The sequence below is a fragment of the Ictalurus furcatus genome, chromosome 25 (genome assembly GCF_023375685.1).
Source record: "Ictalurus furcatus strain D&B chromosome 25, Billie_1.0, whole genome shotgun sequence".
NCBI classification, from domain to species: Eukaryota; Metazoa; Chordata; class Actinopteri; order Siluriformes; family Ictaluridae; genus Ictalurus; species Ictalurus furcatus.
In genome coordinates this window covers 6,531,966-6,604,054 of record NC_071279.1, presented here as the reverse complement: position 1 = coordinate 6,604,054, position 72,089 = coordinate 6,531,966, and the positions used below count along the sequence as shown (strand labels likewise).

At 39.3% G+C, this 72,089-nt stretch overlaps 3 protein-coding genes across 19 annotated transcripts; 1 reads left to right on the top strand and 2 right to left on the bottom strand.

The window, feature by feature from the left end:
* Nucleotides 1-31,016: 31,016 nt before the first annotated feature.
* On the top strand, nucleotides 31,017-37,878 carry gzf1 (GDNF-inducible zinc finger protein 1). Of its 2 annotated transcripts, XM_053613673.1 has the most exons (6): nucleotides 31,017-31,389; nucleotides 32,065-33,387; nucleotides 34,227-34,321; nucleotides 34,404-34,571; nucleotides 34,912-35,069; nucleotides 36,451-37,878. In XM_053613673.1, exons 2-6 carry the CDS (start codon nucleotides 32,084-32,086, stop codon nucleotides 37,141-37,143), a joined length of 2,418 nt encoding a protein of 805 aa, XP_053469648.1. In that variant the 5' UTR covers nucleotides 31,017-31,389; nucleotides 32,065-32,083; the 3' UTR covers nucleotides 37,144-37,878. The 2 variants fall into 2 exon arrangements, with proteins under 2 accessions (XP_053469648.1, XP_053469647.1); XM_053613672.1 differs by having other exon boundaries at nucleotides 31,017-33,387.
* A 94-nt stretch (nucleotides 37,879-37,972) lies between these two features.
* napbb (N-ethylmaleimide-sensitive factor attachment protein, beta b) lies at nucleotides 37,973-46,648 on the bottom strand. Of its 3 annotated transcripts, XM_053613689.1 has the most exons (11): nucleotides 45,641-45,874; nucleotides 42,089-42,168; nucleotides 41,813-41,929; nucleotides 41,202-41,248; nucleotides 40,933-41,010; nucleotides 40,440-40,495; nucleotides 40,248-40,332; nucleotides 40,052-40,156; nucleotides 39,878-39,946; nucleotides 39,741-39,791; nucleotides 37,973-39,064 (listed from the first exon to the last, which is right to left on the bottom strand). In XM_053613689.1, exons 1-11 carry the CDS (start codon nucleotides 45,736-45,738, stop codon nucleotides 38,963-38,965), a joined length of 888 nt encoding a protein of 295 aa, XP_053469664.1. In that variant the 5' UTR covers nucleotides 45,739-45,874; the 3' UTR covers nucleotides 37,973-38,962. The 3 variants fall into 3 exon arrangements, with proteins under 3 accessions (XP_053469664.1, XP_053469665.1, XP_053469667.1); XM_053613690.1 differs by lacking the exons at nucleotides 41,202-41,248; nucleotides 45,641-45,874 and adding an exon at nucleotides 46,484-46,648; XM_053613692.1 differs by lacking the exon at nucleotides 41,202-41,248 and having other exon boundaries at nucleotides 45,641-45,772.
* A 137-nt stretch (nucleotides 46,649-46,785) lies between these two features.
* gpcpd1 (glycerophosphocholine phosphodiesterase 1) lies at nucleotides 46,786-70,254 on the bottom strand. 14 transcript variants are annotated; one of them, XM_053613684.1, is made up of 23 exons: nucleotides 69,951-70,254; nucleotides 68,583-68,677; nucleotides 66,155-66,245; nucleotides 65,968-66,052; nucleotides 65,593-65,646; nucleotides 63,378-63,413; nucleotides 63,183-63,258; nucleotides 58,539-58,580; nucleotides 58,329-58,452; nucleotides 57,983-58,211; nucleotides 57,634-57,796; nucleotides 55,631-55,760; nucleotides 54,953-55,007; nucleotides 54,763-54,855; nucleotides 54,479-54,556; nucleotides 54,300-54,339; nucleotides 52,666-52,724; nucleotides 52,509-52,574; nucleotides 52,273-52,409; nucleotides 51,885-52,020; nucleotides 51,421-51,581; nucleotides 48,843-48,985; nucleotides 46,786-48,499 (listed from the first exon to the last, which is right to left on the bottom strand). In XM_053613684.1, the coding sequence occupies exons 2-23, from the start codon at nucleotides 68,629-68,631 to the stop codon at nucleotides 48,495-48,497; spliced, it is 2,052 nt and encodes a 683-aa protein (XP_053469659.1). In that variant the 5' UTR covers nucleotides 68,632-68,677; nucleotides 69,951-70,254; the 3' UTR covers nucleotides 46,786-48,494. The 14 variants fall into 14 exon arrangements, with proteins under 14 accessions (XP_053469659.1, XP_053469656.1, XP_053469661.1 ...); XM_053613688.1 differs by lacking the exon at nucleotides 46,786-48,499 and adding an exon at nucleotides 49,092-49,130 and having other exon boundaries at nucleotides 48,849-48,985; XM_053613675.1 differs by lacking the exons at nucleotides 46,786-48,499; nucleotides 48,843-48,985 and adding exons at nucleotides 49,759-50,798; nucleotides 69,734-69,863 and having other exon boundaries at nucleotides 69,951-70,241.
* Nucleotides 70,255-72,089: the final 1,835 nt, after the last annotated feature.

The following is a 72,089-nucleotide window of genomic DNA, read 5'->3' as shown; positions in this document are numbered from 1 at the left end:
TGAGTACACCCCTAAGTGAAAATGTCCAAATTGAGCCCAATTAGCCATTTTCACTCCCCGGTGTCATGTGACTTGTTAGTGTTACAAGGTCTCAGGTGTGAATGGGGAGCAGGTGTGTTAAATTTGGTGTCATCGCTCTCACACTCCCTCATACTGGTCACTGGAAGTTCAACATGGCACCTCGTGGCAAAGAACCTCTGAGGATCTGAAAAAAAGAATTGTTGCTCTACATAAAGATGGCCTAGGCTATAAGAAGATTTCCAAGACCCTCACACTGAGCTGCAGCACAGTGGCCAAGACCATACAGTGGTTTAACAGGACAGGTTCCACTCAGAACAGGCCTCGCCATGGTTGACCAAAGAAGTTGAGTGCACATGCTCAGCGTCATATCCAGAGGTTGTTTTTGGGAAATAGATGTATGAGTGCTTCCAGCATTGCTGCAGAGGTTGAAGGGGTGGAGGGTCAGCCTGTCAGTGCTCAGACCATACGCCGCACACTGCTTCAAATTGGTCTGCATGGCTGTCGTCCCAGAAGGAAGCCTCTTGTAAAGATGATGCACAAGAAAGCCTGTAAACAGTTTGCTGAAGATAAGCAGACTAAGGACATAGATTACTGGAACTATGTCCTGTGATCTGCTGAGACCAAGATAAACTTATTTGGTTCAGATGGTGTCAAGCGTGTGTGGTGGTAACCAGGTGATGAGTACAAAGACAAGTGTGTCTTGCCTATAGTCAAGCATGGTGGTGGGAGTGTCATGGTCTGGGGCTGCATCAGTGCTGCCGGCACTGGGGAGTTACAGTTCATTGAGGGAACCATGAATGCCAACATGTACTGTGACATACTGAAGCAGAGCATGATCCCCTCCCTTCAGAGACTGGACCGCAGGGCAGTATTCCAGCATGATAACAACCACTGCCTTCCTAAAGAAGCTGAGGGTGAAGGTGATGGACTGGCCAAACATATCTCCAGACCTAAACCCATCTGTGGGGCATCCTCAAACGGAAGATGGAGGAGCACAAGGTCTCTAACATCCACCATCTCCTTGATGTCGTCATGGAGGAGTGGAAGAGGACTCCAGTGGCAACCTGTGAAGCTCTGGTGAACTCCATGCTCAAGAGGGTTAAGGCAGTGCTGGAAAATAATGGTGGCCACACAAAATATTGACACTTTGGGCCCAATTTGGACATTTTCACTTAGGGGTGTACTCACTTTTGTTGCCAGCAGTTTAGACATTAATGGCTGTGTGTTGAGTTATTTTGAGAGGACAGCAAATTTACACTGTTACACAAGCTGTACACTCACTACTTTACATTGTAGTATTGACAGATTTGATTGACAGTGGGTTGAAATCTACTGTACTGTCTATGCAGCGAACGTTGCTACAGACCCTTCACTGAAGAAGATCACTCACTCTGGATTGCTAGGTGTTTCTCTCTTTGCCTGTTTCGATGGCAAAACCATGTGCATGAACACCAAATTGGTCAAAATCTGTCTGTAACAAGGAGTAGCTATACTGCAAATGCATACTGTGCATTGAGTTGTAATATAAGTTGTGTTGGTCTGTGTGTGTTTTGTGTTAGTGCCTGTTAAAGGGTTAGTGAGCTTCTGAACCAGCTGACTAAGAGCATTGTGTTAAGGCTTCAGATTTAGGGTCTGTAGAGCTTTAAAGTACACTTGCTCTGAGACTTGCCATTAAGTGCATCCAGAAACTGGAAGCTTTTGAGTGCATGTTTATGGCATCGGCCTAATTCTGCACTGCGTGTGTGTATTGGAGTTTCTTTGGGTTTTAAGGATCATTCTGCAGAATTTTTGCATGCAAGGCTATCAGATACCTGTCCTATCTAGTGTAGCTCTGGCGACTGGATGGACCTACTGAATACCTGACTTCCATACAGTCCAATGGGCTGGAGTACATTATCATAATATTTTTCAACAAATTGTGATAAGTATAACAACATTGTAATTAGTATTCTTTTTTTTAAATTTAAAGTATAGTGCCTTGTGTGCTCTAGGCACTGGTACATATAATGAACGGTTGTCTGTGCTGCTAGCAACTTAGTGAGATTTACTGCCAGAGTCAGAGTTAATAGCAATACTATTAACAAGAAAATCCTTGATTGAATGCTGGAATTGTGTTATGAAATAACTGATGTTTGGGACGATATGTCAATTACCATCTCTCCCATTCATGCCTTGCGAGTTTCCTCACACATCTCCTCCATGTCTCCTCACTACTACTCAACAACTCCTACACAAGACTCTTAATTAAGGAGGCCTAGCTGTCTAGCACAAAGCAAAAGCTGCAAAGAACTCCAGGCCGAGTGTTTAGAGTTCTCACAGTTTCACAATCACTCTCCATATCACTATCAGGTGCTCGCAGGGTGCTTGTAAAAAAATAGTTTTGTGCCAATCATTTTATTTTTTTTCTTATTTCCCCCATTAAATATACCTTTAATTTTGGTCCGGGGTTCGAACCAAAATTAGGTTTGAACCTTGGCCCCGACCTTCCGATCAGTAACCCAGAACCTTAACCGCTAAGCCACCACTGTTAAGCCAATGGTGTTTTGTTGTTGTACTCTATACACTCTCTGTATTGTGAAGATATCTTCAAGTATTGCAATATGATATTTTTGCCATATCATCCACAACTAGTCAGTTGTAGTGATTCATAAGCAAGACAATCTGTTTTTGTGACGAGGTGTTTGTTTGACGGTACACTTCTGGTATTTAAAATGCAACCAACACCCATTTCCAGATTACTTCGCACATGAATGCATTTGAATAACCTCTTTTTTTACAAAGAAAAACATGAAACCACATTCGGAAGAATTTTGTTCTTTTGACCTGAATCAGGGTAGGAAACGTATGTACTCATTTTCTCTTTCAGTCACTGTAAGGTGAACTCCAAAATGCGTCATTTTCACGTTCTTTTGAGAAGGTGTACACATGTACAATCTAAAGAGTTGCATCCCTCATAAAACAACCTCAAGAACCCTTCTTGAAGCATTTCCAAACCACAAGAGAACATGATCAGGACAGGAATTTCAGTGGCCCCAAAATGGCCTGTGTTGCACAACTACAACATGAAGCAGATGATGGTATATAGCCCAAGTTATTGCAGACCTGACCACAGTACTTCATGCCAGCAGAAAAAGACCTCCAACACTGATCAGCACAGGCACATTTGTGGAGTCCCTCAGCAGTCACTCGTTTCTTACTCATGCTGGAATAAATCACACAGGACAACTCATACTCCCTAGAGAAAGGAACGACCTAAGGGGAATATTCAACTCGAATTCAACTTGCCTGCTCTTAAGACAAAAATCAAAATACTGGTGGTGACAGGCAATGTTTATGACTCATTACATTTGAAGTCATTTCAAAAGACTTAACTTGTGGTCTTAACAATTGTCATGCCAATACTAAAAAAAAAATATCATGAATCATGAATTACTGAGCCCATTTCTAGCTTTAACATCTATTCACTCAGAGATTCTCGCAATAGCATTCCTCACATACACAATGGATTTAAAACTCTTTACTTACTGGCGTAACATAATTTATCCAGACAGTTGTATCCCTTTCAAAAACTCAATTCATGGTGCTGCAGCTGCATTCAGGCTGAAATACAGCTGAAATTCACACCTTGTCTCGTCCTAATGTGCTGAAACTAATTTAAACATATGTTTCTATACCATTACAGACTTTCACATCATCTCTTCAAAGGAGGGGGAGGCAGCAAAGCCATTAAAAGGAAGAAATATTGGTTTGAGAGTTCCACTAATGTTGGAGTAAGTTGCCACAACCAATCCTGTGTGTCTCTTATTTGTCTCGTTTATCTAGACATGATGCAACGCTTAGTTCAGAATGAGAAACCCAGCAATCGACCAATATGCAAGTGTCTGGGAGGGGAGGGGGGGATGGAGTCGAGGGAGGAAACACTTTACGTCCTCAACTGCTGGCGATAAATCTGGCATCTTTCCTCAGGCGTGCTCCAGTCATGTAAAAGCCATTTTAATCACCATCCTTCCTGTCACATTACTCACCCTTGACTGCCGTTCGCTAAATTACATTTGGGCTAGAATTCCACCCTTCCACTCTGGACTGCTTAACACATGAACAGGAATTGATCTGGTCGTTGACTCTGTGTCAGAATGATTCCTGCAACTTGCAGCCCAGGAAGTAGCTAGTCTTGCAGAGGTGCAGAAAGAGGGGAGTCCAAGCACATTCCTTTCACCAAATCCAATTACAATGAAACGGATTAAAGTGTGCATGTGATGTGCTCTGCCTCTGCATGTGTCCTATGAGAGATCATGTCATCTTCAACAATTGATCAAGGATTGGTGTGATGGGCTTATTAACTCAGGGTATGTGGGCAGAAGTCGCATTCCAGTCCTCTTCTATGGGAACATGCTAGTAGTCCTTCACTCCATCCTGCTAAAGTGATATTCTTTATTAGAGTATCCGGGTCAAACAGAACATTTTCTTTAGTGTGCATGTACCATTTTAAATTTAAACATCAGCTTACATAATGTTTAGATATGAACAAACCAAATGTCATTTTGCAGAATTGTTACATTAAAGGTCAGTCAATGTCTTTCTGTTTTCATTGACACTGAGCAGTGAGCATGTGATCAATGACGTTACTGGATGAAAATCATATAAAGTCTTGAAGGAAAGTCTAAAATAAGATTCTTTATCCAGGCTAATGAATGAAATGTTCTCCTAAATTAAAGCCCCATTGCTGGAAGTTATAATGGAAGAGATACCTTTTACATTATGGCCTTAGTGGGAAAGTAAATGCAGAATAATAAGAAAATAGGAATTTTCTGACTTACATATTTTGACATTTCTAATTTAAGAAACTATGAATATATTTCCCCAAAGTGATATCAACATTTTTTAAATTTACTTTCTACTTTTGCCTAGACCATCTTCAGGCAAATATCGTGTCAATTAAAGAGGCAGTTGAACAAACACAGAGGTGAATGCTGGTAGCCTTCCTAAAGATGTCTACAACCTTGCTAGCTAACTGTGATTTCCTTACACAATGAATGTCATGCTTTGATCGAGATGTTGGATAGTTGTGCGCTGTAGCACTTTTCTCCGGTTTCACTTTTGGGGATAACCAGACTTGTACTTGTGGTTGAGATTCATGCAAAAGAGAAACACTAAAGTTTAATATGTATGTAACAAAAATTCTGTCTGCTTTTTCTGCTTTTTAGACTGATGCACAAGCTTATATATGTAACAATATATATATATATATATATATATATATATATATATATATATATATATATATATATATATATATATATATATATATATATAAAAGAATAATCATATTGAAATAAATATGTATGTATTACATATACATATTGTATTTTTTCTTTTCTTTTTTTATATTATATATAATATGAAATTTGTGTGTGTGTATATATGTATATAAAAAGGCTTTTTGGAATGCTCAAATAACCATTTGTTTGAGCTACAGTAACTCAAATAACCACTCTTCAGAACCACGCAAAAGCAAAGGACTACATCAGGTTCCACTTCTGTCAGCCAAGAAGAGAAATCTGAAGCTACAGGCAGCACAGGCTCACTGAAACTGGTCAGTTGACGAGTAGAAATAGACCAGGTGATGAAATGACACAAACATAAAGAGGACCTGGAATAAAGAGGAAGATTGGCCCATGGCCTGAATATGACCAAGCAATGACACAGATTTGTGTTGGGTCAGAGGAAAACAGCAAAGGTGTGCCCAGGGCTTAGAAATAGTCAGAATGTTTAACATTTCCATTTTTACATTCCAACCCTAACATAATGGCCCATGAATTGGTGCAAACAAAATTAGGTTAATTTTTTTCCTTTTTCATAGGCTGTATGTAGGCCTAATTTAATAAAATAGTAGGTTTAGCAAGCTGTTACATCTGACAGCTGTGCTCCAACATATAGTTATGAGGTTATCATCAAAATAAGTCCAAATACAATATTATTACATGTTATTAATAGAGGAATTCCCCATTTAGAATTGCATAGATATGCAAGTTGGGGTACACAGAATGAATAATCAAATAATCTCAAATGAACATTTCTGTTCCAGAACATTTAAGGAAAAAGAGAACCTGATACTGGGGCAGGCTCAGGCATGAGGTCTAATGCTGTGAGGCACGCAGACAGCTGTTAGGAGGCAAAGGTAAAAACTAGAGCTAGAGTTATGGTACCCTATGCGTCAGAGCTAAATCTAGGGTCAAAGTCATAGAAAAAACAGAGGCTCAAGTAGGCAGTGCTATGAATAGTAACAGGGACAGAAAGATACTTGAGACTGGGACTGGTAGTTGGAGCACCACAGGGTTGCAAGGCAAGTCACAAAATAATGCAATGTCAGCAAATATGATTGGTGGGTCAGTGAAGCAGTTGAGGGTGAGGAGTGGGGTTGAAGAAGACACCTGCCAGCAGGTGGGCAAGTGGAGCAGTGGATCAGGAATATCTGAAGCCAGCAGGTCTGAGAAGCAAACTGGTAGGTAGGTAGCCACCAATGACTGAAGGAGAACGCTATTCTATGAAACAACATGTTATTTCCAGGTTAGCAGTATGCATTCATACAGGTAGGTGGTGTGATCAGGGTGTTCTGATCAGGAAGGGCCCTATCCCAAAATAGCATACTTGTGACCAGATCTCAGTTGTACATATCCAGTAGGTCCAAAAATGCTGCAGATTGTCCCATTTTCTCATTTTAGTTTCAAAGTGGTGCTCAGGAACACCACCCTCTTTGTTCACTTACTGCACCCTCTGGTTAAGCCTGCATCAAAGAAATCTCTTACCTGAAAGCCTTTCCGATTCATGGTGTGACCAATCACAACAGATGGGCTTGATGAGAGTGAAGCAAGGAGGATGCAGCAACAATAAATCCAGTGATGATAAAAAATATATTTAAATAAAGATATTCAACAAACTCTGTAAAAACGGATTCCACCTGTACTGTACTGTATATATGATCGGTTATGTCATTTCTGTTTATAACCCACACATCATTTTTACATGAAGCTCAACTGATCTCACAATAATACATCCTTTGTCAGTGTGATCATATGTAATTTTTTTGGTGGAACTGATGAAATGATTACAAACATGAAAAACAAAGTTTAAAATTGTATTGGTCGTCACATCGTAACCGCTAAACGTTTAAAGTCTTCATTTTCGACAGAATGGTTATCCATCCATCCATCTTCTATACTGCTTATCCTTTTCAGGGTCACGGGGAACCTGGAGCCTATCCCAGGGAGCATCGGGCACAAGGCGGGGTACACCCTGGATATGGTGCCAGTCCATCGCAGGGCACAATCACATACACATTCACACACCCAGTCATACACTCCGGACACTTTAGACACGCCAATCAGCCTACCATGCATGTCTTTGGACTGGGGGAGGAAACCGGAGTACCCGGAGGAAACCCCCGCAGCACGGGGAGAACACGCAAACTCCCACCGAACCACCGATCCTGGAGGTGTGAGGCGAACGTGCTCACCACTAAGCCACCGTGCGCCCTCAGAATGGTTACATGAAGTAATAAATTGTACATGCTACTGAAATATGTAAAATTTATATTATCTTTCAAAAACACAGTGGAACACTTTTTCCACTCTGTAATCGTCTTGTTAATGATCAGACTGCAGTCCAGTTCTCAAGCTGTTGCTTTGTTAAGAACGGAGAGGAGACACGACACACTCCATGGTTACTTGGTAATAATCAAATCTCACTGTTGCTAAGAGTGGCGTTTCAGTGAGCTCACCTCACCCACTCAGTAACTCATGTCTACTGCTGCAGGGCTATCTCAATCTCAGTCTGTCTCTAACACACACATGCGCTGGTGTCATACACTCTTTTTTTTTTTTTTGAGGGGCCAAATCTAGCCAATATATTTCCTTTTCTTCTATGTTTTTCAGTCAAGTTAGCTTAGCCAGTAAGTTCAATCATAAAATTATAGCTTGCTTGCTATAAATCCACGGGTTAGTCAGTTTACAATGCTAATTCATGACTTCCATTTTTTTAGACTCTTTGCTATAATAAATCGTCGGTTAGCCTGTAATGCAAATTGATGTTAGCCTCTATGCTATCATGTAAGTTCACAGATTAGCCTCAGATTGCAATAAAATATCACAGGGATAGACAAATCTGAAGCAGCGTGTGCCTGTTCACTGTGAATGAGCATGATGCACCAGCACGACGCATAGCATTAATGTAATTAAACTCATATTGTGCATGTTGCTCTGACGCAGGCACTGTTTTCTTGCCTTGCTTGTGAAACACAAGAGAACAGAACAACTAGTCTGTCATTTAGGCATGAGTCATCACGGAAGTGTCTTCCTCTCTCTCTCTCTCTCTCTCTCTCTCTCTCTCCCACACACACACACACACACACACACACACACACACACACACGCTGCTCTCTTACAGATGCAAAGCCAGCAAAACATGCAATCACTCATATATTTTAATATGCAACAGCCCATTTTACAGGAGGACCTGTCACGCCTCTATCAGGTGAGCGCCGAGAGAAATGCAGAAGCAGCACAAATGAGCCGAGAATAATCATTAACTTCTGTGGAAAAGTGCTCATTCATTGACTAATGAGAATGAGTACCTGCTGAGGCTTCTGTCTAAGATTTTAACTGAACACTTGCTATTCTAATGATAAAGCAGACGTATATAGGATTATGATGTCCCTTTCCAGTGCATCACTAACAATCCACCCAGTACTCTGTTGCAAGCTAAATATTCACTCGAATAGCAGGGTGCTTTAAAATGTCTGGTGAATACTGCTTTGCATCTCTGTGTTGTGGGTTTTGCATACAGGTTGCATTACTGTCACCTCACTGAATTCTATTATTGTGATGGTCTATAAGGGATAAAATAGAGTAAGAGTGTATGGGGTAACCTATACCCCATACACTGTGCAGAGGCACTTATTTTCTCTTACTAATGTGCAGTAATGTCAATGCATCATTATTTTGGTGAATGTCACCTGTGCTAGGCAATGACAAGCTCCTGGGAAACCAAAGTCAGCATGTTTATGTGCCTTTGTGCGCTGGTGCAGTGACTGGGAATGGACATTAGAGAGGAAGGAAACACATATGCCGTGGCAGATTGTTGCCATGGAGGCATCATTGCCCTAAGATTAGTGGCAGTTCTCCATCAGACAAGAGAGCAGTAGGCATTGCCAGCTCACAAGACCTTACAGATCAGCAACGCTATGGTTATAGCGTATACAACATATAGAGAAGGTTCAATATGTAGGCTACATCTTACATAGTGATAACTTACTTTAAATAATGCTTTCCTTTTGGGAGAAATGCTGTTCATTTTGTGCAGTGGTTTAGATGACCATCGGAGTACATTCTATTCTGATAGTGAGATGCAATGCAACAGGGAATGGCCAGTGGATCACTACTCAGACATAAACCTGTAAAAACACAGATAACCACGCGAGTGCAAACACATCCAAACAACCGTGGAAATGAATATACATTAGTTCAAACAAATGCACTCGGTTTATACTTAGAAAAGGCCAGTAAAACCATACATGTTCAGGAAATTCTCAAAAGGAGTAGCTGACGCAGAGAAAGGTATCATTATGAGTCACACTCACTTCAAGTTGTTGCAAAAGCAGTCAAGAGGCAGCTTCAAACAGACTTGAAAAATGTTCTCTCCAAAGCTGCAGAGTCGCAGTAAACACTCTCAGCTTGGGTCATTGATGTTTAATTGACTTCGTAACATCTGCAATTCAACTCGGTCGCTTAATTGTACTCTGCCAATTTGAAAGCCTCAGAGAGGAGCATGTTTACTTGCGCTGAAGGAAATTCTGATGTGAGCCAAGCCTGTAACCATTTAGAATTTACATGTCTTTTCTGAGTTACTGAAATGGCATTTTAATGCTTCTTTCTGTACATTCTGTGCACGCAACTGTAAGCTTTTCTTGCCTCTTAACCATCATAACCCTGCACGTGAGCACATAACTATGAAGCCCTGTAATTTTCCAGATGTATCCAATTGCAAAAGATGATTATTTTACCTCACAACAGTGTAAGAAGGAGAAGAAACTATTTCACGTATGCCTTAGGGTTCAGAATAATCTCCATTCACCCATATTCTCCACCATAGGTGGAGTACCTTCTGTACTAGGAACACGGTGGAAAGAGCTGGCTAGCATACATGATATCCTGCGGTCGGCTCATTAGGGAAAAATATGTGGTTGTGCCAGACAGGAGACAGGATTTTATGCCTGTCACTTAAAAGTTGCCAGGTGCCAATTAGATTATACTCAATTTAAAATCAACAGTGCAATTGTAGACAGACAAATCTGAGGAATTCAGAACTGATGTGAGTTTAGGCAGGATTCCTAAAAAGATTTTTATGTTATGTTTCCATTATGCCTCACACCTCTGGGGATGGGGGTTCAATTTTCCGCCTCCGCCCTGTGTGCACGGAGTTCGCCTGTTCTCCCCGTGCTTCGGGGGTTTCCTCTGGGTACTTCGGTTTCCTCCCTAAGTCCAAAGAAATATGTTGTAGGCTGAGTGGCATCTCTAAATTGAACGTAGTGTGTGTATGGGTGTGTGTGTGTGTGTGTGTGTGTGTGTGTGTGTGATTGATAGGGAGGGTTACTTTAAAAATGTATTCCATTACAGTTACAAATTACTTCATAAACAATGTCATCAGTAACGTAATCCAAGTATTACAATATGAAAATAATGTAATGTGATTACTTTTGGATTACTTCAAGGTCGCATATGTAAATGAAGTCAAGAGAAAAGCAATAGGATCTAAAATACTTTTACTTGTAGAAAATAAATAAATAAATGAATAAATAAAAGATCACTGTCCCTGATTTGGGTAACATTACATCACAAAAGTTAGGGTGATCATATTCTGGTTTTCCAAAAAGAGCAACCTTTTTTTGTGTGTGTCTTAATAGCGTTCAGAACAGTGTTACTATGAATGCAGATTTTAATACACTGAAAAAGACACTATTAGCACTATTAGGATCACATAAATATATATAAATATAAAAATGAATGGAATAAAATAAAATATTAGATGCCACGAGTGTACCTTCTGCCATCATTTACACATTTGAATGGCCATGTAATACGAAGCAATGTGATAACATGAAATTAAAAATGACCTTATAGGGTCATGGGCATTTTTTCGACTCAGGACAGATGTCATTAACTGTCAAGCAGCTGTTTGACGCTGTACACAACAGCACTTTAATTCATCTTCGCGCATTTTCTCAGAGTAGGCTAATGGTTGAGATAGAGGAATTTGACCAATAGTTGCTGCAAGCCTTTTACAATCGACCAATTGGTGCGCGAGAAGCCGGGAATTACAGAGAGGGGTTTAAGCAATGCAAACATGCACACACATGCTGCAGTATTAGACCATAAGCACATCATAATGAAACTAAAGCTGAATCCCGGACATTGACATTCAGTACTCTCTATTCTAAAAAAAAAAAAATGCAGCCTTTTCTTTCATTCAGTGATAGCATACATTATATAGTATATACAGTATAGTGGCTTCTATAGGTGCACTTTGAAGGTATACAATTACTGACTGAAGTCCTTATAGAATATAGACAGGGACTGCCACACCATAGGACTGCCCCTGAGCAGATATTATTACCATTCTCAGCAAAGCAACCACATTAACATGGTAGTGACATGGTAGTGTACTGTGCTAGAATAAGCGTATTAGACACAGCAGCATTGCTTGGGTCTTAAACACCTCAGTGTCATCACTGGGTTAAGAAACTATCCACCAACCAAAAATATCCAGCCAGCGGTAGTCCTGTGGTCGGAATCGGACACTGAGGAAGGGAGGAGGATGATTAACAGAAGCTGTACATAGAAAGCAATAATGGAACACTCCCCGTGAATAAAAAAGGAATGTTGAGTAAGAACAGATGAAAACACACAGAGCTCCCTATTTACTTGTTCGAAACATGAATGTGAAACACGAACAATGGCGTGAGCATTGTGCATGTGTCAGGCTTTCTGATTGGTTATGTAAGACCGGAGGACTAAAAGGAAAAGGCCCCAGAGGCCGGTATTTGCATTTCCTGTAATCAGAGTATCCGTTCACTAAAGAATGATGTAACTGGATGCCAGCTTTCTGTAAGGCAGGCCCTGGTGGAGTGCAAACCTAAAATCGTTCTGCAATGAGAACATCCTGTTTGTGCATTTTCCATACGCTCCAGTTTTTAATATATAACAGCTTTTAGTCTATTGGTACAAATGAAGAAAGCTGTATACTTTGGAGGCACTTAGACTGTAGGTTAGAGTCATTTTAGAATATTTCAGAATGGAGACTGTTCCTGTGCACAGTGGATTGTCTTTCATTGCATCATCCTGTTTGGAGGACAGTGGCACAATGTCATCAAGATATGGTAAGCTGCCAAAGCTTGGAACAAAAAAGTAGGTTACATCATTTACCTGAAGGAAAAAAAAAAAAAAAACCTTCAAAAATAATTAAATAATTAAATAAACCTTTAAAGCCAGCATGAACACAGGCCTACTAAAAAGTACATGCATACTCTTCTTCACTTGGACCCACTATGCAAATCTTCCATTAAAGAAGGTACTCCCAAACCAGCACCTAAACCTAATTTGACACGTTGCTGTTATTTCATAACATCATAGTCATCTGCAAGACTGAAAATTGATTTGTACGATTCCATAAACTCCAGAACAAGTAACATCTTTAATACCAAACTGTCCACTCAGGTTGAAGGAGTGTCTAGCACATTGCTCTCTGCTTTGCCTCATTAAATCTGTGAAATGTATGACAGCCCTAATTCTTACAAGAACATTCTCTGAAAGGGAAGACAGTGTGGTTCCTGTATGGCAGGGGCTCCTGTGCTTTGGACGCGAGCTGCTCGTTTTGCCCTTGAGTTAACATCACAGGGTTGCAGTGCCAAACCGCAGAATGAAGGGCTCCTGGCAGCCCAGCAAAAGACAACTTATTTTGTTGGAAGCTCTTCGGCCCCTTTCAACACACTGAGGAATCATGTCACTGAATGCGTGTGAGTATGAACATGCAGCTTAAACATATGCAAAAGTGCATACATGAATAGGCCTCTGGGATCATACAGCAGGAAAGGCTAAGAAAAAGTGAATGTGAAGGTTGTGAATGTTACTCCAGACACTCCAGTTGTACATTTACAACTTCCTGGACTGTTTTTCACATTTTTCTTGAACATTAATTGAAGATGTTGGGTAGTATAGTTGAAAAGTATATACTGTATTCCCCTCAACCTTTCGATACTGTACATTTAAATAAATTTAAATTCATCTAAAAATGACGAATCACTTTCAGAGGGCATTTAGTCATAGTATGAGTCATATTCTGTTTTTCTGTCTCAGTCACTCAGGGGTTTTTTTAAGCATAGTATAATCACTATTGTCTCATATTATACCCTCCTATAATTTAAAATGTACATATTTAGAAGACTCTGAAAGGTTCGTCTGGCTTTTTGTGAGTAAATGTATGTATATAAGCAAAATATAAATTCTTTGCATACCCAGATATTGATCTCAAGTGTTCTTGTTGCATGTGTTGTTAAAAATCTATGAATATTCAGTGCACCTACTATAATCTCAATATTACCTTTCTGTCACTCTGTAGAGAACACAATTTAGTCACTCTCCTGTTTAGGCCAGACAAACCGATCGGATGTGAAATGTGCAAAATAATTTTTCCGACATGGTGCAAATGGCTCTCTGCTGCATCAGGAAGAAATGTGTTCCAGCTGGCATGCATTTAAAATTAGCGCCCACTGTCTGTGGAAAAACAGCCTCCAAACAGTACTTAAGAACATTACTCAAACAAGATTGTTAATATACAGAGTTATTTATTATTAAATAATACCAATTATTATTATTATTATTATTATTATTATTATTATTATTATTATACTTTAATGTTGTAAGAGTAAAACTGCATATGCACTTCTAAGCCTTGAAAATGAATTATGAGTTAGTTATGTATATAACATATCTTCAAATACCCAAAAACTTCACTTATCTCATATGTGTACTGGTTTCCAGACTAGGTATAAATATCAGTAGTGAAAGACGAGCTGACACTCATTATTAAAGTGCCCCTATTATGCTTTTTCAGATATTACCTTTCATGTAGTGTGTTTATGTAGCTGTTTGTGAATGTAAAAAGTCTGCAAAGTTTCAAAAATCAAAGCGCATGACACATGGAGTTACTGACTCCCAAAAGAAGGAACCGATTCTGAACAGCTGAAACGAGTCGTCAGTAATTCCAGGCTTATTTCCTGTACTAACCTAAATAGGTTTGTAACAAAAACCCCCGTCTCTGGTCTTCATTGGCTGCTCGCGAACAACTTGTACTTTGACCCGCCCTCAAACACTAAACTACAGTAGTCGCATTCTAATGTCTAGAAGATGTTGTTTTCTGCGCTGCAAAAGCAAAACCACTTTGCATGGACTCCCAAAGGATGAGGATGTGAAGCGTTAGTGGTTAAAATTCATTTTAAAACGATACCACAGCAGTTCAACTCTGACCTTCGTTTGTGTTCCGTCATTTCACTGACAACTGCTTCTCAAATCTAGCTGAAGTCAACACGGGATTAGCGAAATGATTATTCGTTAAATATGGGGCTGTACCCACTTTATTTCAACAGTCTTGCACCTCTAGTTCGCAACCTGTAAGTATGATTATTGATGTATGTATATATTTACCTACCAAGTGTTCCAGATGCATAGTTTCATGTTGTATACGTGTACAGCCAGTGTACAGCTGTAGGCCTCTGCTAACCGGCTAACCCATTTTATTGTCAAACTACATCCAAACTTACCACTGAGAAGCATCCTGTTCTCGTCGTGCTTGCGATGATGGTTCGGGTTGATCTTCCAACGTATCACTATCAGACTCGACATTATTACTGAGCTGAAATTTAGATGTGGTAGTGGGTGCTTCCTTTCTGACACGCGCTGAAAGTGGTAGACCAATCACAACGGACTGGGACATCTGACCAATCAGAGCAGTGTAGGATCCCTGAAAGGAGCAGTTTCAAGTGAACGGATCCTTGAGCGAGTCGTTTGTGACACTGAGAAAAAGAGGTGATGCTGCAATGTAAATTATGAGAAACTTAAAGTGTTTTTTTAACCTTGGATGCATGTAAACCTATTGTATGAGACCTCTAAAACAAAATTAGGCACTTTTATATATCATAATAGGGGTGCTTTAATGTAGTGTGGGACAGATTTTAGTTAGTGTGAGGTTCTCTAATGTGTATAAAATACCCCGCCCTATCTCTTCAGGTGATGTCAGTGCCTATATCACACGTATCTTTCCCATGTATCTGCCAGGGATTCCATTTTGAAGAGGTGATATAGGTCATCAGCAGTGCAGCGTGGAGAACCAGCAGCTCAGTATGGCTCGGCATGAGTCGCTTCGACCGTGACCCATTTGCAAAGAACAAAGTGTTCCCCTGTCCCGGCAGTTGCCATGGCAACGGTGAGGGGCAAGACGCAAGCTGTGGACATCGTTTATGCTGCCAAGCAGAGATGAGAGATGAAAGACAGAGGGAGGGAATGAGAGAGAGAGAGTGTGTGTGTGTTTAAGTGAGAGAGAGAGAGAGAGAGCTCCCAATTCAGACAACAGTGAATCATAATACTCCATTTTGGGATAAAAATGTGCACAGATGCAGAGGTGAAACCGAACAGCCGTGCACAAATGATTCTGAGTTAGTGTGTGTGAACTTTCATTTTAAGGAATATGTTCCATGGAGCAAGGTGTTGGTGAATCTAAAAGATTCATTCAGAAAAAAACTACAGCAGTGCTTTCACTAAAAAAAAAGGAGAGCCTAGTGGTAATCTAAAAATTCCCGTTGTGACAGACATCTGAAGCTGCACATATGAGTGTGTTTGGCTGGTTCAATAATCTGTATGACAGTATAACAGAAGGAAAGGAGAACACAGAGCCAAGCACTTCCTCTGACTCATTTAGTAGGGATGATATCCCATCAGTGCCCAGTGTATAAGCAAAAACAGCAACCTTTCTATCCTGGGCACAAAAGCACTCCTTAAATCATATTTTGTTCTCAAGGGTTTCTTACACTTGAATATGCTTCATCCTTCATTAAAACAAAACAAAAACAACAACAACAAAAAAAAAACTAAAAAACTATCAGCAGTGGTTAAGGACCACAGTGCAGTCCTGTAATCATCACAGCTTTCATAATATAATGCATTTTCTTTTACTACATGTAAGCACTAGAGATGCATAGACCAAAACAGTGGCAGCTGGTGGTTTTTAAAATTGGGGAAGCACAGCTATTGTTACTGAAGTACATACTGTATCTGTGTGTGTTTTTATCTGTTTCATCTATTGGTCTGGTTTCATGCTTAATTCTTAGTCTCTCCTCATAAGAGCATCAAAAGACTCTTCCAAAATTAGATCAACAACATTAGCCATGCTAAAAAGCTGCTAAGCTGATGATTAGCTAGATAATTCTATAAATAAACAAATAATTTAAAAAAAAATGAGGTGTAACAAGGTGTATATCGTAGTTAGCAGTGATTGGCAGCTGGTTATGAGTTTCATCCCGTTGAGAGATTTGTCACTCATCATAGGGAGAAGCCGTGCGTCAAAGCAGAACAAGCGAAGAGTGCACTATCCGATAAACTCTGAGATGTTTTTGTCAATGCAAAATCCACCCAGCCATACACTTATTGAGTCCCAGTTAAGCCGTATGTACAGGCTTTTAATAACATATTAAAAGCCTGTTGTCCAATGGGCATTAATCTTTGCTTCCATTAAAACACAGTGCAGTCTAGTATGCCATAGAAGCCCAGTGAAGCTTTGCGTCAATAGAGTTTTGTTCTGTTAGCAGTGAGTCTACGGGCTTCAAAGGAGATTTTCATGCAGGCTGTACTATCCACCAAAAACAGCTGGAAGAATGAACAGCACAATATTGCAGGAATATATCTGATATTTTGATTTGCTAAAATAGTGAATTTCACCAAGAGTGATGAATAATATAGAGACATTTCTACATTTAATGTAGAAACATTTCAAATGCTGCATTTTAATTAATGAAATTTTAGAGCAGGCCGTGCTTCCCATGATCCCAAGCAATCGCCTGTAGACCAAAAGTTCGTGCACAAGAACAAAGTGATCTCAAATTGGCCTGTTTGACAGTGAAGCTTTCTGTATGCTTAGTTTAATCTAATTTTCCTTTGGATACTGAACCCAAGAGTAGTTTCATGTCCTATTATGAGGTTCAGTGCATTGACACATGTATAACCACAGTACCGTTTAATTCTTAAATCTTACTGGTCAGTAGGTGTTGATTAATTTTCTGTCATGGCTCTGACAGTAATTCTGTCTGCAAGGCAAATCACAGATTATCTTAATATCAATGCATTTGTTCTAATATGTGGCTAATTCATAAGGACTAGAATGGCAGATGCTCCACAAAGTATGAGCCAGTTAACAAGTAAAAAAGATGACTGTGTGTAATTGCTGACATGGTGAAGTTTACTTAGCATTTATTGGAAGGAGTGTTTTGTTTTTTTGTTTTTTTATCATGTGAACATCTAAGGAAAGATTTTCATTTTCTCAGTAAAAAGCTGCGTGCTTATTCACTTTTAAAAAAGAGAGGGAAAAAAAGAGAGACTGATTAGGGAATGGCTGTTTATGTCTCTTATTGCAGGAACTAACTAGATTTGCAGATGTTCCGCAATATTAAATGGTAAACTGATATGAAATGAAATGTACAATGTGTCATTCTTTATTTTTTTAAAAAAATACATGTATACAGTAAATCACAAAAGTGAGTACACCCCTCACATTTTTGTAAATATTTGATTATATCTTTTCATGTGACAACACTGAAGAAATGACACTTTGCTACAATGTAAAGTTGTGCGTGTACAGCTTGTGTAACGCACAAGCATGTAAACAGCTAGTGTAAATTTGCTGTCCCCTCAAAATAACTCAACACACAGCCATTAATGTCTAAACCGCTGGCAACAAAAGTGAGTACACCCCTAAGTGAAAATGTCCAAATTGGGCCCAATTAGCCATTTTCACTCCCCGGTGTCATGTGACTTGTTAGTGTTACAAGGTCTCAGGTGTGAATGGGGAGCAGGTGTGTTAAATTTGGTGTCATCGCTCTCACACTCCCTCATACTGGTCACTGGAAGTTCAACATGGCACCTCATGGCAAATAACTCTCTGAGGATCTGAAAAAAAGAATTGTTGCTCTACATGAAGATGACCTAGGTTATAAGAAGATTGCCAAGACCCTCACATTGAGCCGCAGCACGGTGGGCAAGACCATACAGCGGTTTAACAGGACAGGTTCCACTCAGAACAGGCCTCACCATGATCGACCAAAGAAGTTGAGTGCACATGCTCAGCGTCATATCCAGAGGTTGTCTTTGGGAAATAGACGTATGAGTGCTGCCAGCATTGCTGCAGAGGTTGAAGAGGTGGAGGGTCAGCCTGTCAGTGCTCAGACCATACGCCGCACACTGCATCAAATTGGTCTGCATGGCTGTCGTCCCAGAAGGAAGCCTCTTCTAAAGATGATGCACAAGAAAGCCCGCAAACAGTTTGCTGAAGATAAGCAGACTAAGGACATGGATTACTGGAACCATGTCCTGTGGTCTGATGAGACCAAGATAAACTTATTTGGTTCAGATGGTGTCAAGCGTGTGTGGCGGCAACCAGGTGAGGAGTACAAAGACAAGTGTGTCTTGCCTACAGTCAAGCATGGTGGTGGGAGTGCCATGGTCTGGGGCTGCATGAGTACTACTGGCACTTGGGAGCTACAGTTCATTGAGGGAACCATGAATGCCAACATGTACTGTGACATACTGAAGCAGAGCATGATCAGTATGCAGTATTCCAGCATGATAACGACCCAAAACACACCTCCAAGACGACCACTGCCTTGCTAAAGAAGCTGAGGCTGAAGGTGATGGACTGGCCAAGCATGTCTCCAGACCTAAACCCTATTGAGCATCTGTGGGGCATCCTCAAACGGAAGGTGGAGGAGCACAAGGTCTCTAACATCCACCATCTCCGTGATGTCGTCATGGAGGAGTGGAAGAGGACTCCAGTGGCAACCTGTGAAGCTCTGGTGAACTCCATGCCCAAGAGGGTTAAGGCAGTGCTGGAAAATAATGGTGGCCACACAAAATATTGACACTTTGGGCCCAATTTGGACATTTTCACTAAGGGGTGTACTCACTTGCCAGTGGTTTAGACATTAATGGCTGTGTGTTGAGTTATTTTGAGGGGACAGCAAATTTACACTGTTACACAAGCTGTACACTCACTACTTTACATTGTAGCAAAGTGTCATTTCTTTAGTGTTGTCACATGAAAAGATATAATCAAATATTTACAAAAATGTGAGGGGTGTACTCACTTTTGTGAGATACTGTATATATATGTATATATGTAATAATTAGCAAACTTATGGTATAAGAGGAATAAAATACTTAGGGACATGCTGTTATAAGACAAGAATCAACTTTGAGGTGGTAAAAGTACCTCTTCTTTACCTCAGGTCACATCACACCCTTGCTCTGTTGATTATTTTCCTACAACAGCACTTCCTGTCATGCATTACTTAGATACCCTGAATACATTTGAAAGCAATCACTCTATATGCTGATCTCAGATTAAGTGTTAAGATGCTGATGCCATGTTCTCTGCTGGGGCTTGATGATTCTCAGGCTGAGAGTCTAGTCCCATCAGAATACAGATGAGCTCTAATGCAGCTGAAGTCCGTGCTGAGGCATCATGTTTAGGCAAGATTAGAAGAGTGATTATGCTCTGATGGAGGGATGACTGAATTTGCTGCGGATGGTGCCATCCAACATCAGCTTATTATGCTATGTGTACAAGTTTTCTAAAGCTGAACTTGCCAGACTATTTGTAGCAAAGGTGTCATCCAGGCCTAAGGCACAGAATTCATGGAATTTCGACATGCTCTTGTCAAGGTTATGTAACCATCTGGGTCAGAGCATTTAATGATTCTTTTTAAAAGTGCCTATTGCACAGTTGGAGGCAAGAATTCACAAATAGAGCTGGTTTCTTATTGTATAAAGTTGGAAAGCAACTTTTCGTGTAAAGAAGAAAGATCTAATGTTGAGAGTGTAGGTGGTTGAGGCAACATACATCAGGGTGTAGCTCTCAAAATAGCAGCTAATCAGCGGCCAGTGTGCAGTAGAATTGAAATAGCATCTGATAAACAGCACGGATATAAATAATACATAGTGCTAAGACAGACAGCTCTGTTTAGAACTGGCTTGCTTACAAGTCCTGCATATATTTTGCAGGATGTTACTGAGCAGTGCATGCACAGATATAATGAATTCCTCCCTCTCTCTCTCTCTCTCTCTCTCTCTCTCTCTCTCTCTCTCTCTCTCAGAAACGCATATATCCATAGAAACATCAGAGGGTGAATCACCGCCGCACCCGTCCTTAGAGTCTCCTTGGGATGAGTCATCCCCATTAACAGTCGGCCCTCAAGGAACATCTGCGCAGCCGCATATATATACTGCCGCATGTGCTCGGCTGTGTGCTCACACGCACACACTAAATCTCTGGCGGGAATCCCCTTTCTGAATGCCATGCCTAGCCTGCAGAGCCACAGAATATGCCTAGAGCTGGAGAGCAATGGGCTCAGCTTTCCTGCCTGAGCAGTATGAGTCATCCAACTGAGCCACACACACACAAACACAAACATACACACACACACACACACACACACACACACTCTGAGAGATACCTAGTCACAATACAAAGCCATTAGCAGAAAAATATGATTACTACAAAACATCGGATAAGATTCAATATTTTGCTTCGTTCTTACCAGGTGCTCAATCAAAAATAGCAAAGATGCCCAGACACGATCAGCTAACAATTCCTCACAATCTCCTTTGATCTATTATTATATTTCACTTTCTGTATGCAGTATTGCACTTACTTGCAATTCATATTCATATTACACTACAAAAAAATAAAAATAAATAAATTTCAAAAAAAGTTTTTTAAAAAAAGCCTTGCTTCTGGGAAATGAGTCTTGTTTTTTGTGTGAAAATAAAAATAATCTTGTCAAGCATGTTTTTGCATTAGAAAAGTAATCTCATTTTAAAAAAAGATATATATATATATATATATATATATATATATATATATATATATATATATATATATATATAAAACTTTGTCTTAATAAGATCTTCCAGCTAATATTGAGCTAGATTTAACCAGTAACATGCTTCAACAATAGTTTGTATCATATCCCAGTAGAGGAACAAGATTATTTTCCTTATTTTAAGAGTAAGACCAATTTTTCAATGAAGTAGCTATGTGTCATAGTTATGCTGAAATCCACAATGAACGACATTACTCATCAGCCCCAGCACATCACATGACCATGTCACATGTCTCATTGATCACTCACACCCCTATGTACAGCTAGTTCTAGATTTTCAGCACCTTATTGTCAAGCTTTTGTTTTTGACATGTGTGTTACAGCTTTTCTCATAGTCTGCATATTTTTGCCTTGTGTCCACTGTTACGTTTATGGTTCAGATAAAAATCTGCACTTGAATCTGCCGTCTTGAATCAATTTATTCCACTATTATAGCATGAAAGCCCTACATTTTTAAGTTTCACTGTCATGTTAATCTGTGGTCTTGTATTGGGCTTTGAAAGGCATATTGGCAGCTGCGTATACTATTTAGTTTCACCTGCAGTGGAAGTATTAGCTGCATATACATCATCTGTGTAGTCGATGGCAGCCTTCGAGGATGTGTGACTGTCAGGGATGGACAGTTGATTCCCAGCCTGGATTTACAAAGAGCTATTACAAAAAGTTGACACTGCTGACATTGAGAGCATCAATGCTAATGCTTGCCAAACCTCAGCAGGGGTAAGCCCTCTCTGCCTAGAGTATGGCATACAATTTCAACTGGTGATGCAATCATGGTTTTTTGGTCATTTTATTTGATAATGGCTTTGGTTTTTGCTTTGATTGAGACTGATACATATTTACATATATCATCCTCTGTATCTATAGCTACTGCAGTGGCATTAAGCTTGAATAATGAGTCCACGTTGTGAGATTCTTCATATTATATTCTCTATTCCTCAACAACTACTGTAATGTTGGCTTTCTACACTGTATCCTTTAATTCGTTTTGAAAAGTTGGAAAGTCAGCAATCTGCATTCACTAGGTTAAAGAGAACTGCTGCATAGCACTGTGTAATGCCTGTCAGGGTCTGAATAGAAATTCCCTCTTGCATCTACAGAGCTCATGCATGTAAACATACTATAGCTTGTGTGTGTACGCGTTCCATCAGTACTGAAGCTGTTTGGCAGTCCAACTGTGTCCCGTGCGCAGTGACTCATTCAGCTCTGTTGTTTGACAGAGTGACCCACACTTTCACACTGAGATAGACTGAAACAGAAAAGATCCACGACAATGCAGGCATGTCACCATGGCAACCCGGCTCGACGGAGCTGAGGAGTCTCCCTAACGAGGGATACAGAGTGTTCCCTCTGCAATAAAATACCAACCGTTCTGGTGATTAAGACGCTGCAGAAGGAAAGAGCTGATACTGTGCTACGGCTGCTTGCCTCGTTTTGGATAAGACTAAATGTACACACAAGTTTCACTTTTACTGCTTTTTTTTTTCTCTAACATTACAAATAAGCAATTTTTTTCATTTTAGACATCACAATTCTCCATCTCATCTGATAGGACACATTGCTTGTATCGCTATGAGTACATATGGGTCTATGGGTACAATTACGGTCATTTTCTTTTGCATCTTTACAGGTGAGAAAATATTTATGTACTCACTACCATAGTAATTGGTTAAACCTTAGTGTCCTGGTGGGTTATATGGATTAAAGATTTAAAATGTCATCCAGGAATTAAGACTGTCCCAGTGTTCTCCAAAATATTTTAGTTCGCTGAGATTTTCCTTAGCACATACCTTTAAGCTTTGAAGACCACCGTGGCTCGGCATTAATGGTCCCAAAAAAGGAAGGATATTTCTATCTTTGGCCATTTGGGTTATTGTGCACACAGCTTCAGCCAGAGAGAAGTCTCATTACAGTTATTACAGTGGCATTTAGTTCTTCTACTGGTAAGAAAAGCAAAGGAAGGATCAAAAAAGTCTTCTATTCATCTATACAAGGAATATGCATGGCCACTGAAAATGTGAAAAAGTACATTTTGTTGAAGCACCGCACTACAACCTTTTATTATTATTGCTTAGAAAACAACAGACACCTCCGGAAAATCATTATTTCATACTCTCCTATTTGAAACCCATCCTGTTAATAGTTTTCGCAGAAAATACTATCTTGTTTAGCACCCTCATACAGCTTAGCACAAAGGCATATTATTCAGATAACACAAACGTATAAGACATTCGGTCTACATTCTCTTCAACATGTCACTGACATGATTACATCGCTCCTTGTTGAGGATGTATAGGGATGATTGAGGGATTAGAGGATACTGGTGCCCTTACATCTCAATTGTGTAGTCTAATATAAAGGTTAATAGTATGGTAAGCAAAGCCTGCAACACCTGGAGAATGTCAAATATCTAATTCAGTGGTTTTCAAAACCATCTTTGGTCCACAGGATCCAGTAAGCACTTTATCCAGGTCAAGGTTAAAGGTAGACCATCTTGGAAATGCTTCCACACATATGTTATTCTCAGTCATACAAGACCAGACTTTTATCTGTTTGAATGAGGAGAGACACATATACCAGACACAGAGTGACAAGGTGATGTCACGGATTTGAACAGCTGAGATAAAGTCCAGCAACACACACACACACACACACACACACAAATGTCTTCTTTGCATGCACATTTCATCATAACCACCCTATATCCACACATGCGTCAGTATAAGAATCTGATAAACCAGGCATTTTCTGCTAACATCTTTACCAACAAGGCAGTCTTTTCACTGAGGGGTGAGACTTGCATAATACATCCGCCATGTTGGGTCTTATTTTATACTTTAAACTGCAGTCTGTTTCTACTCATACCATCTCTAACCACTCGCACACTTATTTACACCAAGATCAGTTTAGTCAGTTCACTTACCAGCATTTTTGTGGGAATGGGAAGAAACTGGAGTACCAGGAGGAAACCCATACATACACAGGGAGAACATGTGAAACTCCATACAGACAGGCTGCTCAAGATCGAACCCCTGGTGTATTGTCTTTGCTTGTATTTCCTCATTCGTAAGTCGCTTTGGATAAAAGCGTCTGCTAAATGAATAAATGTAAATGTAAATATATTGTGACTCTGGAGCTGTGAGACACCAACACAATCTGCTGTGCCATTCTGCTGTAAAATAAAACGGCAAAAAAAATTATATTATCATCCAGATTTAAATACCATACATAATGTACGTAATACCATACATAGAATGCTGCAATTTTCAATTTTTTTTTTTTTTGCAAAAATAGGTGAATCATTACTTCATTCAAAAGGATGTTATGTTTAGTGATCTGATGGATGTACATGAAAATCTTTGAGTAAAGTATATGCTCCTTTGTTGATATGGCAGCTGCTTCTCTATTCAAGCATGGTCTTTTTGGAAGCCAGACTGCAGATTGTGTATTCCCAGTTTTCATTATTGTGTTACAATTATAATGATGTATTTGGGATATAATGGTTAGATCAGTATGTCCTGTTGTGGACTGCGATAGCAGCTTGGCGAACCTTTGGCTCAAATAATTTCTCATAAGAGGCAAAAGGACAGAGGGGAAAAGCGAGAGAAAGCAAGAGATAATCAAAATAGATGGCTTGCTATCAGCACTTCCTCTAGATAGGCATGACAGCATTCCCGGATTTCACGTGGAAGGTTGATGACCTTGAACCATAAATACTGGCTCATGTGCTCACACAAACAGACGTACGAGGATCCCTCATGACAAGGTGCATGCAATGTCCTAAAAACAACTATGTGCTTGGAACTGCTTCTTCACATGAGCTGTTGTGTCAATAAAATGCCCATGTCAGCCTGAGTGGCTCTGTTTTAATTTCCTGTGACCTCCTTTCAACAAAGAGGAAGAACAGAAGAGCGGAAAACCCTTCTTAATTCCCATGTTTGAGAACATTACGCAACATGCTGATGGCTGACCCAACCTGTCCATGGCACATTTTTTTAAGACTGTGTAAAACATGTGCGTCCTGGGAGACACTTGTCCCACAGTGCCTCATAGACCATGTCACGGAAAGTGCATTCAGTGTGTGATTCAATAGCCTAAGGGGTAAACTCTGAAGTCTAAAAAGTGCATCCAGTGTGTGAGTGTGAGCTGTATAGACTGCTGATCCCTGCATGAGTTTTATATGAACGCGGTGCTGGAAAGATCAGACCCAAACCACTGGATATTTTTGTGTGTGGGTCTGGGAGCTGTTGTAGGAAAGCAGCTGGACAGCCTCCAGCACCTCCCTTTGTTAACCAGGCATGAAATTCCTGCGGCAGCCTGAAAAGAGACAGTGTATATGTTTGTGCGCGTGTGTACTGTGATTATTGTGTGTGTGTGTGTGTGTGTGTGTGTGTGTGTGTGTGTGTGTGTGTGTGAGAAAAGGAGAAATGCACAAAAGTAAATTCCAAGTCCAATTACAATGGAGAGTGCATGTCACCACAAGAGCAGGAAAACAAGAGGACCAGAATGATGCAATCTGTGGAATGCCGAAAGACGACAGGAGGAAGGGAACAGAGAGAAGAGGAGGAGGGACTGCTGGGACTTCTTAATGACTTTTGCATTCTTTGGGAATCTGCTGATGATGCCCTATTCTAATTATTTCAGTGAGAGGCTGCCTTGGTGTTGGGCACAGTGATGAGTGGGACAACTCAGTGGAGCATAGTGTGTATTCAATCTGCTTCCTTGAAGCCTTCCATTCACGCCAAAGTCAAATCATCTCACATGTCCACTTCCGATTCATCTGACAGATGAGAGCACCTACACTCTGTCTTTCGGCTGTATTCGTCTCCGGTCGGTGTCAGTATCATACTGGTCGATATATAGCCAAAATAAGATTTTCTGTGTGATTCACGGGTAAAAATGGGAAAACAGATGCTCCCAGGACAAATCTCCCCTCCTGAACAGGCAACACGAGACGCGACTCGTCTGGCCAATTTGTGAGCGATATCTATTTCAGGCTGCTGACAGGCAGATCCACTGCAGCAGGTTTGTCGATGCTATACTTGTGTTCCATTCACAAAGACGGCGTGACTCATGTCAAGGCAATCCATTCACTTCGGTAGACTATTCATATCTCCGCTCATTCAGACAGCGACCTTCTCTCATCCTCAACAGATAATGTAAAGAAAGAAAGTACAGAGTAGAGATCATATGACATTTGGGTAATTACTGAGAGCCAACCATAGGCCAAAGTTAGCATCAGCATTAGTCCCTAGAGTGTATAAGGTAGGTTCTTGGAATGTTAAGTGTGCTATACTGTTACAGCGTTGAATATATTGCAAGAACGGCTCAAGGAGACAATAGCACACTGAATGAGTCAGAGGCACGGCTGAAGTCTGTTACTTCTCAATGTCAGTGAAATGAGACTAATGCACAATATACTTCAGGGTGAAATACAGTGGCTTCTTTCCATGAGACAATTACTATATATAGAGGCATTGTGCTGCTTCGTTTTATGTCTTGCATCACTTTTAAAAACCATTTGCTTTTCCACTACTGGCATAGCTACATTTTCTGAAACATGCAGAAATTAGCTGCAGTCTATCACATTTCAGATTTCCATAATTTTACTGAAAAAAATCCATGCTACACGACGGAGAGAATGGTGCTGAGAGAAGTAAAGCTGGGTTGCTATGGTGTGCAGTGAGATGTCAGTGTCAGTGAGATGTACTGTGTTTACCTGCAGTAATGTGGTTCTGCCAGATGCAGAGTAAACTAGCAGTGAAAAACTATGACAGACTGTGTCAGGGCTTCAGTCAAGACTTACTGCATAACATAAACGCCTTTAAATCTCTTCTTACATATTGCACTGTACAGGAGCTAGTGTGTTCCCATGGACCTCTCTCTCTCAAAGCAAAACTATATAAATGTCCGAGATGCCCAAATGCTGAAAGTTAGATATTTTCACTAAAGAGTATTTTTCCACTGCATACCTTTCGCATAACAGTGGTGATTCATTGTGGGTTAAGAGTGTGGGGTTTCTAACGGAATAGTATTTTGAACTGGGAATACAAAAAAGAAAAAAAAAAACAAAAAGAAAAAAACATTGAAGCAGAACACTGGCTTGGACAGAGGCTTGATTGGAATAGTATTAAGAATGTGGTTAAATTTGAGACCGGGAAGAGAACTGTTGTTTTGCATTGCAAGTCATCATAGTCTAAGGCTTGAACTGAATTCAAACCCATTTTGGTCATTTGAGGACAAAGTCCCCAAGTACACTGAAATTTAACCCTTCTCTATGACTCATATTTATCACCAATTCACAACTGCAGCATATTATCAAAGCCTATGCAAATATTACTTATGCACAGTGCCTGGATTTCTTCAATTTTTTTCCCCCTTATATGAGAAATATGCTAATAGTTCATATTTCTGGATTTTTACAGACAGCCCTAAACCTTACATGCTGGAACATTTGACTCCTTCCTTAAAGTTTGCATCACACTAGCCTTCACTTTATCACCTCATCTGGCATGTAGTTTTTAATAGTCCCCTAAGAAATAGCATTGTGGAGACTCCATACATAATCAATTACAACTTCCGTCATCCAAAATCCTCCCCCCTGATAGCTGGCTTATTTTATTAGCCCTGGATTCAGTCACACTTAAACACATGCTGTGACCTTAGCATAGTTTATCATGAAACGACACCTCCAGCCAAATACTAACATAATGAATGTGAGCAGACGGAGTTTCGTTGTTTTGAATAGGAGGACCGTTTCATTCGCTGGCTGGCTCGAAGGCGTGCAGGGTTACAGGCGTGCAGACTTGCAGACACCATGGCTGGGGTCCAGTGGTAAATGGAAAACCACAGCCTCCGGTCCACACAAGTGCAGAATGAGTCACAGGAAGGAGCCGTGCACTTGCAGAACTCATTAAGCGAAATGTAAGGCGTATGGATTTCCTATGTCAATACAAAGAGCCTGGCAGCTTCAGCAACCCCCCGGTGAATCCTGGAGGTGGACAGAGCACAAAAAAGGCACAGGGACAACAATGGAATGCTCTAAGCTTGCATTTGATTTGCAAAATCAAACATGGCCTGCATTACTTATTAAAGAACAGCTGTTTTCTTTTCATTTCACAGATTGCAAGTAACAAATGTAGACTGTATACATGTTATCTGTGTGAACTCAACTTTAGAACAAATACTTTGATGCTTCTTCAAAGTAAATTCACAACGGCTGTTTTTAGATATTAAATCATTTTATGTTGATCTTTAGGTAAGTTGTTGTCTGGCTACAAAAATGTTCAGTATAGTATTACTAACTATCATGTGACTAACTTGTGAGAGCAACTTAACACATGCAACCATTCATCTTCACTGACTCTGGTTAAGTATCTACCTGTATCTGGCTATTCATTCTTCCTTTACACTCTCGACACACAATCTGTGTGCAATAGCGACCTCAAGTGGACATATTTCCAGACAAGATTTGCTCTCACTGTTATTGTTTGTTGTTATTGTTTGTTTTGTCTTGTTCAGAGGTGCAAATTTGGTGTGACAAGCTGGAGGACGAATATCAGCAGGCTACTAGGCGTGCCATCATGTTGCCAAGCATTATGGGATTGTTCCTCCATTAGGCATTAGTTCCTTGTCTGCATGCTACAATCTTGATTGGTGTTTTGTTTTGGGATTTTAGGAATAATACTAATAATAAAAAAGAATCAGAATAGAAGGGGTTGTATTAGAACAAACGTCAGAGGGATTACAAGCAATGGCATAAAGATCAAATTAGTATTACTGATGGTGACGTTCTATGTGGACACTCAGATTGGAGTTGTGATCTGGATTATGTTGACTGCTTTTAGATGTACAGTATAGACATCTCTTCATATCTGGTGTGTGGCTTTAGTGGCTATTATTTTGAGCAATACATTTTTTTCAAGTTGTTTGAAACCTATGAATAGTTTACACTGTTAACACTGCTATTCAATCCAATGTATGCAGCAACATTTATCGTACCCTCATTGTTCCCCCTAGAGATTTTATTATTGACATACTGCATGTAAAACACGACAGGATATATGGCTATAGAAAAAATAATCTACAACCCAGGTTGTGTGATGCTGTTACCACACTGAAGTGGATTATTTTCATGATATCATATTCTGAAGTGTTTTATTCCTCTTATGTATCACAACGATTTGTCAATGATGACAATTTTTTTTATTATTATTGAATGATGTCCTGCTTTTTAACTGTCCATAGTTCAATGTAATGGTGTGGAATGTCTGCGAAAGAAGTTCCTGTTATCGCTTCCTTTATAGGCACTATAAACAGCTGTTCCTTCACCAGCCTCTCTGTTTTCACTCTCTCGCTCTCTCTGGAAGAGAATAAGACAAAAAGCTAGTGCTTGTCATGTTACTGAGAAACCAGTCAAAGTCCTCTGCCCTGAAGTCTCTCCTGAGGCAGAAAACCATTACAAGATGGAGACACCCGAGACCCCTTCTATGAATGTTAAATTTAACATATGTTTACAGAAATCTTGACAAGACAATTATACATGCTCATACATTTTTCTTTGTTAAATAACATTTGAATCTTTTTATTATTAGACTTAGATAATAACATATAGATCATCTTGTTATTGTTACCACTGAAACGATAACATATTAGAACAAGAGCATTAATATAAACCTGTGATCTGAATTACAGCTAGCACTATTTTCAGAGCTGCTTTTATAGAAAATTCATCAACACCATCTAAACAATCTGATTTAAGAATTCAAAAGCATTGTGGTATAATAAAAGTTTTTTTTAAAAATGCAAGTACAGTGGCTTCGGAAAGTATTCAGACCCCTTGAGTATTTGCAAATATATCGTGTTATAGATTTGAAACCTCTCATTTATATAAGTATTCAGACGCTTTATTCAGTACTTTGCAAAAGCACCTTTGATGCTCCGAGTCTTACAACTTTGAGTCTTCTAGGGTAAGTCTCTACAAGCTATGCACACCAGCATTTGGGCAGTTCCTCCCATTCTTCTCAGCAGATCCTAATCATGGAGCTGGATATGGAGCATCTGTGAACTCCCAGCTTTAGGTCTCTATACAGATGTTCTATGGGGTTCAAGTCTGGCCAACTCAAGGACATTCAGAGTCTTGCTCCAAAGCCACTCCAGCACTATCTTGACTGTTTGTTTCATGTTGTTATTTTGCTGAAAGGTGAATCCCAGTCTGAGGTCATGTGCATGCTGGAGCAGATTTTGTTCAAGGACATCTCTGTATATGGTTGCATTCATCCTCCCCTCAATTCTGGCCAGTCTCCCCATCCCTGCTACTGAGAAGCACCCCAAAACTTAAGTGCCTGTCATATGCTGTATGTCCTTCTAGCCTGGTTACTGAGTTTGGCCAGAAGACCAGCTCTAGGAAGAGTCCAGCTGGTTCCAAACTTCTTCTGTTTCACAATGTTGAAGCCCACCGAGCTCCTGGGAATATTTAGTAATACTTTTATACCCTTGCTCAGATCTATGTCTTAACACAATTTGATTACAGAGAGCTCCTTGGACTTCATGGCTTGGTTTTTGGTCTGACCTCATATATACAGATGTGTGCTTTCCCGTATCATGCCCAATCAATTGAATTTGCAATACGTGGACTCTAGTTGAGTCCTGAGCTCAGTTTGGACTGCCTTAAATATGGGTCTGTATTCTTATATTTGTTCAAACAAAACATGTATTTTTATGTGCAAAAAAAAAGTGTGTGAATGTGTGTGCTATGGACTAACATCCCTTCTAGGGTACTCCTGAATCAAATCCAGTATAGGACCTGGATCCACCGCAACCCTGATCAGGATGAAGTGCTTACCAGCATTTAACAGCATCAATAACAGCCTAAATACAGATTTTCTTGACCATTTCCCCCTTTAATTATGAAAACGTTGTAAAAATGAACAGTCTTGCAGCTCCTGCTGTGTACCTTTTGCATTCACAAACCTTAGCAGTGATATTCTCTAAAACTACAATTCCCTTGTTCCGTTTCCAACATGGCGGACTGAGAGCTGGGTGCGATTTCTACAGGAAATACTTTCTCATACGGCCGTGTGTTTGTAAAGGGCTGCCATTTTACCGAGCTTACGGTAAGATATTTCCAGTAACAGCTATGTAAACTCTCCATTCAGTCCTTTGTGCACAGACTGCACTAAACAAGTTGAGCTCACTGAAATCACTTTTGTGCAGCTAGTTGACTCTGTTTCATGTCTTGAGAGTTCATGTTCTTAGCTACTTCCAAACTCGTAGCTTGCTAAAGCTAAGCTAATAACTATTTGGCTCATTAGTTAGCCGATAATATTTGGTTAACGTCGGTTTCTTTTTATTTTTTAAATTTACGGCAAAGTGTGTAGCTAGCTAGCAGCACGAAATGCACTATAGTCGCAATGGGTTTATATTTGCCTAAAGGTTCCTAGTTATTCACACATTCAATAACTGAAACAATCAAATACTAAAAAGGTTTTTACATAAAAGGGTCTAAATTAGCTGACGCGCTTGCATGTATGGCCTCAGCCAACTAGCTAACTACATTTTATGTGTAGCTAGCTAACCTAGAGATTAGCTGTTACTATTAGAAATGATGTAAAGCTGTATACTTCAAAAATAATATCACTCAGCTAGCAAAACATTTCAGTCAAGGTCCTTTAGTTGTATTGACCTGTTAGTCAAGATGATGAATGAATGATGTATTTTACTGTGTTCTTTTCATTAAATATAAACATTTTAAGAGACGCATGTGTTCACCTGTCCCTGTACCGTTTCAGGAAAGGACAGCTGAGGAAAATGAAAGATCAAGTGGTTCAGCTTATGTCCAGCTCACACCATGAGCATTTACTCGAAGCAATGTGGAAGTTTAGAGTCACAGGGAATCTGTGTGATATCACAGTGCACGTGGATTTTCAAGGGGAACTGGAAGAATTTACGGCCCACCGAATAGTCCTCGCTGCATCTAGTGGGTATTTTAAGACCCTCCTCTTAGCAGAGGAGCGAGTGGAAAAATTATTCGTAAATACCGTTTCACCTGATGTCTTTACCAAATTCTTAGAGTATGTGTATTCTGGAAAAATGGAAGTTGAGGAGAGCCGTCTCGACTGCATATTGAACATGGCAAAGCTGCTCGACTGCAAAGACCTAGTGGATGCTTGCAGTACCAAACTTCTGGATTGTAAGTCTGAACGTGCCAGAGCCAGTGCCAGCAAAGGCAAATTACTGAAAGAGAGGTCAAAAAAGGCTGTAAAGAGAGCACTGGATACAAGGAAAAAACTCCAAATTACACTGAAGACCATAAGCACCGAGAGGGGCGACAAAATAGTGCTACAGGGCAGGAGGAGCAGCAGGTTAGCTGGCCGCCGAGTTGTTGTAGACTTCAACAAGAAGAAGCCGTACCGCAAAGCACTGTTTCAACCTGAGGCTTCTGATGCTGGTTTAAATCGAGACAAATCCGAGGCGAAACGAGAGGCATCACTAGAAGTTGGAGAAACCGAATCAGATGTTACTACTGATCCAGGTGTACCCCAGAAGGAGGCTCTGTCTGACAGTGGCTCTGAATCGCCATGCACTTTCAATCGTGACGTGTCAGAAGAAGAACTTCAAGAATCTGACTTCATACCAACTGCTGCCGTCGACGAAACCGATGCAGCTGAAAAGGAACGCAAGCCGGTTGGCTCTAAGTATAATTGTGACATGTGTATTCGTTCATTTCGCTACGAGAAGAGCTACTTAAAGCATGTTAAGGTCAGTCATGGGATCCACACTGACACGACTTATCGTTGCGGCACCTGCCAGCAGACCTTCGCCAACCGCTGCAACCTGAAGATTCATGAGCGGCATGTGCACAACGACGAGAGGCTCTTTCTTTGTGGCATGTGTGGTAAGGCCTTCAAACGCAAGAAGGATGTGACGAGGCACATGAGGCAGGTGCATGAGGGTGGAACAGAACGACACTACTGCCCGATCTGTGGCAAATCTCTGAGTTCGAGAACGGCTCTCACCCTGCATGAGAGGACACACACTGGGGACAAACCGTACAGCTGTGATGAGTGCGGAACCCGGTTCTCCCAGAGCTCAGCACTCAAGACCCACCAGAGGTAACTAAGCTAATTGAAATGGCTTTGAATTTCCTTTTTGAGGCCCGTACCATTAAAGCTAGTTGAACAAACTAAGGGTTACGGGATTAGTTTCGAGTTGACAAAACCAAACCAATCCCATCAGGCTTTATTGGTACCATGATGCTGGTTATCAACATACTCTCTCCTCGGTCTTTGATCCTTAAGCTATGATTAGTCTACGAGCGCGTGCGCATAAATGCGTGACGTCAGCACCAAACAGCCAGTAGTGTTCAACATGGGGGGAAAAAGCAGGTGTGCATACTTCCGGTTGAAAAGCAATGAGTTATTTTGCGGAAATATGAGGAATTCAAACCCACACTAACTGCAAAAAGCAACACTGTTGCGGCTTCCAAAGCTCGGGAACATTGCTGATTGTGTAAATGCGTAAGTTTACCTTTATAGACTCACAATGAGAATAAACCGATTGAAAACTTATAACCCCAACATCTTTCATGTAATTTTATTTATATAAATGTAAATTGTTGAATGAAATGTTTCTCTGCGAAGTGCTCTTCTTACAGTTTGTGCTGGGGAGTTGAATTAGTTGCGTCACTAATGTCACTTTGCTCACAGCTGATTGGTCCAAGTTGGATTTGAGTTCTCTTACCCAGAACATCACCTGCCCCGGAGCAGGTTAGCCATGGAGCGTAAGTTACTTTGGCGATGAACACCGGTAAAAGCCAAGAAACTTTCATGGTACCTAGAATCCAGGGTTGTCACAAAGTAACCTGAAACGTACCTGGCTAGCCACCTAAACCAGCTTCATGGTACAAGTCCCAGATTTGTAATGCTTCAACATCTTGTTTTGTATTCTTCAGGATCCACACTGGTGAGAAGCCTTTTGCCTGTGACCTTTGTGATGCCAGGTTTACCCAGAACCACATGCTGGCTTACCATAAGCGATCCCACACAGGTGCTTGCATTAATGATCTGCACTGTCTTAGAGAATACTGTCTTAGAGGCAAGTTATTTATGTATGATGTTTGTCTTAACAGGGGAGAAGCCCTATATGTGTGAAAACTGTGGGAAAAGCTTTGCCTCTAAAGAATACCTGAAACATCATGCAAGAATCCATTCAGGCTTGAAGCCATACAAGTGTGAAAACTGTGGAAGAGCATTTGCACAGCGTAACTCACTCCATCAGCATATGAAAATTCACACAGGTATTCCTGAGCAACTTGCACATTAGACTTTATAATTAACATGTAATCTTAAAAACCATCGAAGATTTATTTCGTTTTTATTTTAATTTTAAATGTCTTTCGTCAACATGTTGGTCGATTTTCACTTTGGCTAACGGTTTCCTACATTAGCCACAATGTCGTTTAACTACCTACTGATACCTGCTAGGATTAATGAGCAGTACAGCAGCACTTTAGTCCTTTAGTCTGTCCATTTCTCCCACCTCCTCATCTGTACATTCTGCTAATTTCCAAGAAACATTTCGTCTATCTCAGATAATACATTCGAAAAAACTGTGCTTTCCTGACGTGCTCTGTTCAGGTGAGAGGCCTTACCACTGTAAAGACTGTGATAAGCAGTTCACCCAGCTGAATGCACTTCAGAGGCATCAGAGGATCCACACAGGAGAGAAACCATACATGTGCAGCATGTGTGGCCGAACGTTTACGGACAAATCTACTGTCCGCCGACACACTTTGGTAAGCTGATGTTGTAATCCAGAAGACAGACAGAACATTAGCAGTTTTAATATTATATAAAATGGGTTAAAGTCAGTGTATATATAAATATATTTAAGTAGCTACCAAGTGCACCTACCAAGCAGCATCCTCTAGAATTATTGGTAACCATCATAAAATTATTGTATAAAATGTATATTACACACATTTGTCAAATTTCCCAAAGAAAAAATATTTGTACTAAAACAAAAAAAATTCAATCATTCTTATTAGGACTACTTTCATTCTTGATAAAACTATATTATTTTTAATTTACTCTCAGTCCCCAAAATATAAAATCTTCAAAATGACAAGTCATTTCTAATATCAGTTCAAATGCATTAAAAATATACAAAAAATTACAGCGAGTTTAATTATTTTCAAAATAAAAAATCACTTAAAAATAACTTCTTTATATTGAGGGCTAAGTGTCCAAACATATCCAGGCATTAGAACGGGGGTTCAAAACAGGGGGTTTTGGTGTTGCGCTGATTTTTTTAAATGCGTAACTGAAAGTCCAGTGAGCTGCTGCTGGTTAGGATGGAATTTTACATCCTCTGCAATAAATGACACCACGCTCTTCAAACAGTCATGACAGGATAAAGTTTGCCTCTCAGTAGTTTTGCAATTTCGTGCGGGTTTAAATACCGAATGGTAGAAAGTAACATGCTTATGCTTATGTGTCTCACGCAAATGAGTGTTGCTTTCCTGCTATTCCCAAAATAATATTGCGCTCGAATATTCCTTCATAGAATACATATAACGTAATACTTCTTCATACCTTTTATGTTAGACTGCATATATCCCATGATTTTACACGAGCATGTAGCTTGAGCCAAATGTGGGCAGTCACAGATGCAAACCTAAATCCGGTTACAGTCGGTGTCACTGTATAGTGATTTTTAAGGCTGTTGGATTAACAAGTCTTAATAAATTATTTGTGCAAAACCAAGGTGTCAAAAGGGATTGGTACAATCGGTACAACTTCAGGCTGTACATATATGAAGTATGACATTGTTAGGCATTACTCAGTGCTATTATTCTCTTCAAGCTAGGTGCCACAAAATATTAATTACAAGGGTGCCAATAATTTTGAAACCAGCATTTTGTAGAAACAAATGCTATAAAAAGCATTTGTGTTTGGGGGGAAAACACATTTAAATGTCCCTGTATGTTTGAGTTAAAAATATCACATATTGCATGTTTTCATGAAGGGTGCCAATAATTCTGGTATGCACTGTATAAGGTAGCCACACCTTTATAATCATGACTAAGGTATAATCAAACTGCCTGAAGTTACACTTGATCATTAATTTGATCTTTTTTCTCTCTCTCTCCTCTATGTATATTTTGTGAAACGAAGACCCACGACAAAGATACACCTTGGAAGAATTACCTTGTTGTGTTAGAGGGTAATGTAGAGGAACGTGTTAAGAAGCCAAAAGGTTCGTCTGTAAAGAAGGAGAAGGCAGCAGTGAATGCAGATAAACATCAGGCTGTGGAGGATCTGACTGACACTAAAAGCCAGGAGACAGTGTCTGTGCCAGAGGAGCCAGTGAGCATCACTGGAGACTGGGCTGACCCTGGCACCATCACTGTGGTCAGTCATGGGACACTGGGAAATCTGACCGTTATCCAGACAGAGGTGCCACCTGGTACACAACTGCAGCCTATCGTCACTGCAGACGGATCCAGTGTCATTTCACTGGAGAGTTCCACTGTCAGCATCCCTGTTGCTCTGCCTTTCTCCATTCCTATCTCTGTTGCACATTCCATCTCTGGCTCAGCCTCGCTGACCGGCACGGTCGCTCTCAGAGAACCAGCCACCGACACCATCTTGGCTTCTGCAACTTCAGCAGCACATGTAGCCGCAGTCACAGAAGGCATTCTCTCTCCGGTCGAAGTCACTTTATCTACATCTAGTGAGTGTGTAACAACACAGTCAGATGTGGAGCAGGTCGAGGAGGCACAGCAGTCAGAATTACAGGAGGGATCGACTGAGCATGTACAGAACACAGAAACAGTAGAGGCCATGGAGATCTCTGCAGGAGAGTAGTTTAAGGATATTTAGTAGGTCTTATCTGTACACTGTATCAATTAGATCTTTGATTGGTCTCTTCTATTTATTGTAAATATAGTAATGCCTATTGTATAGAATATTATGAATGATATTTCTCAAAAGAAACATTCCTCTTCCATTAAGAACGAGGATATCAAATCCAAGATCCAATTATTCTAAAAGGATTTTTTTTTTTTTTTTAGCTCTGTGTTGTGTGGCTTAAAGATCTTGTTCTTGTAGAAGTTTACTGAAGAAGACACTACCAGGAGGTTTTTTTTTTGTTTTTTTTTTTAATTATTTGGGATAATATTCCTTATTTTTCATGTGGCAGTCAGTCATATTGTATATCCATTGCACAAATAGATCAATCGATTGAAAATTAATGAGATTTGGGCATCATGGTGAGTGTTTTCTATATCACTTGGCCACAGCCTTTCACATAGTACAGGATTTAATCGTTCCGTACAGGATTTCATGGAGTTTTTTTGTGATTGTTGCGGCCAAAAATGTTGCTGTGGCTTATTTGCAGAGTTTTTTGTGGGAAACGATGTGATTTGGTGAAATTGAAATTGTACACGATTGTTTTGCTTGGTCTTTCACAGTGATGTTTGTTGGTAAATGAGGCTTTTTAGCTGTACTATCTAACATGTTCCACACACGTGAATCGAAGAGGGCTTTGGCTTCACACAATCTGTGGAAAATCTGTTGTCGTTTTGAAAAATTGCAAGCTCTTTCAAATATTGCGTTAATTTCTACGTTCATTATCTGCGAGCGCAAAATAACAAAATCCTGGAGGAACTGTTTAACAAACTTCTGGCAGGTCACATTTGTGTATAATATTGATATATATATATTTTTTATTTCTGTACATTCATAGACCCATTCAGCAATTGAAGACATCAATAATTCTGTCAGAAAGAACCTAGGTAAGCATGTAGGTCGCTTCTTCTGATGGCTTTTTTGAAAATTGTACACACAATGAGATACTGAACATCAAGAACACTAATACACACTGACATGCGCTGCTAAATACCTTCAGTATGGAGAGTGCACTAGCTGAAGTGCTGCATGAACTATGGTTTCACAACACGACACACAATGGAACTGACAGGCTAACAAACAAAAAGCAAAGACTTTATGGTTGGAGAAGAATACCCAACCCACTTACTGCAAAGTAGAGATGACAAATTAAGTTTAAAAAAAAAAAAAATCCCAAACAAGTCAGAAGAATGTAAATCAACCTGAATGAAAGTATTAAATGAATGAAATGAAAGATGAATAACCATTCCACTATTCATTTGTGTTGGTTGTTGATATAATCCAATCATAGTCTTGGATCCCTGGTCTCTTAGCACATACAGTAACAGCAATTACTCTTTCTAGACACTAAAGACAGATAAATCAACTCACAAAAGAAGAAAATAAATAATAACTCAACTTGTAAGAGAAAAAGAATAAGTTTTCTGTTCATATTCAAGAGAACTACATCTACACGACATGCAGCACTAGCCATCCAAACTCCAGCAGAGATCAAGTTCTCACATCCCTCCTTTATCCACGGTGTTCCCTATACTGAACTACATAACCATTATGTTATGAGAACATGATTCCTTAGATGCAGCCGTCCAAATGGGTGAATATATTAAAAATAAGATTTATAACTCGGCGCGTAGGTTTGTACATTCTCTATAAATGGCGCAGCAATAAATTGACATACTGTGGTCAGAAACCTGGTCTTGGCCATTGCACAAAAATGAAATAAACGCATTGGGGAGGGGGCGGCATGCCGTAGATAGTTTCCCCACAATTTATCATCTCACTTCAAGTCCCCCTCATCACCCTGGATGGTTTTCTTGATGCGCAGAAGCATGGTGGTCAGCCACTGGTCCAGACGTGAGATAGAGTCAAACTCCTTCACCTAGTAAAGGGAAGAGAAACATACTCACACACATGTTTTATTGGTCAAACAAAGCAAATCAGAAATGTACTAACTATCAGGCAAGTGAGCGCTCCAGTGTGCTGCCCAGCTCTGTGTTTTGGTTGCCTAGAAACCTAATTGGGTGGGTTAAAAAGTGCTAGCTAACATGGTTAGCTAGTTAAGTGCATTAATACAGACTAGGAGTAACAAATGTGTGTGATCCTTACCCTCTTCTAACAAAATTCCAAATATAGCACATCGAAAAAAATTTATCTGCAAGTTACTGGCCAACATTTTGCTATGAGATATGAGAAACAGATACTTAAGTCTGGCTAGTGTTGAATGGAGCGGTGATTGTTTGTAGCAGGCAAGTTGTTTAAACATTCTACAAAACAAATGAGAAATTTTGTTTGTAAGAATTAATAAAGATTAGAGGTTATTTATTTCTTATTCTATTTGTCTGCTGGGCAACTACGAAGAGAATTCTAAAAGCCCGTACAAGAAATCTCCTTGTCCCGGAGGGCTACCGATTTGTTCAGCATACCAGAGTGAGAGTTGTACTGGACTGTAACATCAGGACACATCCAGTAATATTCTGTGTTTGAATAATACAAGTTCAACTTGTAGCTTAAAGTCAGTCTTGTCAGACAGATTCAGAAGATGGGAGAGATCTTACCGCTTCTGTGAAAGCCTCTGCATTCTGCTCCTCGTGGGCTTCCAGGAGTTTCTGTAAGGAGACATGTTCATATGAGACATGAGCAAAATGGTTTTCTTTTTTGAAAAGATGTATTTTTAAACACAGCGTTTACAGACCTTCAGAAGTTTGCACTCTCTTGAATCCGTGAACGCTGGGAACATTTCCTCGTATTTCTCAACAGCAAGCTATAGGTTTGAACAGAAAATATTCAGTGCGCAATAATACAAATAATCAAGAGAATAAACGTCCATATCTTGAAAGGGTTCTGACTTCTTGCTAAGAAGACTGACCTTTGCATTCAGTTCGTCTACAATGAAGTGACATAAAGAAGCTTTGAAGAAATACTCTTTGGCGCTGTATTTCAGTAAGGGGTTATCCATGGTGTTTGTTCCAACCTAAAGACATTCAGTGAAGGTCATGGGAACTGTAGTGCAACGTTCGTTTTTTATTTTTTTAAAAACACCTTGGTAGTCATCAATTTGCTACCTGTTCATAGATCTCAATGGCCTTCGGATACTGTTCCAGCTGTGCGCTGTATGACGCAACCTTTAGGAGACACTTGTTTGCAGAGCTACCAAATAAAATGACAATATCAAAATGATCAGCAGGAAATGACATGTAATTGACTTATAGCCAAACGTTCCATTCTTCAAAACATGGTCTACTACAACAACCAACCTGTTTGACTCCTCGCCTTTGTAATAGTCTGCTGCTTGTTCATAATGGGCGATTGCCTAAAAGAAAACCAAATAAATGTCCATTAAAAGGTTCATAATGTTATTATTAGTACAATTATTTGTATTACATGCCATTACAAATTTTATTGTAGCACTTTATCGGAAAAAACTAGACAAATTAACAAATTTTCACATATATACATTTCTATTTCAAATTTTCTATTTATTTTACCAATTTTTATATATATATATATATATATATATATATATATATATATATATATATATATATATAATGTTTGGAGTCTGACTAAATTGGCCCAGCTCTCAGGGAGGCCTGGCTTTAAATATCTTGGAGAAAGCACATGTTCACCCTTCCTGGTTGCTAGTTATTGTAAAGATGTGGGAGAGCTGGCTGATGAGCGACCGATATGGCCGAGTAACACTGAAATACTTGAAATGTTTGTTCTCTACACTTGTATAAAATGTCCTACCTTCTCAATGTCCACCAGCTCGGACTCGTACACCTCAGCAATTGTGATATGGTGTTTGGCTGCAATAGTGAATCGCCCCTAAGGAGGGAGTGGAAAAAATCGACATGTCAGCAAATACCCAGTTCCTTTAGATGTATCTATTCATAGCTACAAGGTTTTAAATCCACCTTTCCATAGTGGTAAGTGCAAACTGAGGTAAATAAACACTGCCATTAATACAAACAACTATCAGTCATACATTAGCACAGGCAAGTCTAACTTCACCTTACCATATCTGTGTAAATATCGATGGCTGCATTTAAGCAGTTGATAGCCTCTATGGAAGGCATTATAGGGAAAAAAGGGAAGAAGGATTTAGACGCAACAAACTTGTGAGTTCACAGTGGGGAGCTACTATACAACACGCATCATGAACCAAACAGAACAAGACAAACGGGGCATTTTCTTAAAAACAACAACAACAGATACATCTGCACAATTAATGTACACCTTATTACACTGTTTTGCATAACTATTCACCCCCCATTGAAATTTTTCACATTTTGTAGTGACACAACCTGGAACTAAAACAGACTTAACTGGGACTATATGTCATGAATCTACATAAACTGATGCTGGGAATCAAGTTAAAAAAAAAAAAAAAAGAAAGATAAAAATGTTAAAGTTTCTGACTGCATTACTTATGCAAGGCGTATCTGTGGTAGTCATTTTACATTAAAAAATATAGACCTTAAATGCACATGCATAGACCTTATTAATATGGTACAGAGACAGGACAGCTGAACTGCAAACATCCGGGGCTTTAAAGTGAATTTACACACATTTATTTTAAGCAAATGTATAATGAAATCGAGATGAAAGACAGCTCGTCAACCCTCACCCTGTGGATCAGCCTTCTTGAAAGCATTTCCGGCGTCAACAAAGCTGGTGGCCGAATCGTGTTTGTTCTGGAGCTGCATGTGTAGCCTGGCTGCCTGGCAGAACGCGTTTCCGGCAGCTGCACGCCAACACAGATGACATAATGTGCAACGTCATGTTTGAGTGATGCCTCAAAAACTACAAGCAATTAAAACCTTTTCATTACTGAACATTAACCTATGCTGCTGTCGCATGCAGCATATTACTATAACCCATGATCGTTCTGTGAGTTACCTACCGGTCCAGTTTTTGGCCATCTTGAACATGTTGGCTGCTCTGGCATACATCTCACAAGCCTCCTCTAATTTGTGATTCCCTCTGGAAATAAATTACAAATTTTATTTTAACCAAATGAACTGGCATGTTAACATTTTATTCAATGGCACAACACACTTTTATGCAGGGAAGATAAATATTCTTGTGGAGAGAGAGAGAGAGAGATAGATAGATAATTTATTTGTCCTCGAAGAGGAAATTTGTTTCTACCGTGGGTACGTAGAAAAACAAACACAACACCACCATACATATAAACCATCATAAACAATCACAGGCATAGAGGGGAGAAGGGAACAAAAAGAAAACATCAGGATCATACAACAAATGCCCAAGCATAAGATGGCATCACAATAGGTGATTACCCATGTGTTTAATGCTCGTATAGCCATAGGAACAAAACTCCTACCATAGCTGGCCTTTCTGCACATGGGTAATCTATACCTGCGGCCAGAAAGAATGGGGTTGAAATATTGTTAAAGTGGTCTGGATCATTTAAAATTTTATGTGTCTTCCGGAGCGTATATGAAATGACACAGTCCGATAAATTAGGGGTGGGAATACCAATCATTTTTCTCGCTAAATTAGTTATCTTCAAGAGTTTGTTGTTATTGGTAACTGTTAGCATATGGAAAAAACGAATGGCACCCTACATAAGAACCGGCTCAATAATGCAATAAAAATGTGTGTTGATCTCATGTTTTATTTATTTATTTTTGGAGATTACGCGTGACTGCCAGCTGCCTGATACGAGGCCTAGTTTGGTTTTGGAGACACCTGGGAAAACTCAAATAGGGCAAATTTTCAAGGCCATCACAAGCTTCACTAATTAAACAGCTTTTCCGCATGTGCTTTTTAAACGTGCTGTTTGTACAGTTTTAAATGCTTCTTGGTCTATAATAATTAAATACTTCTGAAGTTAGTACAAACAGCAGCTTGTAATACTGTCATGTAATATTTTCGATTCAGGCTTCTGCTTACTTGATCAGAGCGGTCAGGGAGGGATCAGGTCGGGGGAACTGTGGCCAGTAATTTCACTGCAGTCAGTGTTGTAAGGTTGTCTGTGGTTTTCCTGTTGAACTGATGCCACATATTGATTTTATGTCTGCAGGTTGGTGGTTGGCCATTTTGAATAAATTAGAATCATTATATCGATATAATTAAAAACATTCACATTCAATTAAAATGATCTGCATTTATGCAGTTCCTATAGCAACTTACTCTAAAACTGTAAACATGTTGTCACCAACACATCACTAAACGAATGCAATAGAGGCTCTCTTTGTTGTTTCTTTCTTAACAAAGCCAGTGACTGAATCGTGTTTGTTTTGGAGCTGCATGTATCAGCTGTCTGTTTTGTTTTGTGTCTCTGAGAGACTCACTCATTCTTATCGCTGTTCTTTCTTTATGACAATATATGAAATAATATGAGACCACATTCTGCCTCACTGGTCCCCGGCTCAATCCCAAACTTAGATTACTGTTTCGCCTTTTTTTTTTTTTTTTATTATTATTGGTGATTTATTGGTGGCTCTGGATTGGCCTTGGGTATAGGTGAGTGTGTGTACATGTGTGTGCATGGTGCCCTGCGATGGACTGATATCCCATCCAGGGTGTATTCCTGTGTCACGCCCTGTAGTCCTGGGATAGGCTTCCGCACCACCGACACCCTAAGCATGCTAAAGCGCTTACTGTAGATGAATGAAAGAAGTAAGGAACGTAGTAGAGGTCGACCGATTGATCGGTTTTGCTGATTAATCTAAACCCATAATCGACTGCTGGAACTATTGTTTATCAGCAAAAACTCGCACCGATAGTTTTTCCAGGTTACATCTGTTGCAGGAGCGACTGAGAAGGGTCCGCTGTCATTCTACAGCACGAGAGAAATAAAAACTTATAATCCTTACAAATTTTGTGTTCTTTGAAGTGTTTTTTGATTCATTTTGGATGTCTCTATTGTTCTTTGCTATTTGGAGTGTTACTTTTTGGATATTTATATAATATATAATTAATATGAAATATATATTTATTATATTAAAAAAAACGCAGTACATTTTCATGATACAGACAGTACTGTTTATTTTGTAATAAAATTCAGCAATATTTTACTTTGAGTGATGTGTTTTCATTCAGTATCCATTTTAAAAAACTATCGGTTGATTAATCGGTTATTAGCAGGTACCGCCCAACTCAGTTATCGGTATCGATAAAATCCACTATCGCTCGAACTCTAGCATGTATGCTTTACAGAAACATTGAACTAAAGTTACCCTGTCCAGGGTGTCTGATGCTCCCTGGGATAGGCTCCAGGTTCCCCCGTGACCCTGAAGAAGGATAAGCGGTATAGAAGATGGATGGATGGTGGAGCTGTAGTAAATTACGGGGTTTGGAAGGGTTATATTTTGAGTTAGGTACTGGGCTTTACTGCACATTGAGCTGCTTTGTAATACAGACCTACCAATCATAACTATAAAGAAAACAACGACATGTTAGCTAAGGTTTTGCAAAGGAGTTAGTGCAGTATTAAACGGCACGGTCTGATTATTTAAGGGTGCATTAGGTAAGAGTAGTCTTGTTTTTTTTTCTCCAAGATGAATGTGCTAGAGCTGTAGGTGGAAGATGGGTTTGGCATGTGAATGATTTTTCTCCCCTTCATCCCTCCCCCATATCCGCCATGTACAGTGTGTATGACTGACAGAAGGTCCATCCAAACACAAACACTCATTCTCATGACCGGAAGTCAGTTTTCCAAACGGGGTTTTCCCTCAGCGGCTTCATTAATACACTTCCGCTGAGGCCACGAATGAAAACATTCTTTATGTTTGTTTGTCTGATCATTTTCTTCATATCTTCCAGGTTATTTATGTCCAAGTAAGACAATAAAATATCGACTAATTCATCTTTAACACTACAGCTTTTACATATACTACATCTGTGGTCTCTCTCTCGCGTGCGTGTGTGTGTGTGTGTGTGTGTGTAACACAGTGTAAACATGCACTAACAGCACAACTGCGCCAACACTGCGGAAACCGGAGACAGTGTCGCTAAGCAACCGTTTATAATACAGTCAGATTAATTTGAAGATAACATAGATAACTCATTAAACCCCTAGCGCTAATGCTGCACTGTTCGACTACAACGGGTGATGAGATCTAACGCTGCTTTAACCAGATCTGAATCAATACCGGTGGAATGAACCCAAACCGTGCTATAATGTTGACTGTGTTAGCTAAAAGAACACAGGTCTGTGTAAGGGTATATTTTTCTGTTAGGTGATGCCCCCCACACACATCAATTAGCACCATTTGCTAGCAGCACATTCAGTGTAGCTAGCCATGTAGCCAACTGTCACCAAAACACTGCAAACATATCCACCTGAATATAAATATCTACACATGATAGTATAAATAGTATAAAGTATAAACACTGAACATATACATGTCAAATATAATGGTTCTGCATAATCAGGTAACGCACTGCATCCAATGAGATTCAGTCTCGTTAGCGTTAATCTTACCCGAACATTCCTCCTAAAAACGAGCCGGAGGACTTCACTTTCTTGTCAGCGTCAGCCATTAGCTGAATTGCCTCTTTCTCCTTGCCGGAATTGTCCATTTTGTATGAATAAATGAGCAGTATAATACGCTTAAAGTGCGTGCGCGTGAGTGTGTGTATATATATTCAGAGAGAGAAAGAGATATTTTTCTGCTGCCCTTCTTAACCTAACCCACCATGTACCACTACAGTAAAAGGGGATTACAGTTGAGTTTTTTTTTTTGCGTAGGCGTAAAACCTCAAACGGAAAGGCATCATGGGATTTGTAGTTCTGTTAAACGTCACGCGCTATCCAACAGCTAGTATTCCACGAAACACAACGAACTACAATTACCAGATAGGGAAAAAACAACAACATTACGTAATATTAGTTATTGTCCATATGAAGAGCTCGTGTTTCATTCTCTGTTTTGTGACGCGCGATATATTTGATGGCGGCGCGGTTTGTTTTTAAACTATAGTATAGTTTACAGAACCAGAACAGCTGTGACAGGAGCAAATACCAAATCCTACCAAATTTTAATTAAGGATATAACCATATTTAATGTTGCATATAGATAGCTACATAGTTGACTTTATTAATCCCTGTCGGGGAAATTAAGATGTATTCGCAGCCAGGTACATTAAGTACAGTCACAATACAATATAATAAGTACAACATAATACAATTTCAAATAAATACAATAAGTACCAATAAGGTAGTGCATATAGAATAAGGGATACAAATATACAAATATGAAAATCTAGCCCCCCCCCCCCCCCCCCACACACACACACACACATCAAATAAGTGATGTATTCTTACTTGCACTGGAATAAGGCCGAAATAAATAAACAAACAAACGAATAAGGTGCACTGGCGTTATTCCACAGCAGATGGCAATATATAGCTTCTCATGTCGAGCCTGGAGCTAAACGGGCCAGAACTGCTGACTACAACTAATCTCAGACAAAACAAATCACATTAACCATGCCTCCCAGAAGTACAAACTGTGCCTCCGATGTTTGCCTCCGATGTTTGAGATTAGTGCTGGAAATGAAAACAAACTATAAAAAGAGAACAATAGGGTGGTTCCTGCAGATTGAACACAAACACACAAAAGGAGCTTATCTTGTTCCTGCAAAGGTTTTTATTTGCTTAAAGCATTCACTCTCAGGAACTCCAGCAAATAACCAGGAGTTGCTGGGTTGGTTTTCAAAGACCATATGGAAATATCAACTTAAGCATGTGCACACATGCCCAAGTTTTCAATATGTGGCTCAAAAACTGTGAAGGGGTTTAAAGCAAAGTTAGCTTTTGTAAATACAGTGCTCTAATATTGGCACCCTTGTTAAATATGAGCAAAGAAGGCTGTGAACAATTGTCTTTATTGTTTAGCTTTTTGATCTTTTGTTCATAAAAATTCACAAAAACACTCTGTTCTCATGGATATCAAACAATTGCAAACAAAACACAAGTTTATCAAAAAAAAAAGATATTTGTAAAATATAACTATATTTATATAATTCTAAAACAATAAAGACACATTTTCAGTGCCTTCTTTTCTCATATTTATCAAGGGTGCCAATATTAATGGAGGGCACTGTATAAAACACTTCATATTTGTGGGTTTGTGTGTACAGTTTGCACTGGGTACCAGCTGTGTGATGCAGTTCAGGTGGAGAAGCAGTTAAACTTGCACAGTAGCAAACAATCAAATAACACTGTTAATTATTGGGGCTCCTTGACTTCCTTGCATAAACACATAAAACAGCTAGGACCAGATCATTGATGCATGAAAAATACAATGCCTCCAAAAGTAAGACATTTCCAAAATTCAGCATAGACAGTCCTATGAACACTAAAAAACCCTACACACAGAAATAACCTCTCTTAAATAACTTTATTTTAAGAAATTATTATGATGAAATTCATTTCCAAGTGCGATCACACTGTGAGCTCAGTGTTTTGAGCATGTTTAAGACACATGGAGCACAGCCCCATTGCTCTGCAGAGTGGGAGAAATTTTTAATGCCCCTACTTAGATAGAACACTTCCAGCACGGAGACACAGTCATGCTAACATTCAGCAGATATATAGAATTGCAGCGTAGTGTTTACTTTTAGTTTATGGGATTCATCAACATTAGCCTTACTACTTTTCTTCTGCCCATTGACATGCTTTGTGCATTATGTGCAGCATTCTTTTTACTTGAACGTTTCAAATCACAGTTTTGATTTGATTTATACAGTATACTACTGTTGCACACTTAATTTTGAAGTTTAACAGTAATTCTGCAATATGTAAAAGGACAAAGAGTTTTAGTAAGCTGTACAAGTTGAAAATGTGGCACTCAGCAGGTTCTAGTAAACAATGTTAAATATTTAAAATACAGAGTAATGAAGCAGCTTATGGAGAATAAAATCAGGTATGGCAACAATAGCTGTTATGGGGGGAATTATCCATCCATCCATCCATCCATCTTCTATACCACTTATCCTTTTCAGGGTCACGGGGAAACCTGGAGCCTATCCCAGGGAGCATCGGGCACAAGGCGGGGTACACCCTGGACAGGGTGCCAATCCATCGCAGGGCACACTCACATACACACTCACATACACATTCATACACTACGGACACTTTAGACATGCCAATCAGCCTACCATGCATGTCTTTGGACTGGGGGAGGAAACCGGAGTACCCGGAGGAAACCCCCGCAGCACAGGGAGAACATGCAAACTCCACACACACGCTGGGCCACGGTGGGAATCGAACCCCTGACCCTGGAGGTGTGCTGGCGAACGTGCTGACCACTAAGCCACCGTGCGTGGGTGGATTATACTAAAGGAAAAAAATAAAAATCACAAGGCAATGCTACTATAATACATTTAAAAAGCACTTACATTTACAACACATTGAGTAAATACATCAGGAATGTCCATGTGGACACGAAGTATACGGAGTCTTTTCTTTAATATATATTTTAAAGTGATCAAGCATATACCATTATATCAGTTATCATTTGGCAAAAAACATTGCTTAGGTGAAAACCACCCAGGCAGAAGGTGCATTCAGTGTGTGTGTTTGTAGGTGATTTGTACTGTGCTATAAAAGCCTGGAATTTGTTGAGTTCACGATGAGCTGAGGCCCGTGTCCGACACGCCGCTGCCTCCTCGAACCTCACCTGAGCAAGGCACAGCTGTGCAGGAAATACTGTATGTGGAGCAGGCACAACTCTTCAGCGTCTCCTCAGGAATCACCTCTTTTATAGACACTTTCTCTTCTACTTTAAAGATGTTAGGCTGCTCAATCTGGGCTTCACAGATTCTGGTTAGGAAAAAAAAAAAGAAAGAAAAAAGCTACAATCAAACAAAAGTTTTAACTAAGAACAAAATGGCTGTATCTAAAAATGTTGCAGTGTCATTATCCTCACATGTCATGTGTCATTATCCTCACATGTCATGTCTCCTTTCTGATATAAATGCTCAGATGCCATCATTTATATCATAAAAAACAAAACAAATACAGCAGAATTGGGTAATATATGTAGTATAAGAACAATGCTTAATTATTACACTGTAAAGAACTCAAATTTGCATAATTGGCCATGCTGAAATTAAGAGTCACAATGCAAACTTCCACAAGCAAATCGTTTTCATGTGTCTACCTTTACAATCATAACGGCAAAAAGCGAAAAGTACTGAAAAATACAAATCAACCAATAATCCAGATCATCATGGTCAGTGGTATACATGATCATTAATAAATGTTTTATCTCCTCGAAATTGTACTTTTAGAAGGTACGCAAATAGTATGTAGAACTGTGATGGTTATATAAATAGTCAGTGGTTTATAAATGACAAGCTGTGTTTTTTGTTGTTGTTTTTTTAGATAGTCGTTACCTCACCATCATCACTTTCTTTCCCTGTTTATGGTAGGTATAGTAGAAGTGATAACAGGAGCTAATTTGTCTTGCGGATGATCCACAATATGAAATCTAACAATAAACCATTAAAATGCTCAACGTGCTTTTCATTAATAAATTCAATTTTAATAGTTATATTTAATATTTAATAGGAATAACACCGCAGACCATGTGGTTGTATGACAGTAATGCACTTCGGGGTAGTAATAGCACTCAGCTTCGTGTCGAGCCATATCACACCTCCCCTACATGGATTATTTTTGTATGACAGTCTGTCGTGTGGTAGTTTATTCCATTACGTCTTAAAGGCAGCTTTCATCAATGCTGAGGTCAAGTTTATATAAGTCCTGTGTCAAGTGACAAGTAACATAGGGTTGTGTTATGAGCTGTACTGAGATGTACTCAGTTGTCATGCCTTTCTTATATTAGTTCGGAATGTGTCGTTGCTCAACGTGTCAACTAAATCTGCCACCTGTCTCAAGTGCTGCTCATCAAAATTGACACACACACACACACCCCAAAGTAGATTCTTTCGGATAACCACATAGGCCGTTGTTTTATTCCTCACTTAATTGTAGGCTAGCCACTGGGGATCCACAGTAGCAACAATTATTAATACTAAGGCAACAACATCAGCTCTAAGTTCTTTAATTCATGAGACAGCTTGTAGCTTTACAAAGCAAGCTTCTATGCCATGCTGAATTAGGAGCCAAAGCAGCCATTCAATCCTAACTAAATCAGCTCCTGAGGATACAGAGATTAGTTAACACATGCACTGAACTGAAAACCCTTTGTGAACGAGTGAAATGCAACACTTTTGTGCAAAAAAAAATTGTATAATGCTGGGAAAACACAAATGAGGTGACCTAAATCAAATTGGTTAGGACACTTCTCAAAATGATGCAACAGGCAGCTGAACATGTAACGTAACCTTTAGCAATTTCACTATAGGCCTAACTGGTCATACACTTGTATGGTCAAACAGCCTCAGAGAAGACTGCTTCTACCTGTCAAGTTATCATTTCTACTGCCTTAGATATCATTGCCACAAAATAGTACATCATGGCAACAGTGCTTGTAAATGAACACGTTTTTTTTCCAGGCAGAAACCAGGAAGGCCAGAAACTAAACCAAACACAACTAAGACGTCGGTAGACATTACTGGCATCAGAGGTAGTTGAAACACCGATATTTGGCACCAAGCATTCAGAAATTCTGCAAGAAAGAGGAGAGATAATAGTAAAGTGGCTTTAAAAGGTTGGGAAAATAAAGTGATCAAGAGAAAATGAGAAAAATATATGCAACCAGCCTGGAGGAGTAAGAATAATTTAAATATAATTTCAGTGTGGCAGTCTGATCAGCAGATCGTGGAATTTAGCTAAAGTTGTAGCACAATTACTATTACACGTGACCTCACGGTGATGACTTAGTAATGGATATAAAGATTATAACGTGCATGTGACCTAATGATTTTACAAGATCAGCAATTACTACAAATGCCTTAGTCAGCTGGTATCTCCAATCACTACATCGACTGTAGATAATACTTTACTGTAGATAATAATGTACCTACATTGGTGTATGTACAGATATAATGGTGATTGTGAAAGTGTGTGTCAAAACCAGGGACAGAAAGAGAAACAAGGAACTGAAGCAGAAAATGCACACAGGATATTCCAAGTTGCATTACTGAAACGCAGGATTCATCACTCGTATCTTTAGAGTTGCTGGGAGAAATGCATATAGAGATGTACTCAGTGACCTGAGCAAGCTGCAGCTCCTTAAACAATCATGATTATATAATGACACATGAACACAAAAAAAAATATCATAAAACCTGTCATAAATGAGGCCATCGATGCCTTTCTCCCTGAGCAACTTCCTGTTCTCATGCTCATTGTTGTCATCTCCCCAGCAGAAGACCACCAGGCCTTTAGACTGGGCTTCTGTAATGCAGTCCATGTTGCGTAGCAGATCCTCAGTGTGAGCACTGATACCCTGTGAACAGGAACAAGCACAAGTTCCTTTCATACACGAAAGGACAAACTTAAAAAACTGTAAACAGGCCACTTGGCAGCTCATTCAGTGCCAGTCACCGTCTGCAAGTACTGTATATATACTTGTAAATATATTTAGAGAAACAACTGCAATGTGCTATAAACTAAAACTGTTAAAATTATAGAATGAATCAATATTTGTTATAGTTTGATTTTTGATATAACTATGCGTCTCACTATGTCACAGCTCTCTGATCAAATATCACTGCAACAGAAGATAGTCTGGACATCAAGCTGCACTCACCAGGATGTTCTCGCTCTGAGCAAAGCTCATGGCAATCTGTGTAGTCTGACAGCGTATATCCATCAGCTGAGGGTAGACCATAGACACGCCCTGAGTCAGGAACAGGATGGGATATTTGTTCTGCTTCCGCCGCACCCTAAAACATAACGCACAGGATGGTTACTCGACACTGAGTTAATTTTAGAATGACTACATCCAAAACTTTATGCATGATACATTTACATAGCTAACTCAGATGGACAACTTGATCTACAATAAACAAGCCCTTTTAGCACTTTCAGAAAACTAAACCATATACATGTAAAGAAAGAATTACATTCCAGAATGGATGAAAGCAGCACTCAAAAGAGTTAAAAAATTTTTTTTAAAATTATAATAATGTTCTTACATCGCACACACATCAGGGTCAAAGCAAGAGAAGACAATCCTTCTCTTTCCAGCATTCTGGAGCACACATGTGAGGATGACATCCAGGAACTGGTTCATGTTGAAGTAAGTGGACAAGTTTCCATCCCAGGAGCCATCCTAGTACAAGAAGAGGGCAATGGAGGAAATGATACAACAGGTTGTACCACCCTTTAAGTCTTATTAACACTTAAACAACAGATACACTTGAATGCAAACCTTCATCTGGGCTATCCACTTCAGCTCAATATTAAATCCTACAGAGTCCGGAACGGTCTGAAAGATCTGCAGTGAAACAATGTATGTAGTTTGAAATATGAAACATTTTCAGCACAATCTCTATGTGGGGAACACTTGATCTTGTTTGGGTGAATACCTGAGAAAGTGAAGGAAATGGTTGATGTTCATCTACATACTCCTCTTCATCCTGTAAATCTTAATAAAAATGCCCAAATCAGTCACATCTAACTGGAGATCTCTCTTCCATAGCTAGAACAAGAACAAGGTAATTGTATAACAGAGTTCAATATAAATATGACACACTAGTCTAGTCAGGTGTGAGCAGTGGCACAGGTGTCTGCCATCATACATGCATGTAACGAGAACATGTACAGTACACTAAAGTGTTGTGTTTCACTGCTGAATGAATCAAAAATAGTGGATGCGATAACACTTAACAATATTATATATTATACGATACCGCTATTATTAATTTAACAATTTTAATCTGCAACCCTTGATAAAAGTTCTGAAACATTTTCAGGTACACAACTGGACACACCTCCCTGCCTCAACCAATCAGCATTCCCTTAAGGCGGGTTTTATGCACAGCACCGTAGATATGCATAACATGCTGTTATGCATTTTAAAGCTGTACATGTCTGTAGACTACGCTTACTCATAAATCCCCTCACCCCGTCACAATCACATACAAAAATATGATTCAATGATAGGCTTCTATCATCTTTGTGATGTGCGAAAGATTTTCTCCTGCTCTTGATTTTCCTTTTTTTAAAAAAAAAAAAAAAAAAAAAGGCAATAAACTATAATTGTTCACAAACAATAACCTAAATGAAGACCAGAAAACGTATTTCCACTATTTCAGGTTTAAGTAGTAGTAGGGGAGAGCATAATAAAGTGATGATAAATATGACATTTTACTGTAGGCCTATTTAATCTTTGCCCTGTTTTTCCTCAGTCAAAAACAGAAAGTGTTGTTTTTGGACAAAATATTTCGGTGGCATTCTAACCCTAAGTTGAACATACATTGATATATTTTATTTCACATTAATGAATTCAAAATATTCTCAATTTCCCTTAAAAAAAAAACCATACCAAAAAAACCACACTTTTAGTGTTTTCAACTGATAGCATACTCTGACGTTAAATTGCAGAACTCCTAGGCACAATGTGTAAATGCTGACAGGTCTGGTGGTAATATTATATAATCAGAGCAAACCAGAGTTTCCGCTAAGGAATTTTGCTGCTGGCCAACATGTCCGGGGATGATAAAGTTTAGCGAACATATATGCGATTGTGGCAGTGGGGCCGTGGTCAAACGTGAGTGGTTAGCCTGAGTTTACTTGTGTGTGTCTGTTTGTGCTTTCAGAGCCTCCCGTAACAAGCGAGCAAGAGAGCGAGACAGAGAGAGAGAGATAGAGACAGAGAGAGACGACCAGCACAGAGACGCTTGTGTTGTTGAATGGGTCTGCTGAAAAGCGAAAGTAAAAATGGTGAGATACGTGGAGAGCTTATTTAGATATGCAGTTGCGAACATACTTTGTCTAACGTCTGCTTCATGTTAATATTTTTACCGGAAATTGTGTCTGACAATTTTTTACTTTATTGGACATTTTAAAATTTTAATGGCCAAAAATCGGTATTTACCGGCTAATGGAAATTCTGAAGCAAACGTCACAGAATAATATCGTGTAGAAATTGTAAAAATGGCTATATCGCACAAGCCTGCTAAATGCAGAGGTATTACTTTGCCTTAATGATGGAATATACCTTTGTGATCATGCACCTTCATAGCTGTAGAGTGGGCAAGCTGTAAGAAACAGAAAGAGCATTCAACGTGTGTCATTCACAAAATGCAAAAGATATGCAGACATTTAGATTTTAATAGGATATATTTGAGCAAAAATATATTTTTGGACAATGAAATCCAGTTGTAAGTAAATATTTACTTTAAGAAGCTGAAGCTGATCAAATGTCAGATCTTTCACAGGAACTTCAAACAACACCATAGAATTCTTGTCATTTTTCTGTGGAACACAATGTAGAATGCCGTCAGTGGCTTTATAATGGTTTACAGCATTAGCTAGTAAAGCAATCTTTCATCCAGAACTAAGAAAAAAACAAACATGTTGATAAACCTGGGGTTGAAGGGCAGCTATTATTCTGTTAGTAAAAGCAATAAATAGAGATTAGATTAGGGGTGTAACGATTCCAACAAGTCCAAGTTAATCACCTTCTTTGTGGAAATACAGCATGTAAGATCATGGTACACGATTGGAACCAAGTCCTTGGACAGATGGACATCAAACTCCACATAGGCAGCACCCTATATTTGAAGACATTGATATTTAGAGAGTTATATTACATGTAAACATCAATTAAATACATATATGCAAGTGAAGCAACTTTGGTAATGTTCTTACATGATTAGCAGCACTTAGAAATGAGGCAATTGTGTTTTCCCTGATCTTGTGATGTCTGCAACAGAGATTATCATCAATTGGAAATATACAGTTACAAACAAAAACCAAACAAAAGAATGTTTAGAACCACATTTCAGTGTACTGGAAACTAATCTATCAGCTGGATGGATGGTTATGACACGGGTGTTAAGCAGTAAGTTAAGAAAAAAAAAAGTACATTTAGTGAAATACAGATACAAAGTAACATCTCTCCAATAAAAATGTGCAAGTTCACACTGACAGGCCAAAACTTGTTGCAACATTAGGTGATTGAGATCGATTAAATTTGTCGACTGCTAATATTAAGCTTGGGGTTAACAGAAAACATTCTGAACCAGATGGCAAAGTAGGACATTTGTTCCATATAGCCACATTTCCATGCTCCATGTTTTCCATTCAATGAGTCCTTATAGAGAAAAATAATACAGGTTTTTGTACAACACTTAATGCAAATATAATAGATATGCCTTTTTTCATGGCTATTATCAATAACAAAAATTAACCTAAATTCTCAGTGTATAACATAAGGCGTAATTATACACACTCTATAAAAATATAAGAACAGTTAAGAAAACCATAGCTCCCTTGAGATTACTCAGCACAGAAAGGGGTTCAGTGTGAGAACATTTTTGGGCTTACTTGGCAGCATGTGTGCTCCCTGCTCCTCTGTGGCCCACATCCAGAGCACTCCCCTTTCTCCAGTACTTAGTGTAACACTGGTTCATGTCACAAATAAAGCCTTGAATAGGCCGAATAACCAGGTAGTCCACTGTAAATCACACAACATATCTAACATTAAAACCTCCTCCAGTCTTTCAACTGTAGCTACACCTAAACATGCAAGACTCTGTTTATGTGCACTGCCCATGCCTTTACATAGTTACATGGCAGTACTTTAACATGTTGACATAAACAAATGTGTCGGAAGGACAAATCTCTAGTAAATGATATAAATGTGAGTGTCAACAGATTAGACATATGATGGGAAAATAGACTAAAGAAAGTGACAGAACAGAGCAGAGGACTGTTTCTCAAGGTCATTGGCAGACAGCCTCTCTTCAACACACTTTTCTGTTTTCTATGGCCTGCTGAGATATGATGCACATAAGCAGAGCGAAAATCCACCCTGAATGACTTGCATATTAATACTTATAATTAAAATGTGATCTTTAGTTAAAAAAAAAAAAAAAAAAAAGAATTCACTTTTTAATGAAATTCTGAGTTCACTTTTTTAGTTTAAACTTCTTTCATCTTTATATTAATCTGTTTTCACTTTTGGATAACAGTTTCCTACGTTACCCACAATACAATTTTACAACCTGTTGATTGAGGTGCCAGTGGGATTTAGCTCCCGTTTCAATCTACCTAAAGAGAGTCATGCAGCAGTGCTTTAGGCTCTCCAAAGCTTCACCTTTCAGTCTAATACCACTGTGAATGCCATTGCGCATGTCATATTGTAATTCATTAAGCAGCCAATCTGAGTCTCTGCTGTAACCATGTGTAATTTGTTCATATAGTTGCTGTCTAAGATTTCCCCTCACGCAGAAACATGCAGCGCACTCTGAAGCCTGGACCCGGGTTCAGTGACAATGACTTTGTTGACTTTCGACACGCATGTTTCTTATGGTTAATGTCATGTCTCTGCCCGTTATGTAATTTTTTGTCTCTCAGGTGTTTATGTTTCCCCCTTGATTACGTTTGTTATTTCAACCCGTCGTGTGTCTATGTTTGGGGCAAAGCATTGAGAGTGTTTTCTCCATACCAAGCCTTTGTCCTGTGTTCATGTTTATAGTGTTTTGATCCTGCGTCTACTTTCTCGTTTTGTCCTTTTGCCTTGCCTGCCTTATGCCTGTTTGTTGATCGCCTGACCTTTGCCTGTTTTCGACCACGTTACTGATTCAAGTTTTGGATATGTCTGCTTGATTTTCTTAATAAAGCTCTTTACTGCACATGCATTCTGCATCTCCTCCTTGCTAACTGTGACAGTTGCATTACATTCAGCAAGTCTTCCTTTTGCTGTCTCCACTAAATCTACTTTGGACTTCTCATTAATGATGACATTGACAATTGCTGTAAAATATTGAGTTTTTAACAAAAAAAAAAAAAAAAAACCTGACCGTTATCCTTTAAGTTTGAGACGGGATTTTCTACTGGATTCAGATCCGGTGAAGGCCAATGCAGAACAGTGAACTCATTGTCATGATCGTGAAACCAGATTTAGACGATTTTTTTTTTTTGCTTTGTGATGGTGCATTATCATGCTGCAATTAGCTTTTAGAAGATGGTTAAATTGTGGCCATGAAGGGATGCACACGGTCAGCGACAATACTTAAATAGGCTGCAGCATTCAAGCGATGATTGATTGGTATTAACAGGCCCAAAGTGTGCCAAGAAAACATTCCCCACACCCTTACACTACCTCCACCAGCCTGGACTGTTGACACAATGCAGGTTGGGTCCATGGATTCATGCTGTTGGCACCAAATTCTGAGCCTATTATCTGTGTGCACCAGCAGAAATCAAGATTCATCAGACCAGACTACATTTTTCAAATTATTTCCCCGTCCTGATGATTGATGTGAACATTACCCGAAGCTGCTTGCCCGTATCTGCATGATTTTATGCTTTGCACTGCTGCATACCTCTGACTTTGCCAATGGTCTGCCTGGAATTTCTGCTCATGATTGGGAGAGTAACCACTCCATTATCCTTGCCACTTTCCAGAAAGGAAGATGATAAGAGGCAGGCGATGCCAACATGACCTGGGTGGACGTCACCCTGAACGACTTTTTTACTTAGGTCCTCCTAAAGGATAAACATGGGAAACAGTGAGTAATGGGAAATTCTGAGCTTTCTTTAAAGCAATTTATTTAAAAGCTATACTTATATATAAAAACTCCACCCACACTAACGAGACAGAAATTAGATAAGTTTACAGGGGTAACATTGGAGTATAAAGAAATAAAAGTCAGGATTTATCATAATTCATACCTCAAAAAACTCAAACACAAGCTCAAGGTTGTCAGGCTCCATAGTGTGAATACTGTACTCAGTCCACTGCGCTGGCTCCAGGGCGTAGCCACACTCTGGCTGGGTATGACGGGACTTATAGCCACCATCACTGATCATACTAATCTCTAGTGTGGTAGTCATCTTGTGCCTGGACGAAGGGCTCTCCTCCTCATCTTCCTCTTCAATACCCGCCAGCATCAATTTCAATCTAGAGTATATAAATACACTTAAAATTCCACACTTTAAAAAAAAAAAACACATAAAAAACCCAGAACAACAAAAAAATCAAACAAACAAAAATGCTCTTTCTGTGAATGAACAGTACCTAAAGCGAGATGTCTTGAATTCCTTCTTGGTAATGGACACTGGTGGCTTAACAGAGTGATGGAGACGTAGACGGATCTCTGTCTGACACGTTAACCAGCCAGAATCCACATATTCAGCACCGTCTGCATGGCAACACCTCACTTTAACACAAAGCTGGAACAACCTCACAAAACTTATTTATGGTATTTGTAAATTATATGCAACTTACTACAGAATCCAAACTGCCCATCATCAATTTCATGGTCCACTTCTGTAAGACAAAACTAGTGTTAGTATTATTTTCATCTTCCTTAACTTCTCATCTATAAAAGAGGAATCTCCAGGGCAGAGCAATATTACATAATGAAGGCTCTTTCCATTTTAAAGATCGTAAATTGATGTACTCAGTTTTTTTAATTTAAATGTAACATTAAAATGCCAGAATTAAAATGACAAAATCTGCAAACTCACAGAGCAAACCTTAAATGCTTTGCACTAGAAATACCTCCGGATATTTGTACATGACTATTTCATATAAGCATGAAGTACAGTTGTAATCAAAAGTATTCAACCCCCATTGCAAATCTGGTTTATTGTCAAAATGTACAAACTTTCAGCTGTTTGCAATGAACAAATTAAACAAAAACAATTGAAATAGTTCAACACAAAGAATGCTTCCAGTGGTTTCCCCAAATTCAACTGAAAATGCAACTGATAATGACTTCTCCAGTTTCAAAATTATTCAACCCCCTGAATAAAATCCCTCACAACAACACAAATATGCGAAACATGCGTTGTCTCAAGCTACACCTGATACTACTAATCAAGGGCTTCATCAGTTGCACCAGGTGTGCTTGAGCTGGAACACATGAAATACCTGAACTGACTAGGGGTAGAAAATATGTGAAATACCTGAACTGGCTGGGGGTAGAAAATATGTGAAATACCTGAACTGTCTAGAGGTAGAAAATTCATGAAATACCTGGACCGGACAGAAAAAGGAAGCTATCAACGGCTGCAAACAGATTTCTGAGAAGGCAGGTTGTGAAAAACCCTCAAGTGACTGCAAAAGACCTGTAGCCAGACTTTGTGGTAACAGGCACTGAGGTTTCAGTGAGCACAGTAAGGCACGTACTAAACACAGAAGGTTTCCATGCCAGAACTCCAAGACGTATACCACTACTGACCCAAAAGAAAAAGAAAAGCCAGCTCAAAATCATATAAATAAGCCACAGAAGTTTTGGGATTCTGTTCTGTGGAACAATGAAATAAAAACTGGAATCTTTCGGCACAATGGATCAGCGGTATGTCTGGAGAAAGAAGAATGAAGAAAGAACACTCTGTCCACAGTCAAGCGTGGTGGTGGCTCGGTGATGCTCTGGGGCTGCTTTGCCTCCTCTGGCACTGGAAACCTGCAGCGTGTGGAAGGCAAGATGGATTCACTGAAGCATCGGGAAATCCTAGGAGAAATCGACATGCCGTCTGTGAGGAAGCTGAGGGTTGGGTGTCATTGGACCTTCCAACAGGACAATGATCCAAAGCATACCTCAAATTCCACCAAGGCTTGGTTGCAGAAGAATCCTGGAAGATTCAACAGGGCCATCACAGTCACCTGACTTGAACCCCATAGAAAATCTCTGGTGGGATTTGAAGAAGGTGGTTACAGCACGCAAACCCAAGAATATTACTGAACTGGAGGCCATTGCTCATGGGGAATGGACTAAGATTCCTCAGGAACACTGCCAGAAGCTACGTGTCTCGTTTGCAGCAGGTCATAACAGCAAAAGGGTGCTCTACTAAGTACTAAAGATGCTTGCCATGAAAGGGTTGAATAATTTTGAAACTGGAGAAGTCATTATCAGTTGCATTTTCAGTTGAATTTGAGGAAACCACTTGAAGAATTCATTGTGCTGAACTATTTCAATTGTTTTTGTTTGATTTGTTCATTGCAAACAGCTGAAAGTCTGTACATTTTGACAGTAAACCTGATTTGTAATGGAGGTTGATTAATTTTTATTGCAGCTGTATAATCAAGTTTATGTTAGGTGTTCATGCTGTACATGACATGATAATTACAACTTAAATATTCTTTCTGTGTGAAAAGAATTATCTTAAAGGCATTTTTTCTAAAAAGCTTCAAGGCAGTGTGCGTTAAAAAGGATCAAAGAAATAACATTGTTCGGGTAATTAGCAATGGAGAACACCTCATGGCACCAACAATAAGCACACCTTGTGGTTTATAATGCGTGTTTATTGTTGGTGCCATTTACAGACAACAAAATCTGTAAACTCACACAGCAAACCTTAAATGCTCTTGACTAGAAATACCTCTGGCTTATTGTACATGACTATTTCATATAAGCATGAAGCATGACATGATGTACAGTCGCAATCAAAATTATTCAACCCCCTGTGAAAGAAATGTATTAAGTCCGTGTATTTTTATTTCTTAAAAAACTCATCTCTGTTTCTGTCAATCTATATCAGACCATGTTATCTAGCTAGAGAAGTGCAGAATGTTCTGAACTCCTTTTGAACTTTATGTTGAACTTGTGCTGACACAAACATGTTACTACCTTTAGAGTTGTCTGCACATCTTCTACGAACTTGTAAACACAGAGATAGCTGGAACCTCTGACCTGTTCTTGAACCGTTGCCTTAATGGTTTCCACTTCCCTACTGAAATTAGCGGATGTGCAGACATACACTGACATCTTCAGTATATATATAGTGTGTGAGAAACAAAGAAACCAGAAGCGCTTGATTCTTGTTCCTGTATTCATCTTTCTGTAATAAACATTTTCATCAGAGAGGATGAGTCTACTGGTGTTTGTTAATTTCCACCACACCCCATTGCAACTCAGGTTTATTGTCGACATTTACAGACTTTCAGCTGTTTGTAATGAACAACTAACACAAAAACAATTGAAATAGTTCAACACAACGAATGCTTCCAGTGGTTTCCCCAAATTCAACTGAAAATGCAACTTATACTGACTTCTCCAGTTTCAAAATTATTCAATCCCTTGAATAAAATCCCTCAAACAGCACAAATATGCAATACATGTGTTGTCTCAAGCTACACCTGATACAACTAATCAAGGGCTTCATCAGTTGCACCAGGTGTGCTTGAGCTGGAACACATAAAATACCTGATGGCTAGGGGCAGAAAATTATTGAAATACCTGAACTGGTTTGGGGCAAAAAATAAATTAAATACCTGGACCGGACAGAAAAAGGAAGCTATCAACGGCTGCAAACAGATTTCTGAGAAGGCAGGTTATGAAAAACCCTCAAGTGACTGCAAAAGACCTGTAGCCAGACTTTGTGGCAACAGGCACTGAGGTTTCAGTGAGCACAGTAAGGTGTGTACTAAACGCAGAAGGTTTCCATGCCAGAACTCCAAGACGCACACCACTACTGACCGAAAAGCACAAGAAAAGTCGGCTCAAAATAATATAAATAAGCCACAGGAGTTTTGGGATTCTGTTCTGTGGAGCTCTGAAACAAAACTGGAACTTTTCAGCACGAAGGATCAGCGGTATATCTGGAGAAAGAAGAATGAAGAAAGAACACTCTGTCCACAGTCAAGCATGGTGGTGGGTCGGTGATGCTCTGGGGCTGCTTCACCTTCTCTGGCACTGGAAACCTGCAGCGTGTGGAAGGCAAGATGGATTCATTGAAGCATCAGGAAATCTTAGTTGAAATCGACATGCCATCTGTGAGGAAGCTGAAGCTTGGGTGTCACTGGACCTTCTAACAGGACAATGATCGATAGCATACCTCAAATTCCACCAAGGCTTGGTTGCAGAAGAATCCTGGAAGATTCAACAGGACCATCACAGTCACCTGACTTGAACCCCATAGAAAATCTCTGGTGGGATTTTCTATGAAGGTGGTTACAGCACGCAAACCCAAGAATATTACTGGATTGCTCACTGCTCATGAGAAATGGGCTAAGATTCCTCAGGAACGCTGCCAGAAGCTATGCATTTCGTTTGCAGCAGGTCATAACAGCAAAATGGTGCTCTACGAAGTTGAATAATTTTGAAACTGGAGAAGTCATTATCAGTTGCATTTTCAGTTGAATTTGGAGAAACCACTGAAAGCATTCATTGTGCTGAACTATTTCAATTGCTTTTGTTTGTTTTTTTCATTGCAAACAGCTGAAAGTCTGTACATTTTGACAATAAACATGATTTGTAATGGAGGTTGAATAATTTTGATTGCAGCTGTATAATCAAGTTTATGTTAGGTGTTCATTCTGTACATGACATGGTAATTACAACTTAAATAATCTTTTTGTGTGAAAAGAATTATCTTAAAGGCATTTTTTTTAAAAAGCTTCAAGGAAGTGTGTATTAACAAAAGGATCAAAGAAATCAAAGAAATAACATTGTTCGGGTAATTAGCACTGGAGAACACCTCATGGCACCAACAATAAGCACACCTATAGGCCTTGAAGCTTTTTGAAAAAATGGAGAATGTATAACAGGACAACGTGAGCCTACCTTAGATAGAATATTTTGTAAACAAAGGAAATATAAAGGAACAAAGCAAATACAAAGCAACTAAATAAAACAAGTAGCACAAATATGGTGTTCCTTAATATTTGTTCAACTATTAATTTAAAAAAAAAAACACTAATTAATTATTATTAACTCTTATTCAATAGACTTCTAAATGCTAAAGAAATTGGTAGTAAATCATGATGTAGTAACTAAGGAGGGGTTGACAAGTGATGTGAAGCCATTAGGTCAGTGTGTTTTTGACTGGGAAAACATGGTGTACAAGTAAGTTGGGTAGTAGGATAGGGATCTTGCAAATTATTTAAACACTGAACCAAACCGTGCACTATTCTGCATTTATATACCTGAGTAACTCAATGACCGAGGCTGCTGATGGGTCTCCCAATTATTGACTATGACTTGACATGGACCAACTGCATTCTGTAATTTCAATGTTTAACATGGTGTTAAGATTGTTGGGGGGAAATTACAATTAAAGCAGACTTTGGTCTCAACCGAAGTCACACTCTAAAATAAGTAATTTCAGCTGGTATAGTCACCACTCTCTCAGCCACCCAGTCACTGTTGGTTGACATCTGAAAAGTGGATTCATTAGTCAAAAGAAATACATTGGCATTACAAGGCTACACAACTACTTTGACAATCTGAATCATATTTCTGTCTTACTGAAGAAATCTAGACACTATTATACTTACCAGTCTGAAAAGAGAAACTGTTCTGACTTCAACAATGGGAAGATTATTCAAAACAGTACTAACATTTAAAGCTACAGTGTGTAGGATTTCTTGGTTAAAAATGAAAACAGTAGCATTACTGTATCAGGGGAGATATGCTACAACAACATGTTCCTGAGTTTCTGTGAATTGCCATTAGGGCTGCACAATTAATCGAATATTGGTCTCGATTACGATTTTGACTGCCCACGATTACATGAACATGATCGACTGCGATACTGACGTTTAAAGTTCGTCCTCCGGTCATAGAAAACTCCGCTGCATATCAAGTCAAGCACTTCCTAAACTTACAGCCAATCACCATAGTCACACTTCCGGGTTGCGGTGCAAAATGACGTCATCCCTGTGCCACTCTATTGGTTGATTTGTCTGCGTCTCTCCTACTGTATTGGCTTTTCTGCTTACGCCTGAATTGTTTTCATTTGGTTGCATATTGTTATATTGGATTGCATATTTTCATTTAGTTGATGGTATTTTTATTTTTACTCATCCTATATTTTGGGTACAACTGTATTTATATTTTGCTTCTACAAATGATGCACTTTAAGGACCACTCTAATTTGATGCAAAGATTTGTACATTAGCAGGAATGTAGCACAACATGGAGGTGAAAGCAGCGGTCTGCTTATTTAAATGTGAAAGTGCAAGAAAAATATGTTGCCCCTAAAATCAATGAATAATCACGATAAATAATCGTGATCTCAATATTGATCAAAATAATCGTGATTATCATTTTGGCAATAATCATGCAGCCCTAATTGCCATTGGACTTCTATAATACAAACATACAGGAATTCAGAGCTGTCAAATTCGATTTGGCGGGAACACATGCTTCTTACACCAGCTCAGACTAAGTATGTCCAAACTAATCATGTCTGAAAGATGTACGGCCAAAGGCCCACCCCCAGATTTTCAGTACGCCTTAATACAGTTGAAAGGGAAAGGCTTCTCTGTGTTGAGTTAGGCATCTCACAATAAATTGACCTTAATGACACAGAGCCAGGCAGGCATGCACATACAGTGCACTGACGCATCATAATTCCTTCACACAAGGACTTGTGTTTCAGAGCTAGTGCACCAGTGTTGGCCAGCTAGTTTACTACTATCGGCTTTGTTCTGTATAATGATCTCAAAGAAGTAACACAGTTGTACACACATGGAAGTAACACAGTAACAAACAGAACTGGGTCGAGGAAAGCCAGTGTTATCGAATTAGCTGTCTAATGTTAGCGCGTTAGCTAAAAGACAAGCTCTTGTTTTGGTTCACATCTCAAACCACATACTACCACAGTACACTATGTCAGTACAACAAAGCTGTCTATACTAGTTAAATGTGTATAATTTGCCTGTCACAGCCTTCAGAGTATTCTGCCCAGTGGAGAATCATGCAGCACAACCCATGTTACAAACTGCTTCTACAAGTAGCTTGAAATATCATTATTTTACCGGAGAGGGTGAAAATCCCAAATCTTACATGCTGTAGCTTTAACGCGGTCTACAAATCACCATAAGCTACACCTTAGAGAAAAGTTAACATTTCTAAATTAGCAATACTAACTTTATTAACTGTTAGTTATTCAGTGGAATTGGGTTGAAAAAAATGATATCTAACTCGGAAGCAATCTAGAGCCTGCATCATTCAGTAACAGGGCTGTACAATTAAACAAGCATAATTATCCATACTCATGTGTAATAAACAGAAAAGATAAATGATAGAATCCTATGCATGTGTACCCTTGGTGCATAAAAAGTGGTCCTACATATAAAAACCAAAGCTAAATAGATGTTTTAAAAAACTGCGTGGAGTGTTCAGAGAGCCTGTATGTCCTTTCTATTGTGTATTCTATGAGAGCTGTCAAATGTGTTCTCAAAACACATGCACTCAAACAAATAACTCTATCATGATATCAGTAAAATTATTTTAATGCTGATTTGCCATAATCAGGCAACCATTTTCAATAAAAGCAAACTATAAAAGCCAGTTATCAGCTCCCCAAAAGTAAACATGCATGAGGAGAACCTGGTAGCACCACTCCTCCCACCAAGGCTGACGTGTTTCGCTTATGAAAAGGTACTGATGAATCATACAAAAAATTACATTCACAGAGAAAGAAAGATAGTGTTTTTTTTTTTTTTTTCTGACGAAAGAAACAAAACGGTTAGGCATGCAAATCCTATTTACATGTACTGTCAGAACTACAATTACATTCAAATGTTCTAAAATTATAAGCAAAATCATCAGTATATTTAGTTTGAAATATAATACTTAAAACAAAAACAAAAAAACTCTTGTAAAATTATAAACATTTAACATTTTTTTGGAATCTAAAATAGTCTAGTACAGGTCTAGTAAGGAGTACTTAAGTGTTCAAATGTGGTTTAGAAAAGCTCTCACCTTTGATTCCAGGAAGAACCCCTTAAAATAGCGATAGCTGATTTGTACTCCCTTTGAAACTGTGATGGTCCTTTTCCATAGATTGCTGGAAGAAGAAATATTGTGGCATGGTAGAAATGACCTCTGATCATTAAAAAAAATAAATAAATAAAAGGTATTGACAACGTGAAAATAAGTGCACACATACCTATCCTCCTCTGCGGGTTGTAGGGGCAGAGCTTTCTGATAACACCAACTGCCGAGAGTCTCGCAGCTTCCAACTACTGCTATCACTTCACCTGGTACAAAAAAAATTAAAACATTAAAAAAAACAATTCCTCAAATAACTGAAACTGGAATTGCTGCATTATTAAAGGAGAGATCTACACTGAACGACCTGAATATTCATCGTTATAATTAACATGGTCTTCAATGGCCTCCAAGATTTATGTAATAATGCAAGTAGGAAACATTATTACTACTATTAATAAGTATTACTACTTCTTTAGTTTAAATGTCAAGTTTCAACTTTCATACTAATATGCTCATCAGTACCATCATGTTTGTCATCTCATAGATGGCTAACTAGACTAGCAGAGTCTCTGCTGTAACTCAGCACAACTGTATAGCTGCATTGCATCCTGGAACTTTGGGTCCAACATTTGCTGTGTAATTCTATGCTGGATTTCTCAATAATATGACATTGCACAACACTGGAGGATGTGAGAAAAGATTGAGAAAAGAAACTCTTGCTCGTCATCTGACATTCAGCGACATCTGACCTTTATCCTTTAAGTTTGAGATTGTTCTCCTCTTTAATAGATTTTTCTCTTATTAAAAGCCGTTTAGGTTACGGTGTCTTCCTGCACCGTACTGTACTCTCCTGTGAATACAAACACACAGCTTCCAACCTGAGGCACCTGTCTACTATTATTCATTCCACCGTTCAGGCTCACTGCTCTTACAAGGTCGTCTGATGAATACAACAGGCGTTAAGTTAAAACAGACGTAAAAAATGTTCCAAGGTCGTGGACTACCAGATCAAGCCATGAACATCTACTGATAAAGTTACACCAATCAGATTTTTTTCCAGTTTCGATACCACGGACTGGTGATAGAGCTATGAGTATCGATTATGGTCTGACATGCACGTCCTGTCAGTAACTGAGAACGTTCTGCTGCCAGCCAGATCCTATTGCCAGGGGTCCATCTGAATCCTAGATCACACTGCACCGACTGACGCCGACCGACGCCGACCGACGCCGACCAACGCCGACAGTCACCAGCTTTCAAAAGTTGCCCGTTGGATTCATGTTCACACTGCCCCAACAGACACCAACAAACTTTTTAAAATTATTACTTTTTTAAAGTAATAGTAAATTCTTACTCATACTGGTGTCTTTACGTGTCGTTCTTCACCTGAAAAGATGAAGAGTGAAATGAAAGAGGTTGTGGGTGAAATCTTGGTTGTTGTGACGTAAGAGACAGGACGTTTACTTAAATTAATGCGGAGAACTGCAGACAGAGGACGTGCAGGGCTTTCAACATTTTCTCGGTTTGCCCCCAAACAGTTTCAACAACTCTGAGAAAGACATCTTAAGGTAAGCTATGTGGTAAGCTAAGACCATTATTAGACCATACGTTATGAACAATATCTTTACACAAAAGTAAGTTATGGTAATGCAAGTTATAAAAGCGATTTCGCGTTATACCTTTTTTTACCCTCTTCTTTCTGATTCGTCCAGAAATCTGCCATTTTATACACAACAATGATTAGCACGCCTAGCACCTAGCGCACGGGCTTTCGTTTCTACTGCGTTTTCAGGGACGCTTGTCTCATTGTCATGGCAACAGTTTGTGCCCAGGTCAGATTACAGCAGAGTTTGTTGGAAAAATCACACCACTCTGCTCAGATATCCCACGACCGACAAACTCCGATGAACATGTTCAGTCCGTGAAAACAAACACTGACCAACGCCAACAGACACAAACAGGGTTAACACACTGATCTGACAAAACCCGAAAAACGTGTCTGTTGGCGTTGGTCGGCATCCGTCGGTGCTGTGTGAACGACACTTAAGACTGTCCATCATATGCCTGCCAACTGACAAGCACTGTATTTGACCCCCATCCTTCATCTAGCTCATGGTGAGCCCACAACTTGGCTCCATATCACTATTTTGCGCTAGGTTATGTGCGTGTTTCATACGCTTGTCACCCGCAGGGCCTGGTCCTGGTAATCCTAATACATCCAGCCAGGATACATTTACATATCCTTCTGTACCTTTCGTGGGGTTTTTAAAAAAGATGACACTTTTCCTGATTTCTCTCCTCGGATCCGTTCATCATGGGTGACTCTACAAGGAGCATTAGGATCCCAGATGAAATATGATCCAATAAATATACATTATTTCAGGCCTGTATCACCTCAGCTGAGTATCCCTGTTGCAGCTGTTTTGTCCGATTTTTAAAGGACTTCTTGATAAAAGATCAGGATTAGGTCAATGTAATCAAGAAAGCAAAGAAATGAGTTTTGTTCCCTTCAAAACGGAAGCTACAGAAATTCCAAAGAGACTTCATGCAGACAAAAAGATTTTATGGCTTACCAATGATTTCTTATCAGATATCGCACTTACCAAGCGATGTAGTTCCTCTAACAGTAAGCGTCACTTGAATACACTCCATGGTTGCTATTGAGGTACAGTTAAAGGAAGAGGACAGAAAGAAAGACCTGAAAATCAAACAAAAACAACAGCAAAAACATCAACAAGCTCAGTATAAATAAAATATATTTGAAACTGTGCGCGTGAATGTGTAAGGTGTATTTCACAAGGTTCTGCAGATGTACGTAGCCATTTCTGTGCTGTGACACCGAGACTTAACTGTCTTACTGGAATAAAGTTGGTTTGACGTTGGACGTTTGATATTCGCAGATATGCGGAAATTAAGGGACCGTCTCTAAAGTTACATACGACATTGTTATACACGATTCTAACTTCAATAGCATTTGAAGGGAATGACGTACAGTCACACGTCCAACTGTAAAGTGTTCATCTAGTTGTCAGCTATGACGCACACCTTTTAGATTTCTGATATGTATTCAAATAAGCTATTAAATCATATGTAAATTAGTTATAAATTTCACTAGAGAATGGGCCCATAAAGGTGTGCATTATACCTGACACCTAGATGAACACTTTACAGTTGGTTGTGTGACTGTACATCATTCCCTTCAAATGCTATTGAGCTTTAAATTAGGGTATATTTTGTCTATGAGCCCATGCAGTAATAAAATACATGGCAATTTTATATATGATTTAATAGTTTATTTTGTTAAATATCAAAAATCTAAAAGGTGTGCGTTATAGCTGACAACTAGATGAACACTTTACAGTTGGTTATATGACTGTAAGTCATTCCCTACAAATGCTATTGAAGTTAGAATCGTGTTTGTATGTAACTTTAGAGACGGTCCCTTAATTTCCGCACGTCTGCGAATATCGAACGTTAAACCAATTTTATTCCAGTCACAGACTGATCCGGTGTGATTTAACATATATTATAGAATACTAAAAAAATCGAGCTAAAAGCATACTATAAATCAGACAAGTTTCTACCTGTTCGTTAGCGTTAGATGCCAAGAAAGTCATTAACACCGCAGTGCTAACTAGCTAGCTCTGAAATAAGCTAATGTTTCTAGTTATTTAAACATAAATAATAATACCAAAAATGCCAACGGTAATATTTCCTTTAAAAAAACCATCTGAAATGTAAAATTGTAGGTTACCGTGAATGTATAGTCAGAGAACGGAGAACAACACGTACTAGCCGGGTATCCCACTAGGCGGCTATCTGTCGGTAAACCGGTCCCAGCCGGTTCTATAGTGATGAAAGCATCAGCAAAGCGAGCACGAGCCCTGAATACGGCACTCAACGTTAACTTTAACACCAGCAAACATCCTATGGCTAATACGGAATACTTAAAAGAATGTTAGACAAGTTACCTTAGAAGGACGATTCACAGGTATTCACAGGCAGACTATACAAAGTCAGCACCAGTCGGATGCTAGCTGAACTGAGACTTCTCCATGTTTTCAACTAGTGTAATGATGATCAAGTCGCAGCGTGCTGCACTGTCAATAAGCCACGCCCCAGTGCGCGTGCCAGCGAGCGGCTCAAAACTCTCATTTAACAGTAGTGAGCTACAGTTAAACTATACACTTGATATGTTCAAAGGACATAAAATGTTTAATTTTGTAAATGCGTTAACCTCTCCAGTTTAGGATTGTAGTCCATACAGTAGTCTTTCATTCAAAAAGCGAGGGGAATTTAGCCCCTCCTACTTATCCTTGAACGGACGTCACGTTGGTGAACAAAATACTGTGCCTCTGGTGCAGTATTTCTGAACCGGGGGGGACCCCTAGTGGCCGGCGCCGTAATTGCAGGAGGTCCGTTGGAAAGTATCAAAATATGTATCAAAATATTTTCAAATATATCATACGCCCACCAAATGTAAGAACAATTTAAGATATGTTTTAAAATGAACAAATTTGGTCATTCGCGTGCATTCACAAATATCATGTTAGCTGAGCTGACGATCGTTCATTGATGGATTTATTAAAAATTTATTTACAAATAAAATGATAATTTGCAAAAACCTATGAGTGGGAGACAAGTTCAAGTGTCGCATTGATGGATAAAATAAACAAAAGATCATTCAGAGAGTCAAATTAAATGTCACACCAACAATAAAATGTCAAATAAATAAATAAATAAATAAATAAATAAATAAATAACTCAGTCTTTCGGATAAGACGTTAAAACGAGGTCCTGACTCTCTGTGGTCATTAAAAATTCCAGGACACTTCTTGTAAAGAGTACAACCCCGGTGTCCTGTCGAAATTCCCCCATTGGCCCTTTTCTATCATGGCCCCCTAATAATCTCCATCTCTAAATTGGCTACATCACTCTCTCCTCTCCACTAATAGTTGGTGTGTGGTGGGAGTTCTGGTGCACTATGGCTGCTGTCTATCATCCAGGTGGATGCTACACACTAATGGTAGTTGTTATCTGTAGTATAAATGTATAAATGTAACTGTAACTAACAAAAAAAAGTAAATCTTAAAACGTTGTGATTCCGTTTTAAATGTCCAATGTTAATATTATGTATGTTAAATATTAATAAAATAAATTAACATATATAGAAATGACTGTTAAATATATAGCCTATAATTGTTGTGGAGTGAGAGGGGTAGACCTACGTGTGGATTGTTCGAAATATGCTAGGGGTCCAGAGCTCACAGAAGGTTGAGAACCACTGCTCTAGTGTAGCTCGCTCTACGTCACTACGCTGGTCCAGTTCACAGGTTCAAGACCTGGGGTTCAGCCATTACAGCGGTACTAACCTGCCCTCTATCGGAGACTGGTGCTCATACAGACTGAAGGCGTAAATACATTGTTACCAAAAGTCAAACCAAAGTTTCTCTGACTCCCTCTAGTGGCTGGCTGCAGTGCAGTTCTTAACCCCGCCATCATAAACATTTTTTTATTTTTATTATTTTAAAATTATTTGATTTTTAAAAAATCTAATATATATATATATATATATATATATATATATATATATGTATATATATATATATATATATATATATATATATAGCTTTATTTTTTTATTTTGGTCAGGGTTTCAGGGATCCAGAACCTATCCTGGGAACACCTGGCAAGTTGAATGGGATGATAGTCTAATGCAGAACACTATGCACACACATATTCACACCTAAGAGCAATTTAGACTTAGCAGTTCACCTACTGGCATGTCTTGGGAGGTGAAAGGAAACTAGAGAACATTCATTCATTTTTATTTTATCCTGTCAAGGGTCAAGGTGGCTCCAGAACCTATCCTGGGAGGACTGTGTGGGAAACAGAAATTCACCCTTGATAGGATGACACCCTGCACACACACATTCACACACTCATTCAAACCTAGGGTTAATTTTATCATATGCACTCTACCTCCAGAGAACCCAGAGGAAACCCACATGGACATAGGAAAAACATGCACAGACAGTAAGCTAAGCTCAGGGTTGAACAAGGGACCCTGGACCTGTGGAGCAATTTTGTGCCATTTCAAAACATTTTCA

What these genes read in the sequence shown, in the direction of transcription:
- gzf1 (XM_053613672.1), top strand. Translation starts at nt 31,982, where the DNA reads ATGATGTATTTTACTGTGTTCTTTTCATTAAATATAAACATTTTAAGA. An exon ending in GCATATGAAAATTCACACAG is followed by an intron (nt 34,572 to 34,911) that starts GTATTCCTGAGC and finishes TGCTCTGTTCAG; the next exon opens with GTGAGAGGCCTTACCACTGT. An exon ending in CTGTCCGCCGACACACTTTG is followed by an intron (nt 35,070 to 36,450) that starts GTAAGCTGATGT and finishes TGTGAAACGAAG; the next exon opens with ACCCACGACAAAGATACACC.
- napbb (XM_053613689.1), bottom strand. Translation starts at nt 45,738, where the DNA reads ATGGACAATTCCGGCAAGGAGAAAGAGGCAATTCAGCTAATGGCTGAC. An exon ending in TTTTTAGGAGGAATGTTCGG is followed by an intron (nt 42,169 to 45,640) that starts GTAAGATTAACG and finishes ATTTATTTCCAG; the next exon opens with AGGGAATCACAAATTAGAGG. An exon ending in AAAGGCGAGGAGTCAAACAG is followed by an intron (nt 40,333 to 40,439) that starts GTTGGTTGTTGT and finishes TTTATTTGGTAG; the next exon opens with CTCTGCAAACAAGTGTCTCC.
- gpcpd1 (XM_053613674.1), bottom strand. Translation starts at nt 68,631, where the DNA reads ATGGAGTGTATTCAAGTGACGCTTACTGTTAGAGGAACTACATCGCTT. An exon ending in TCGGTCATTGAGTTACTCAG is followed by an intron (nt 58,581 to 63,182) that starts GTATATAAATGC and finishes TTTGTCTTACAG; the next exon opens with AAGTGGACCATGAAATTGAT. An exon ending in GACCATTGGCAAAGTCAGAG is followed by an intron (nt 55,761 to 57,633) that starts GTATGCAGCAGT and finishes TGTGATTTACAG; the next exon opens with TGGACTACCTGGTTATTCGG.